This window comes from Candoia aspera, chromosome 2 (assembly GCF_035149785.1).
Source record: "Candoia aspera isolate rCanAsp1 chromosome 2, rCanAsp1.hap2, whole genome shotgun sequence".
NCBI classification, from domain to species: domain Eukaryota; kingdom Metazoa; phylum Chordata; class Lepidosauria; order Squamata; family Boidae; genus Candoia; species Candoia aspera.
The window spans coordinates 14273941-14346029 of record NC_086154.1 but is presented as its reverse complement, the minus strand read 5'-3'; the positions used below and the strand labels follow the sequence as shown (position 1 = coordinate 14346029).

The 72089-nt window shown below is 44.9% G+C and overlaps 2 protein-coding genes across 2 annotated transcripts in view; both read right to left on the bottom strand.

The window, feature by feature from the left end:
- Positions 1–9515, bottom strand: part of LOC134489908 (vomeronasal type-2 receptor 26-like) — a 14321-nt gene extending 4806 nt beyond the window's left edge. Inside the window, exons 1-3 of the mRNA XM_063292781.1 lie at positions 9298–9515; positions 7180–7471; positions 2266–2493 (exon numbers count right to left, since the gene is read on the bottom strand). Of these exons, the coding sequence (XP_063148851.1) occupies positions 2266–2493; positions 7180–7471; positions 9298–9515 (738 nt within the window). The remainder of the gene's footprint in view (positions 1–2265; positions 2494–7179; positions 7472–9297) is intronic.
- Positions 9516–30296: 20781 nt separating this feature from the next.
- Positions 30297–44949, bottom strand: LOC134489907 (vomeronasal type-2 receptor 26-like). The gene is made up of 5 exons (XM_063292780.1): positions 44668–44949; positions 44093–44302; positions 41408–41638; positions 39370–39493; positions 30297–31207 (listed from the first exon to the last, which is right to left on the bottom strand). Exons 1-5 carry the CDS (start codon positions 44947–44949, stop codon positions 30297–30299), a joined length of 1758 nt encoding a protein of 585 aa, XP_063148850.1.
- Positions 44950–72089: the final 27140 nt, after the last annotated feature.

The window sequence follows — 72089 nt, the reverse complement described above, 5'->3', positions numbered from 1 at the left end:
ATTGTAGTGGGGCCAAGATGCCACCCTGCCTAACTCCCCTGACCAGTGATCGCTTTTGTCAATTGACCTTGTGTGGTGGGCCAGATCTTTAAAGAGGGGTTTTGATAAAATTTTGATAGCAACAGTATTAGCCACGTGTCTACTGTAAATGGATAAATTTACTCCACAGCCTAGCTCTTGATGTTGATTCAGAGGTGAACCTAAAATCTAGGAAAAGCACACCTACAGCTGGTCCTGCTTGGTGGACTATCAATTTGGTGTCGACTCTTAGGTATCACATGGAGGGATTTTCTCCAGAAAGACAGCAACCTGATCCTTCAAGTCTTCCTCTTAATTTATTAATTAAATTTTTATGCCACCTGACTCCCATCAACTCTGAGCAGACCTATGGTACAGCCATCACTGCTGTAATTGAGTCCATCCACCTTGCTGCTGGTCATCAGCTCCTTGTCTTTCCTTTCAACTTTCCCAGCATTATAGACTTCTCCACAGAGCTAGTGTTTTGCATAATTGTTCCAAAGTATTGAGAAAGTATTTGAGCTTGGTCATTTGTGCCTCGAGTGAGAACACTGGGTTGATTTGTTCAGTGATCCATGGGTTTGGTTTCCTGGCTGACCATGGTATTATCAGGAGTTTTCTCCAACACCAGAGTTCAAAAGCCTTGCTACTCTTTCTCTCTGGCTCCTTCAGAGTCCAACTTTGAAGGGGAGAATGATGGACTTTAAGCAAGATAAGCCTGTGAATCTTCAGCAAAGGATCGTTACCTTGTCGTGGTGCTGGAGCTTGAGCACCTCAGTGATGCCATGAGCTAAACCGTGAAGGGCCACCCAAGATGGGAAGGTCATGACAGAGAGGTCAGACTAAATGCGATCCCTGGGGATGGTAATGGCAACCCACCCCAGTATTCTTGCCGTGAAAACTAAATGGATCAGTACAACCAGAGATATGTCGGTATACCATCGGAAGATGAGACCCCCAGGTCAGAAGATGGTCAACATGCTACTGGGGAGGAACAGAGGATGAGTTCAACTAGCCCCAGACATGATGACGCAGCTAGCTCAAAGCCAAAAGGACGGCTAGCGGCCGACGGTGCTGGTGGTGAACGGCGAATCCGATGTTCTAAGGATCAACACACCATTGGAACCTGGAATGTAAGATCTATGAGCCAGGGCAAATTGGATGTGGTTATTGGTGAGCTGTCAAGATTAAAGATAGACATTCTGGGCGTCAGTGAACTGAAATGGACTGGAATGGGCCACTTCACATCAAATGACCACCAGATCTACTACTGTGGACAAGAGGACCACAGAAGAAATGGAGTAGCCTTCATAATTAATAGTAAAGTGGCTAAAGCAGTGCTTGGATACAATCCAAAAAACGATAGAATGATCTCAATTCAAATTCAGGGCAAGCCATCTAACATCACCGTGATCCAAATATACGCCCCAACCACAAATGCTGAAGAAGCTGAAGAAATAAAAGAGAAAAACCTAGATTACAGTATCAACAGTAAGTATGCTACATGTTTATTGCAATGGTTACTAGGAAATATATCACTGAAGTGCTTGCAGTCTTCCATGGAGTTTTTCTTAAAGTCCTGCTGAGCAACAAAGACTTCTGAAAGTCACAGATTTGGGGAGCAGTCCAGAAAAAGCAGCCCATGCTACAGAGAGTCTTCCTCTATGTGAACAGCAAATGAGAAGGCCAAATACCAGAGGCTTTCCTAAACTGGACCATGGTAAATACCTTCCTGGCTATGCTCTGGAGTAGGACACAACTCTACTTCTTGCACCCGATACACCAGTGAGGCATCCGTCACACCGCTAGTGTCTTACGCATGCAGCTGAAAAAATGTATTGAAATAGTCTTACTGAGGGTGGCATTCAAGAGGGTGCAGAAAACTGAACAGTTCTGGAGAGAGCGCAAAGTATCTAGGGGGTTTTAGCCATTGTTTTTATTACATTTACTATATTGTTATTTCTTACTGCTATGTTTTTTACCCTGGTTTACTTTGATTTTATTTAGTTTTAACTTGTTTACTGTGACTTAAGACTCACTGAAGAGTTGCCTGCATTGTGGCAGAGAACCAATAAGGAAATCATTAAATAAGTTAAGATAATTATGCTTTATGTCTGTCAAATTAATGGGGCTTTAGATCCCATTCCTTGGAGCAAATCCGCATTGAATTCTGAGGGATTTATTCCTAAGCAGGCATGGATGACAGCTGATAAATGGTAAGAACCCCAAAGCAGCAACACCACCTACCTGGCTGAATGATGTTGGCCACATGATGGCACCTTGATTGATAGAGAGGCTGACTTCTGAAGAGGTCCCTCTTTCTACTCTCCCAACTTTTACCCCAGCAGTAGACTTGTTGGGAAAGACTGCCCAGTGCATGATATCAAAATCAGCGGCGGGATCTCCATTCTCATCCAAATAAACACCATCCATGGAAAGATTGTAAAGCTGGAAATCTCTCAGGAAAGGATGAAGCTAGAAAGACATGGAAAACCACCCTGGTATATTATACAGTTCAATTTCAGCCCTAATTCTGTCTAGACATCGCTATTATTATGAATATGGGTTTTCCAGTTTGAGTTAGTGGTGAAGGCATCAGGATAGAGACTGGGAGAGGGTGAGTTCCAGTCCAGCCTTAGGCACAAAGCCAGGTGGGAGACCCTGGGCCAGTCCCTCTCTCTCAGCCCTAGGATGGAGGCAATGGCCAACCACTTCTGAAAAACCTTTCAAAGAAAACTGCAGGGACTTGTCCAGGCTGTCTCTGGGGATCAGGCAAAATTGAATGGATAAAAACATAAAAATAGGTATGTGACTAGTATGAATAACTGGACCTTTCCAAGCCAATGCCTCTGCCTTTAAAGACGTCAGGATCTTTGAGGCAGTCTCTCTCCCTTCCTCCCAAGGGAAGCTGGATCTCATCCAGATGTTTCTTGTGAGTTTCCTGAAACATTTAATTCAACTCACAATCTTGTCCCACAAAGCCAAAGTCAGCAAACCAATTCTAACGAACACCCAAAATTACATTAAGAGGGAAATCCCAAAATATAGAGGAATCTCATTTGACCTAATGGTCTGTGTCTGAGGTCCCATGAGATCCTGTTCATTTTTAATTTAATTTCTTTTTTAAAATGTAAGAATGCCATGTGAAATTGTTTTTTTTTTTAAAAAACAGACACATATCTAGCAGTCTGGCCTGAGAGGGTTACACCCATGTTGGGAACAGTCTAGGATGATAGCTGAGCAATGACTTACAAGCAGGGACATGGAATTATGCTAACAGGTACCTGCTGCCATATCGCTCTTGCTGCTAAGACCTAGATGGCCACACAAGGCAGACCCAGCATCCAACAGTGAGGGGGATGCCCATGGCAGCTGGAAGTGGCCAAAGGGAGCTGGGCAGATCCCAGTCTCTACTGTCCCATCACCACAGCCACCATCGAAGCATCACAAAGCAGGCAGAGAAGATGGAAAATAGGTCTTTTCCATCACACCAGATCAATATCAAGTTCCACAGTATCAGCATCGGCCTAGGAGCTGCAGGAATTGTGCATCAGCAGTGTATGGCCCTGATTTATTGATTGAGTTGAGTTTCAGGCCACCACAATTTGTCACTCTTGGTAGTGTGCTTAAAAAAGCAGTAAGGATCTTAAAGCTGAAGTTCAGGGGACATGTGGATGGGGTCCACGTTCCTGCTAGAAGATGCTATGAAGAAACATAGATTTGAAGCAGAAAAAACTGCTTTTAATTCAGGACACAAGGTCATGACTAAAGTAGAGGTATCTCACTTTCTTTCCCCAAACCTCCTCATCTGATCAAAACAAACACTACAACATTGCAACTGCTGCTCGAAACATCTTATCCCCCCCTCCCAGCCCTGCCTACACCCAATTTAGCACTGAGGAATTGAAGGGGAGCATCAATGGAGCCTGAAAGGAGAATTCTCACCTGCCATGGCTGTACCATCTGGGGTGTCCAATGGTCTCCAACCTGCATCCTCCTGCTCCTCAGTTGGGGAGAAGAGGCAGCATGGAGGACCCAGGCCAGAGCTTGGATTGCTGTGAAAATACTGGAGGCATCCTCAGACAGGATTCTTGCAACCACATCACGGGGTGGGAATTCCCAGTTCTCCTTTTCTAAGCATCTTTTCCAGACTTTCTTAGACAACACAGGTCTTGAATAGGAACACTGGAATGCTGCCTCCCCATATTGCTGGATAGCAGAGTAATATGAAACAGAATCATAATATTGCATCCTTTGTTTTGCCTGAGTTAAGAAGGATAACAAAAGATGTTGATGCTGGAGATCAAGCAGTAGGTAAAACGCTCTCACACTTAAACCTGGCAAAGCTGCTACAATCCACACCTTTCCCTCAAATAACTTATTCCTTTCAAAGACTTTTATTATTGTTATTAGTGTTACTGTAGCCTGAAAGTCTAATTGACAAACAATTATTTTTACTTGACGGTTGCTGAAATACAGAAGCAGGTACTTTTTTTCCATTACTTCTGAGGATAAAACATTTCTCCCCAAAGTCGGTGTAAATGTGCTATCTGAGAAGGCAATGCAAACTCCTTTCTTGGCGGCTAGAGGTGCAAAGGTTCTTCTGAACTTTTCCCCATTTTCATTGTCGGGAGCAACAAGGCCAATCCACGTCCATTGGAAATGCAGGAGCAGTTTGACAATCGCCAAGTAAGGAGGTTCTTGTTTTGGACTCATCCGATAGAAAAAAGGAAAATGCTGTTTATGTGCAGGAACATGGCTGATAACACCGTAGCTGATCTAATGAAAAAGAGAAAAGATTACTTAGATGCTTAACTCTAAGGGCTTTACTTAGATGCTTAACTCTAAGGGCTACTGAGCTAATGTTTCCAGGAAGCAAGAGCTGCACGAATGGTTCAATCTCCATTGCTGATCTCTCTCCTGCTTCTGTTGCCCATATTTATGTCCTTCCTGGCCAGGAAACTCCTGTTCTCCTTGTGGCTGAAGTCCATGGTGACCGCTGACCAACATCCCCTACGCACACATTTTAGTATGGGCTCATGCACATGGTGTTCAGTGGAGACCTTTTGGTGCCTGTAGGAACTGCTACTCACTCTGCGGATCACCTGTAGCTCTTAGCACAAAATAGATCAGGGGCAGCTCTAGCCATCTGTCCAAAATTACCTCTTCTTCCACTGGCAGCCCCATCCCATCCTAGGGAGACAGATTGGTAACTTTTTTACTGGCAGAAAAATCTACCAATCTCTCCACCTTACGTTCTTCTCACTAAACTGCTGGGAGAGCACCAGCCTCATGAGCAAAGCAGAGTGGAAATCAACTCTGGGGACAGAGCAAATTAATGGTGACCTGCTTTGGGCATCAGAGCACATAGAAGTGGCTGGCTGCCTGTGCCCTTATCCGCTCAATGCCTTTGTATTCTTGGAAAGATTCCTTGCTTCCACTTTCTCCATGCACGGTGTCATAAGGTGTCATTAGTTCTCCCCTCTTGCTTTCCATCCACTCAGGAATTGCCTCCAACTTCCTTGGTGTTCCTCCTTCTTTTCATCTATCAAGGATTCCTCCTTCAGATCTTTCAATCCTCATTCATTCTTTGTGGGCAACCCACCTATTTTGTATCACTCACTGTAGAATTCAGTCAACACTTATTTTGCACCCATCCATTCTGGATCCTCTGTTATCACACACATTTTGTCAAGACCTGTTAGGATAGAGCCTGAGTCTGGGAATGATGAGGACAGCCCGGAAAAACCACTTAGCCAAACTGAGGAAAAAATGGAAGACGACTTATGAGGGAAGAAAAATCTCGAGGGGGAGGAAGCAGAACAGCTGACGAGGCCAGGCAGTGAATTGGGTTCGCCACCGCCAATCAGCTCGCAAGAGCGACGCATGGCAAGGAGGGCCGAACAACGAGAAGCCCGATTGGCTCTCAATCCGCAATGGGGCGATCTTGCAGCCTATAAAAGGCAAAGGAACGCTCAGAAGGGCGCTGGAGGGAGGTGCGCCTTTTAAAATGCCTCACGAATTTGCCTCAGTACCTTCAGAATCAGCTCTAGACGCGTAAAGCGATCTTAATCCTGATAAACCTGGTATTCCTGTAACGTCCTCAATCCTCCCGCCTACTTCTTCAGTCACTTTAAACCCTTTAGCCGCAACTCCGTGAATTAATTCCCTCAGTAATCACTGCCGCTTCTCGAATTCAGAAATCTCCTCAGCGGTGAAGCCTTAGAGCTGTCCATTCCTGACTGCTGACAGCCGTCCACTCCTGCATTCAGCTCTGTCACAATTAATTTGAATCCTTCACCTCAGCTTATGTAAACTTACCTTAGTTTCTCTCCGAATCGCCACTGTCTTCGCCTCATAAATTCTGTGTCAAGCCTCTCAGCCTTACCATCGCTCCTTCTAGTTCCTCACTCTTTTGATCGGATTTCCTGCCTCCGATCCTACACTGTGTCAAGCAATCGGAGCTGCCTGTTATTATCTCAGAGATAACAGCTCCTAATTTTCAATCAATTGGTACCTCTGCACTACGCAGTTAATTGATGTAATCTTGTTTGTATTGCCTGTTGCTTACAACTCTCTCTATTGCTAATTTAAATTGGGGAATTAATTACCAGAGTTAATTACCTGGTTAGTAGTATTTCATTCCTTGTTACATTCATAATTTCTATACGATCTACAGCTTGCTAAAATAAATGAGTTTCAGTTTTATTATTATTAGAATTTCATTTAATGTCAATTTTTGTTCAATAAAGAATTTGAATTTGAGTCCATAGTCAGACAGATAAACAGGACAAGACCCCATCCTGAATGCATTCCACTGTCATCTAACAGTGTGAACAGAATAATACCGAATCATTCCTTTTCTTGCTTTTTTCTGAACATGCTGACCAGATAGACCGATTTGTCTACTTGCCCTAGTTGTTTCTGTGAGGAAATGCTCTTTGCTGTGAGTCCAGTTCATAACAGAAGGTCATGAAGACAGTGTATTGTGTGCAAATCCTTGTTGTGTACCAATGGCAGAAATACCAAAGTATTACTATTTCAAGTCTTTTAAGATCTACCTTCTGACTCCAACTTTACTTTCTGCTATCAAAGAGTGCCACCTTCTGCACACATCGGAAGCATTTCCCAAATGGAATAAGCTGCTATTTATATTCATACTTGTGGGATTTTGTAGATGCTCAGCATGGTTGAAATGTGATGGAACAGCTCAGAATCAGTCGCTTCAAGAATGGCCAAGACATTCTTTCTTCTTCCACAACTGTAGTTTGGGATGTTCTCCTGCCCCATAGACAGAAAGTCCATCATGGCATCGTACGTCATTAGGGAGCTGAAAAAGTTCTCATAGAGGTTGTAGCCCAGGGAGATATTGTGGAGCATCCTCAGACTCTGGTTGATCTCATGAATAGCAAACAAGAAAGGCAAGATGTGGCTGAAGCTCAGACTGTTGACACTACAATGGAAGAGATACCAACAGGTTTTTCTCTTCAGTTTATAAAGACAGGTTGTATTGCTTGCAGCTTTACTTTAAAGACATCTGGCACTGATCAATTAAATTTTAGACTTAGGACCACAGTTGTGAATTTCCCACAGACTGAAACATCAGTGAAATGAGGATGCAAGAGACCTCTGTATAAATGTGCAGACTAATCTGATTGATCTCATAAAGGGCAAAGGTGGAGGGCGGGACCAGAGCTCACTTTCATAACATTGCAATGCAGGAAATATTGTCAGGCAGTCATTGCACAATTAAGAAATAGGAAATTCCTGTACTGTTGATGTACAGGGCCTTCCTAGGTGATAGACATCTCTGGATGTTCCTATTCTACAGAAAATCCCATATGCTTTCTTGAGCAGAACTTGTTGCTTCAATCTTCTTGCAAGGTATTTGTGCATTTTGCATTTATTTTGCTGTTAATTGCCTTGAATACTCATGTTAATTGGGGAGGAGTATAAATATACCCATAAAAATCAGGAGAAGAATTTGTTGCACAGTAGCACTATCTATTAATTTCTTGCTCTATGTTCAGCAACCTCAACTGTCCTTCTGTTTCCTCAACGCATAGATACAAGCACACACACGCATGCAATATCAAAATACATGTTGTGAAAACAGTGATTACTTCTTGGACTGCCCTGGGTAAACCTGTCATTGGAAGTACCATCAAACCTTCCTGAGTCTGTCTCCGAGGTTGCCAGATATACATTTTCTACATTTAAGAAAGCAAAGAATAGCTTTCCCCTTGTTGATCACACACGGATCTATTTTGAGGCAGCAGAAGAAGCCCCTTGATGTGAAAAGATGACCAGGGTAGAATGGGATGGCACTGAATTCCCCTCAGGAAATCCCAAGCACATTTCTCCCTCAAGAGCTATTAATACACATCATTCCGCCCCTCTGAGTTGAAGTTAGTCCCATCCCTGTTAGCCTTTTGGAAAACCATGAAAACATGGTTTTTCCAGCAAGCTTCTGGATCCCATGGGGAGCCTGCACATTCGTTGTATTGTGCTTAGATGGCTGTTGTTTTCCCTAAATCTTGTTTTTTACATATTTTGATTATGTTTATTGTTTTAACGGTTTCAATGGTTGTGACGTTTTAATTGTTACTTGTACACCACCCAGAATCACATACACTGAGATAGGCAGCCATATATGTTTGCTACATTTCAATCAATCAATCAGTCAATCAATCAACTGCATAGCAGGGACAAGCTTTTCTACAAGTTCCCGTTTACACTGATTCTAACCTAAAAATTTACTTAATATTTCCCTTTTTTAATGTATATGTTTCAGTCTAATTATTTACTCCCTTTCTTGTTTGACCATATAGCTATGGATAGGTGACCAAAGTTTACAGTCTCGTCTTTCCCACAGCATAAGACACTATTGTGTGAAATATTTTTTATTAGTGTAAAATTCTTGAAGCACATCAATAGATGTGAAGAAATGTGCAATGAATTAATGACATCAGTACCTTATGTTTTTGGTTGTTTCTCTGTCATAATCTTAGCACATTACATGCACACAGAGACCTTTCTCCTTGACTGGAAATTAAAGGTGATCCTTTTAAAAGTTGGGGAGCATCTGGTGTTGATGCTAGTCCTCAATTAAAAAGTCAAATGACACACTTCAGGTTTTAAAAAATTCATTTTCTTTACTTCAGGAAAATCTGGAGGAAGAATAGGCTGCTTGAAAAAGATCAGGAATTGGAAAATGGGAACCATTACATTGGAGAGGGAAAAATCAATCACTAGGGGCACATACATGTCAACAATTACCGTAGAAATGCATGTCTCGGAGGCTTGAAGAACTCATATGGTTGGAAGAAAGCATTAGATGTAGATAGGATTCCACCAATCAGGTAGTCTCCAGGCTTGTAGCAATTGTCCTTGTATTTTCCCTCAATTATCACATTCAATGGACATTTCTTCATCAGAATCTCACAGGGAAAATGGGACAGCAGGAGAAGCAGGAACAGCTGCACTCGAGATACCATGATGGTGCTATTTGCTATAATTCCCTTTCAGCAAAGCCAGATCTTCCTTGGTCCAAGACCTGGCTAATGATGAGGAAAATTACTAACCAACAGTACGACTGCACTGAAGAAGTGCTCTTTACCGAAGATGGTCCAACTTGGAACTAGTTCTGGAAACCAATAGCACCTTCTGCTCTCAGCAGAGCAGGAGGTAATTATGGATCAGATGTTCAGGTTTTATATATGAGGAATTAGCAAATATTTGTCACAGTGGTTTCAAAAGTGACCTGTGATGACGGTGATGAAATCCCTTAAGCTCTGTTACCATCACCATGGTTTTGATAATTAGAAGGAGGATTGGGAATCATTGTGGCAACGTAGATGTGCAGCTGGGGAAAATAGTTTTGTGTGGCTCAATTCCAGTTTAAGAGACAAGAGGGAAGAATTCAGGAAAGTTTGACTGTCCTTTACTTAAGAAACTCAATCTTGAGATGCTAAAGGTTGTAATATGTTAAACATTCAAGGTTATAATAGCGTACACTAAATCCACTGAGCCCTTATTAACTAGTCGGGGGAACTCCATCTTGGTGAGAATGAGGTCATCTTCCTAAATGCAGGTCAGATACCCCAGACTAGCTACATCCAAGTAGGGTGATACCATGTGGATGATCCTTCAGAGCTCCTGTTACAAAATCTTCTGCTTTACAAAATGCAGAATGTTAGGAAAGTTTACATTTACATGTTCTTGTTTATTTATTGAGTCGCTTCTGACTCTTCATGACTTCATGGACCAGCCCACACCAGAGCTTCCTGTCGGTCGTCAACACCCCCAGCTCCCCCAGGGATGAGTCCATCACCTCTAGAATATCATCCATCCACCTTGCCCTTGGTCGGCCCCTCTTCCTTTTGCCCTCCACTCTCCCCAGCATCAGCATCTTCTCCAGGGTGTCCTGTCTTCTCATTATGTGGCCAAAGTATTTCAGTTTTGCCTTTAATATCATTCCCTCAAGTGAGCAGTCTGGCTTTATTTCCTGGAGGATGGACTGGTTTGATCTTCTGGCAGTCCAAGGCACTCTCAGAATTTTCCTCCAACACCACAGTTCAAAAGCATCGATCTTCCTTCTCTCAGCCTTCCTTATGGTCCAGCTCTCACAGCCATGTGTTACTACTGGGAATACCATTGCTTTAACTACATTTACATGTACTCGTTACTTAAGAATCATTCATTTAGTTTGTGTTTCGGACTTACAATGGTGCTGAAATAAACAACTTAGGACCGGTTCTCACACTTATGACCTTTGCAGTGTCCTCACATCACATGATTATGATTTGGGTGCTTGGGGCTTCTGGTGGGAAATGGCAGATGAAGCAGCTGTTCCTGTGTGAGCCCTGTGAGCAGAGCTGGCATTGTGGCAGGTTTTGGGGCACAGGCTGGTTTCTCCTGTAGCCCAGAGCATTTTTCCAGGGAAGGAAAATGCTGGGAATTGACCTGTTTGTCCTCCAGATGGTGAGTTGCAGCCAGGAGACCATGGACAATGTGCACAATCGACTGGCAAGACTTCAACAGGAGGCTGGGATTTCATCTCTTCCAAGCCTCTCTGCAGCCCTTAAAGGGGCAGTAAGTCCTGCTTCCCATTTCTAAAACACCAAATTATATTTTTTAAGTTATGTACCCTAAGAGAAGCTTTCTACAGTAAGAAGAAGCGGAATCTCTTGGTGCTTATCACTATTTCTGGAGTATATTTTAAATTTTTAAAGATTTGGCTTGTTTTCCCATTTAAGGTGTAACGAAGATTGAGAATACATAATTGCCTCCCTGTTACTATTTTTGGTATTGAATTTGAAAGAGGAATATTTTCCTACACATTGGACTTGCTGTTTTTAATCTTTATTTTTCTGTTCATTTTCTTTGGGACTGTCTGCTAGTATACTTTCTCTTGCCAATTTTAGAGGGAAGTTTTTTTATTAACTCACTAACTCCTTTCCATGTGAGTCAGGGGCACCATAATCTACTGTTTGAAGTATGCAAGGTTTCAAAGAAGACTCCACTGAGCTTTGTTGTGAATTTAACCAGACGTCATGCTCCCCAGTCAAGCATTCCCAGAACATCTGATCAAACTCGCATCCATGCATCCATTAACGCGTGTCCACTTGCGAGTCAGCTACATGGGAGGGGCAGCTTGGTTCAAGTCTGGAATCATCTTGTTTGCGGTGCTTCAGAATGCCAAGGTCATCCTTGAAGAACCATTGGAGACATCTGCTGATATCTACACTAACTGGCCCGAGAAGGAGGGGGGTGAATCCCTGAGATGGGGAGTGGGGGTGGGTGGGAATTTGTAACTGCTCAGAATAGTTTCATGTAGAAAAGCACAGGAACCTTTCATTCACAACTTTTTCCTTATACTGAATGCTACACAGCATTAAAATAGATTTCTAAGCAAAAGCTTTTGTCATGAGCGCTGATGGTGAGCAGGAGGGGGCCCCTATCCAGGGGGGAAAATGCATGTGCAGTAGTGAGGAGTTGAGCAGCCATTCAAAGAGACACAGAACAGACCCACCTTGACTTTTGGGGTTTATCTGTCTGGGTCTTCCCACGCTTCTTCAGCTTGTTAGGATTTTCTGTCTAATGTAGCAGTAATAAAACACTAGAGAACTATTCCTCATCTCAGTGTGGTTCCTGACTGTTAGGACAACTGCCCAGAGTCAGGACATCAATCCTAACAAACTCCTACTCCCATTGAAAGAGGGAGGAACAAAAATTTTTTTAAAGGAGAGACATTTGGAAAATGTCTTAAAAAAACCAGGAAATTCGGCAAGCCAACCAAAAATTGGCAGCAGCCCTGCAACAACACCAACAACAAGTAGATCTCCAGATCAACACATTACAAGCAGCCATGCTACAGCAGTTACAACAACCAGCTCCGGTTAACCCACAACTGGTGCCAGCAGCAGCAGCAGCAGCAGCAGCAGCAGCAGCTCTGCCAGTAGTCTTGAGATCCCAGGGCAGTCTACCAGAGAAGTTTGGAGGAGAAGCAGGACAGTTGAGAACCTTTCTCACACAGTGCACAATGTTTTTCAACAGCAGACTGGCAGAGTTCCCAACAGACCGAACCAGAGTCACCTTTATTTTAAGTCTGCTAAAGGGCCCAGCAGCCAAATGGGCTATTCCCATGGTGGAGAACAACGACCCAATTCTCAACGACTACCAGAATTTTCTGGCAGGGTTCCAAACACATTTTGACGACCCGATCAGAGAGGTCACTGCCAGCTGGGAAATTTGGAAGCTCAAGCAAGGCAACAAGAGAGTGGGAATTTACATTGCTGATATCAAGCTGTTAGCAGGGGATCTGGACTGGAATGAGAGTGCCTTGAAAGGCCAATTCAAACAGGGGCTGGATGAGGAAATTAAAAATGAATTAGTGCACCAGGGAACACCAGCGACTTTAGAAGGTTTATATCAGCTGTCTGTGGTCATAGACGCCAGGCTAGAAGAGCTCAGGCAGATGCAGCCAGGGAGAGGCAGGGGTTTCAGAGCACTTCCAGGATTTCCAGCTCTCTCTGCAGCATCTCTCTATGCAGGACCAGAGAAGCTGATGCAGATCGGGGCGAGCAGAAGGCTTACTTCCGAGGCTGAGAGACAGAGAAGGAGAGAGAGAGCCCTCTGTTTCTACTGTGGAGTCCCGGGGCATATGGTGAGAGCTTGCCCAGAGAGAAACCAAGCAAATTCTGTAAAAGCCCCAGGGCAAGCAGCAGAACCAAGAGCCACCTCCACCTCTACTTCCAACCAGGGAAACTCTGTCAGTCTCCCTCCACATTGCTCAGAGGGAGACCATCAATCAATCAAGGGCTCATTCCAAGGATTCCAGGCAATCCTTTTACTACTTAGTAGTCATAATGCACGTAAACCCAGAGCAACAGGTCAAGCTAGAGGCTCTTGTGGATTCCGGAGCTCCCACCAATTTTATTGATGTACAGATTGTACAAGACCTGAACATCCTGACCATAAAATTGCCATGTCCCATAGAAGTTGAGACCATTGACGGCCAGCCCCTCAAGGCAGGACCGATTCGAAGTTTCACAGAACCTTTGCAACTAACAACAGAAGACCACACTGAGTGGATCCAACTTTATGTTACTGCATCACTTAACATGCCTATAGTCCTGGGCACACCTTGGCTGAAGATCCACAACCCATTGTTGGACTGGACTACGGGAGCAGTCTTCTTCCCAGCTGAGGAATGCCAGCACCACAAGATTCAAGCTGCTCTTTTCTCTCCAGCAACCAAAGCAGTCACTGAAGCAGGGGGTGTCCAGTTGCCAGCCAAGTATGCAGATTTTGCAGACAATTTCAGTGAACAAGAGGCCACAGCACTACCCCACATAGGGAGTGTGATTGCACTATTGAGTTGATACCAGGAGCCAAGATTCCAGCAAGGAAACAATATCCCATGTCCCCCAAGGAACTAGCCACCTTAAAAGATTACTTGGATTCTAATCTCCAAAAGGGTTTCATCTGACCATCTACTTCCCCAGCATCTGCTCCTACATTCTTCGTACCAAAGAAGCCTGACCCGTTGGCACCGGCAGCTCAGGAGGCACCCATGAGAGTGGTGCATGATTTCAGCTCCCTCAATAAGGTCACCGTCAAAGAAAATTACCCACTTCCCTTAATAACTGATCTGCTGGATCGCTTACAGAAAGCACGCATTTTTACTAGGTTGGACCTCAGGAATGCGGATAATCTGATCCGGATGAAAGAGGAACATGAATATCTGACTGCCTTCGATACCAGGTTTGCTAAATTTGAGTACCTTGTTTTGCCATTTGGCTTGACAAACGCAGGAGCCATATTTTCCCGATTGATGAATCAAATTTTCTCTGATTTACTAGATAAGTATCTGGTCATTTATCTAGATGACATACTAATATTCCCTGAGGATGCTACAACTCATGTAACCCATGTATGTAATGTCTTACAAAGACAGAGAGAACAAGCTGTTCGCCAAGCTAGAGAAGTGTGCCTTCGATTTAACTGAATTACATTTCCTGGGCTATAGAATATTACTTCAGCAAAGGATCATTACCTTGTCATGGTGCTGGAGCTTGAGCATCTCAATGTTGCCATGAGCTCAACCGTGAAGGGCCACCCAAGACGGGAAGGTCATGACAGAGAGGACAGACTAAATGCGATCCCTGGGGAAGGTAATGGCAACCCACCCCAGTATTCTTGCCATGAAAACTAAATGGATCAGTACAACCAGAGATATGTCGGTATACCATCGGAAGATGAGACCGCCAGGTCGGAAGATGGTCAAAATGCTACTGGGGAGGAACAGAGGATGAGTTCAACTAGCCCCAGACGTGATGACGCAGCTAGCTCAAAGCCAAAAGGATGGTTAGCGGCCGACGGTGCTGGTGGTGAATGGCGAATCCGATGTTCTAAGGATCAACACACCATTGGAACCTGGAATGTAAGTTCTTTGAGCCAGGGCAAATTGGATGTGGTTATTGGTGAGATGTCAAGATAAAAGATAGACATTTTGGGCGTCAGTGAACTGAAATGGACTGGAATGGGCCACTTCACATCAAATGACCACCAGATCTATGACTGTGGACAAGAGGACCACAGAAGAAATGGAGTAGCATTCATAATTAATAGGAAAGTGGCTAAAGCAGTGCTTGGATACAATCCAAAAAACAATAGAATGATCTCAATTCGAATGATCTCAATTCGAATTCAGGGCAAGCCATCTAACATCACAGTGATCCAAATATACGCCCCAACCACAGATGCTGAAGAAGCTGAAGTAGAGCAGTTCTATGAGGATCTGCAGCACCTACTGGACAACACACCTAAAAGAGATGTTATTTTCAACACAGGAGACTGGAACGCTAAGGTGGGCAGTCACATGACACCTGGAATTACAGGTAAGCATGGCCTGGGAGAACAAAACGAAGCAGGACATAGGCTGATAGAATTTTGCCAAGACAACTCAATGTGCATAACAAACACTCTCTTCCAACAACCTAAGAGACGGCTTTATACATAGACTTCCCCAGATGGACAACACCGAAATCAGATTGACTACATCCGTTGCAGCCAAATGTGGCAGACATCTATACAGTCGGTAAAAACAAGACCTGGAGCTGACTGTAGTTCAAATCATGAACTTCTTAGTGCACAATTTAGGATCAGACTAAAGAGATTAGGGAAGACCCACAGATCAGCTAGATATGAGCTCATGAATATTCCTAAGGAATATGCAGCGGAGGTGAAGAATAGATTTAAGGGACTGGACTTAGTAGATAGAGTCCCGGAAGAACTATGGACAGAAGTTTGCAACGTTGTTCAGGAGGTGGCAACAAAATACATCCCAAAGAAAGAGAAAACCAAGAAGGCAAAATGGCTGTCTGCTGACACACTGGAAGTAGCCCAAGAAAGAAGGAAAGCAAAAGGCAACAGTGATAGGGGGAGATATGCCCAATTAAATGCAAAATTCCAGAGGTTAGCCAGAAGAGATAAGGAATTATTTTTAAACAAGCAATGCGCGGAAGTGGAAGAAGACAATAGAATAGGAAGGACAAGAGACCTCTTCCAGAAAATTGGAAACATTGGAGGTAAATTCCAGGCCAAAATGGGTATGATCAAAAACAAAGATGGCAAGGACCAAACAGAAGAAGAAGAGATCAAGAAAAGGTGGCAAGAATATACGGAAGAGCTGTATAGGAAGGATAACAATATCGGGGATAGCTTTGACGGTGTGGTCAGTGAGCTAGAGCCAGACATCCTGAAGAGTGAGGTTGAATGGGCCTTAAGAAGCATTGCTAATAACAAGGCAGCAGGAGACGACGGCATCCCAGCTGAACTGTTCAAAATCTTGCAAGATGATGCTGTCAAGGTAATGCATGCTATATGCCAGCAAATTTGGAAAACACAAGAATGGCCATCAGATTGGAAAAAATCAACTTATATCCCCATACCAAAAAAAGGAAACACTAAAGAATGTTCAAACTATCAAACAGTGGCACTCATTTCACATGCCAGTAAGGTGATGCTCAAGATCCTGCAAGGTAGACTTCAGCAATTCATGGAGCGAGAATTGCCAGATGTACAAGCTGGGTTTAGAAAAGGCAAAGGAACTAGGGACCAAATTGCCGATATCCGATGGATAATGGAAAAAACCAGGGAGTTTCAGAAAAACATCTATTTCTGTTTTATTGACTATTCCAAAGCCTTTGACTGTGCGGACCATAACAAACTGTGGCAAGTTCTTAGTGGTATGGGGATACCAAGTCATCTTGTATGCCTCCTGAAGAATCTGTATAATGACCAAGTAGCAACAGTCAGAACAGACCACGGAACAACGGACTGGTTTAAGATTGGGAAAGGAGTACGGCAGGGATGTATACTCTCACCCTACCTATTCAACTTGTACGCAGAACACATCATGCGACATGCTGGGCTTGAGGAATCCAAGGCTGGAGTTAAAATTGCTGGAAGAAACATTAACAATCTCAGATATGCAGATGATACCACTTTGATGGCTGAAAGTGAAGAGGAACTGAGTGGCCTTACGATGAATGTGAGAGAAGGAAGTGCAAAAGCTGGCTTGCCGCTAAACCTGAAAAAAACACAAAATTATGGCAACCAACTTGATTGATAACTGGCAAATAGAGGGATAAAACATAGAGGCAGTGAAAACGTTGTATTTCTAGGTGCAAAGATTACTGCAGATGCTGACTGCAGTCAGGAAATCAGAAGACATTTGCAATGACAAATCTCAATAAAACAGTTAAGAGCAGAGACATCACACTGACAACAAAGGTCCACATTATAGCATTATTATTCCCAGTAGTAACACATGGCTGCGAGAGCTCGACTATAAGGAAGGCTGAGAGAAAGAAGATAGATACTTTTGAACTGTGGTGATGGAGAAAAATTCTGAGACTGCAAGAAGATGAAACCTGTCCATACTCCAGGAAATAAAGCCAGACCGCTCACTTGAGGGAAAGATATTAAAGGCAAAACTGAAATACTTTGGCCACATAATGAGAAGACAGGACACCCTGGAGAAGATGCTGATGCTAGGGAGAGTGGAGGGCAAAAGGAAGAGGGGCTGACCAAAGGCAAGGTGGATGGATGATATTCTAGAGGTGACGGACTCGTCCCTGGGGGAGCTGGGGGTGTTGACGACCGACAGGAAGCTCTGGCGTGGGCTGGTCCATGAAGTCACGAAGAGTCGGAAGCGGCTGAACGAATAAACAACAAAACAGTACACTAGTTACTGGTGGGTGTCCAGATGGAATTGAAGGTGCTTCTTGTGATCTATAAAGCCCTTCATAGCAGATGGTCTAGAAACCTAGGGATCCCCTCTTCCTCATTATTTCTGCCCACCTTGTAAGATCTGGCAGAACGGCCTAACTCTGGTTCCTATGTCTGAGGCAATGCCATTTGATGGGTCATAGGAAGTGTGCCTTCTTTGCTGTGTACCTGCCTTCTGGAAGAGCATCCTTCAGAAGATTCAGGTTGCCCCAATGTTCCCGTCCTCCAAAAAATCTCTGAAGACCTGGTTCTTTCTCCAGGTTCTAAGAGGAGAAGTGTTGTCTTGTATCTATTTCTGTAATGGCCCTACATGGATGGTTGGGGAGAAATTATTAAATTCTTCATCAACGGCCTTGAAGTCTTCCATGGTTTTCATACAGTCAGTTCTACTGGGCAACAGGGAGTTCTAAAAACCAAAGGTTCTGGGAATGATCTAGGACAAGCAGGCAGAGATAGAAGGAGGCTTACTTTGGCTAACAATGAACTGAAGAAACAAAACCCATCTGTGGCTCTCCTAAACAGGTTCATTGGAAATACCTCCTTGTCCTAGCTGTAGCAGGACACAATGTTCCAGGACTTCAATGTGCTCCCTGCCTTATGCAATGACCAATCCATGAGAGAGCAATCATATTTTTCATGTATTCTGCAAGTATGCTATTGAAGAAGCTGTAATTAGGTAGAGCATATCCTGAATAAATGGGCCTTTAGGTGCATTACATTTCCATTGAACTCAAAGGGATGCATTTCTAAGCTGGAACGTAAAACAGCAGATAAACAGCAAGAACCAAAAAGAGACAGCATCACTTACCTGATTCAATGAGCTTGGCCGTAGGATGGCCCTCGGATTGATGGATACCTGGACTTCAGAGGATGCCTCTCGTTCTGTTCTTCCAACATTCACCCCAGCAGTAGACTTGTTGGGAAAAACTGTCCAGTGCATGATGTCAAAGTCAGTGGCAGGATCTCCATTCTCATCCAAATAAACACCATCCATGGAAAGACTGTAGATCTGGAACTTCCTCAGTAAAGGATGAAGCTACAAAGACATGGAAACTGTTGGCAGAATTGCTGGGAAAGCCTTTAGCCCAGGAGAGGTCAAAAAAGTCACACACCAAGCATTTCTATAAAAATAATTTATTTACAGAAGGATAAATACAAAAGCAAAACATATTTAAAGGACTTAGCTCCCCTTTGGAGCAAGCCTTGCTTGGCTACATTGCCGGCAGAGAAAAAAAGAGGAAGAAAGAACAAGTCTGGGCAGGTTTCCTCCTCCCCCCAGGTGATTTGCATGAAGCACATAAGAGGAGACAATCAAATACAACCTCTTCACCGGCCAAAATGATTAGGCACAATAGCAGTCTTAATCTGTTAGTAGGAAAACCTCAACACTCCCCTTTTTACGCTATAGATTAAGTTGCAAACCAATCTTCTCTGACAACTTTATGTGTCTTTCCATTCACATTACTTTACCATTATCTCCCTTTTGGTTTAACAGAAAGCTACCATTCTTCTTCCTGTGTTTTTCCAAACCAAGGTTGTTATAATTCCAAGGCTTTTTAATGTGAAATGGCTTTTCATGCAGGCTTCAAAATCAAGCCTTTGTTTTTCTGTTGATGTGAACAGCAGCAAATCATCAACATCAATGCACAGATACATACAGCCTTGTTTGTCCTTCTTCATATATACACAGGGATCTGCTTTTCCTTTTTCAAAACCAAAACTCTGCAGTTTTTCATCTACTTTTTGGTTCCAGGATCTAGCAGCTTGTTTTAACCCATAGATTGACTTCTGCAGTTCACAGACTAGATTCTCCCCTTTTTCATAGCCAGGGGGTTGCTGCACGTATAATCTGTGGTCTAAATCACCATAGAGAAATGCAGTTTGAATGTCATAGTGGTTAACTGACATTCCCTTGAGTGCAGCAACTTTTAACAGTAATCTAATTGATTCACCTTTAGTAACTGGTGCAAAAGTCTTGTCAAAGTCTAAATCTTTCCTTTGAGTGAACCCTTTTGCAACCAACCTTGCTTTATATTTTTGGATTTTGCCATCAGCATCCCTTTTCAGTTTGAAAACCCACCTACAACCCAGACAGCGTTCATTGGGAGGTAGATTTACCAGTTTCCATGTTTTATTTTCTTTCAAGGATGCTAATTCCTGTTGCATGGCAGAATGCCAATTTTGTGCAATCTCAGGTGGTAAAGCATTCACTTGTTCTAAAGACTCAGGTTCTGTGAATATGTGAAAAGCCTTTACTGTTTCAGCCTGAAAACGTGATGGAGGAACGCCTTTATTACTCCTCTGAGATCTGCGAGGTAATACAGGGCTTAAATTTTGACTCCTATCACTTTCCTGAGAAGCATCTGTCTCATCAGACAGATCTTCAGTTTGCTTTTCTGGTTTAATGTCATCAGGCAAAAGATCACCATCAGCAAGTCCTTGCTGTTCTCTTGTGGTGGTCAGATCAACTGGAGAGCTAGAGTTTAATCTCCCTCAGTTTTGTTTAGCAAAAGAAGCGCTTTTGCTAATTATTAATTTCTCTCCCATTATGAACCTGTAGCTCCTTTGGCTTTGTTCATAGCCAACAAAGATGGCTTTCTTTGTTGTGGGGCCTCCTTTCCTTCTCTGCTGTTTTGGAATGTGAACCCATGCAGTGCTACCAAACACTCTAAGATGGCTTACCTTTGGTTTCACACCATAAAACAAATGGAATGGAGTGTCCTGAATCATAGAGTTATACAACCTGTTCTGTACATAAGTGGCTGTCGATATTGCCTCTCCCCAGAACTTAAAACATAATCGTGAATCTTTTAACATGCATTCCATCGCATTTTGCAAGGTTCTGCCCTTTCTTTCAGCAACACCATTTTGCTGAGGGGTGTAAGGCTTAGAAAGAATTTGTTCTATCCCCTTTTCCACTAGGAACCTTCTGAATTTGTGAGAAAGGTACTCTCCTCCCCTATCACATTGGAATGCAGATACAGGCCTAGGGAATTTTCCATTTGCCCATGTCACAAAACTTTTAAATTTCTCAAATGCCTCATCTTTATGTTTTAAGATGTAGATAAATGTGTATCTTGAGAAATCATCAATGATGGTCATTGCATACCTTGCTTGTCCAAGACTTGGAGCAAAAGGACCAATAATGTCAGAGTGTACAATTTCCAAAGGTCTAGTTGTAACTCTGTCACTGTGCTTACTCACAGGAGCTTTTAGTGTTTTGCATTCTTTGCAAACTACACAATCTAAGTATTTATCACAGGGTTTTATCTTTAGGTCAGCACACAGCTGTGGCATTTGTGCTATATACTTGAAATTAGCATGACCAAATCTCCTGTGCATCAGGTGTACACATTGGTCATGATATGGCGTGTTGCCAACTGCAGCCTTGCAGCTTGGCTTCCTTGCATTTTGCACAATGTACAAGGAGTCTTTTAACATACCAGTAGCACACAATTTCCCATTTTTATGTATCTCACAACCATTTTTCTTAAATGTTATGATATACCCTGTTGCAGCCAATTGTGCCACAGATAAAAGGTTTGATTGTAAATTTGGCACATACAACACACTTTTTACAGTTTCTCCCAAGCAGGATAAATACAAGTCACCTTGTCCCATAATTTTGGTCACAGACCCATCAGCCAAAGATACACTTTGTCTTTCAGTTTTAGACAGTGACACAAAAGAGCTTTTACAATTACATAAATGACAACTGGCCCCAGAATCTAACACCCATATATCAGAATTACCCTTCTCAGCAACCTGTGCAATTTGGGTTGTCTGAAGAGCCTTCTTCTGTGTTGCCCTTGTGTTCTTCTTCTCTGTCTTTCTACTCTTGGGTCTCATGGCACAGTCTCTTTGCAAATGTCCAGCTGAACCACAAGTGAAGCATCGCTGGCTGGCTAGTGCTGTGGCCTCAGGTTCCTTTCCCTTCTTTTCCCTCATTTTCTGGTATTGCAGCTTTCCAGAAGAGATGGGGGGGAATCTTTCCTCTCTCTTCTCCCATGCAGCGAGTAAGCGCTGTGTAACATACGATGGGGTGAGGTCTGCTTCAGGCATAGCCTCCAGGGTACAAATCAGCGTGTCCCATGTTGCATTTAGTGAGGACAGGAGGATATAGGATTTTGTGAGAGGTGTAAATTCCATTCCTCTCTCCTGCAACTCAACAAACAGCTGCTGAATATAATGCAGGTGTTCAGGAAGGCTATCTCCTTCTGCAAGGTAGGCTCTGTACAGCTTTTTCGTCAGAGTAACTTTACTCCCTGCTGTTGCCTTTACATATAAGTCTCTCAAAGCGTCCCAAAGTTGCTTTGCAGACTGCATGCCTCGCACGTGGACTACCTGATTGTCCTCAACTCCCAAGATAATGGTGGCTCTAGCCCGCTCATCCTGTCTCAGCCATTCAGCACTGGGATTTTGGGGGTTTTGCTCACCAATTGGCAGCCAAAGATTCTCTCTGCGAAGATACATCTCCATCTTCAGGGCCCAATTCAAATAGTTGGTCTCTGATAGGCGCTCCAGAGGCATCGCTGAGGGCTGGGAGGTAGCCATGGCTTCTTCCTTCTTTTGCAAGTCACCTCAGCTGGATTCTTTGTCCTGTAGACCGGCAGTTGCTGGAAAATCTCCAGGCGGCTCCAAAGAAAATCTTCACAGGTCTTTGCTACCTACCTTTAAATTGTGCATGAGGTGTGGAGCTGATCTCTCTTTTCTCTCTGGGTTTTACTGGGCTGTTTACTGGGCCCATAACCTGTTGGCAGATGCTGGGAAAGCCTTTAGCCCAGGAGAGGTCAAAAAAGTCACACACCAAGCATTTCTATAAAAATAATTTATTTACAGAAAGCAAAACAAAAGCAAAACATATTTAAAGGACTTAGCTCCCTTTGGAGCTAGCCTTGCTTGGCTACATTGCTGGCAGAGTTAAAAAAAGAGGAAGAAAGAACAAGTCCGGGCAGGTTTCCTCCTCCCCCCAGGTGATTTGCATGAAGCACGTGAGAGGAGACAATCAAATACAACCTCTTCACCGGCCAAAATGATTAGGTACAATAGCAGCTTAATCTGTTAGTAGGAAAACCTCAACAGAAACCACCTCTGTTTAATGACTTTCACAAGAAACTATTGGCTGATATCATTATTGAATAATGACTCCCGGTTGTTTACAAGGATTCTGGCTGATAGATGGAAAATAATTTTGCAAGACTTTATTCGTCAGGATCCATCTGGGTATTTACCCAAAAGACAGGCAAAGGACAATATTACAAATGTTTTGACATTTTGGCATATTTGGAGCAACATAATGAAAAACAACCTATGTTGATTTTCTAAGAAGCAGAGAAGGCCTTTGACAATTTGAACTGGGCTTTCTTATTCAATGTTTTGGAAGACATGAACTTTGGAGAGAACTTTATAAAATAGGATGTTTTTGTAGATCTGACAAAGCCTTGTGTGTTACAAAAGGAAACGAATCAGGGTTGCCCACTGTCTCCTCTCTTGCTTATTTTGGTTCTTGAAGTACTGAATAGAGTTATAAGACAAGATGAGAGGATTGTGGGAGTAAAGATTTAAAAAGAAACAGTGAGGGCTTTTGCAGATGTCTTAGTGTTGAGAAGATCCTTTAAAGGGAATTGAAACATTAATGGAAAAACTGAATGAATTTGGTGCATTAGCAGATTTTAAGATCAACAAACAGAAGACAAAGAGGTTAACAAAGTCCCTGAAAATAGGAGATCAAACAGAATTGATGAATAAAATGGGTTTTAAGATTGAGAAGAAAGTAAAATATCTGAGTATCGCAATGACAAATATGAATTGTATGTTATTTCAATATAACTATGTTAATTCATGGAATGAAGTTTAAAAAAACCCTGTGAAGCGGGGAGCAACTACAACTGTCATTGCTGGGGAGAATTTCAGTGATAAAAATGAATGTCTTGCTAGAATGATGTTTTGGTTTCAGACAATGCCTGTTTTGACAACAGATGCACTCTTTCAACATTCCCTTTTTAAACCTTGCAATACAATTACATTTTTAAAAAAGAAAACCATCCGTGTATCTCATCCATCACCCTCTGAGTCCTAATTCAATATTTGTATGACTCTTATTGTGGATGTGGAACTAGTCTGAACACCTGGAGCTCTTCAGTTCATTTTCTCTTCTTGGATTGATATTCAGGATTTGGGGGGAAGTTTATCTCTACCAAAGCCACTGTCACTTCCCTGTAGAAGATTTTCTGAACTTTATGCTTCATACCTGACAAAATGTCCTTTTGCCATTTTTGGCATTTATGTACATTCAATTCAGCCACACCCTCTTTCAAATCAGACAACATTTCCTTTATCACAATCTTAAAATTCTATATGCAGACAGACACTTCCTTTGGTGCCTGCAGAGCTCCCTGTGCCCCTTGACTTTATATTTTAAAGAAGTATTCCTTTAATTTTAAAAAAAGAAAACTGGAAGCTGTCAGAAGGGAGGGAGGGAGGTGGTGGAGAACAACCTCAAAAGTGTGCCTTCCAACACAAAAGGACATTTGCTGACACTCCAGGGTGCCATGGTAGTCATGCCGTGAACAGGCAAAATCCAACCTGCTGAACAGCCACTTTGTGAGAGGGCTGCTGAAGCGTCCTGGTGCTGATGCTGGCCGTTGCTGATGAAATGATGAGGAATCTCTAAAACCTCATCATTTAACACTGCAAAGATGCCCCAAAGGCTGTTCTTGTTTGCCAACGGCCAGGAATTAGGACAGGAAAATCATTCCCTACGAAAAAGAAGGCACTGGAGAGCTTAACATCAGGTACACATCAAGATTTACCTAGAGAATCTCTGGGTTGGAGGCATGGAGAAAACATATGGTTGAAATGGATGACTGGATGTAGATATGATTCCACTGATAGGACGTCTCCCTCTTTGTAGAAATTGAAATGCTCCTTTTCCTCTCTCATCAGATTCAATGGACATTTTCTCATCAGAGACCCTCAGGGAAAATGGGACAACAGGAGAAGCAGAAACAGCATTTCACCAATCATGATGGAGATCCTTGCTAGGGTTGCCTCTCAGACAGATGCCTCATCCTTATTCTCTGGGTGGATAATTAGGAGGAAAAATCTCTTACAAAAGGGCACAACTATAGTGAAGATGGTCCAGCCTGGTAGCAGATCTGAAAGGGCAAGTTTTAATTTCAGTCTGGTATAGTCTGTGTGTAATCCAGTCCCAGCCTCTGCTCTTAGCAGAGCAGGAAGTAGATACGGGCCAGATTTTCTGGTTTTGCCTAAGAGAAGTCACCAAATCTTTGCCATGGTGATTTCCAAAGTGACCTGCAATAATAGTGGTGAAATCCCATAGGCTTGGTTGACAAAAGAATAAATCAGAATGCTTTTGATAATAATAAGGGGAATTGGGAGTCACTGTTGCAACTCAGGTGTGCAGCTGCAGAAAATAGTACGTTTGACTCATGGACATGGTTCCAGCATGGCAGTCAATGAGAGAACAAGTCAGGAAAGTTTGATTGCCTTTTACTCCGGATTGATTTTAAAATATTAAAAGTTGTAATAATCTTAATATCTGTTGGGAGTCATATTATGATTTATTCTGGACAGTGTTTAACTAGCCAATGGGCATATTGCAATTCCTCCTCGCCCTGCCCTGCTGTGGGTAAGGCCATCTTCCTAAATTCAGGTCAGACACCCGAGAATAGCCACATCCATGAACTGAGATGTCATCCAGATGAATCATGAGGAACATCTCTTACAAACTCACCTTTTACACACAGACTGGGTAACCATCCTTCTGGGACGTGCTTTACTCTGGATATCTGCCCTGAAAGGCTTTCCCCCCCACTGCATAAATCCCATTCATACCTCAAATGTTCTCCAGCTCTTCCTCAGGACAGGTTGATTTTGACCTATCCTGAGGACCCATCATCTGGCACTCTATTGTTTATAAGGATCCACATGGTTTCTTGGTAAACAGCATAGTGTGTCCCTAACTTGTGAAAACAGTAAGATTCCTTCCCACTCTCGGGCCCACAAGATTAATGTCAGCCCTTCAACGCCAGCCAGATCAGGAAACAGACACCAGAAGATATGCAAGCCATACAGTGTCTCTCCTTTGCTTCCCTAATACTAAGGAGGGTGTAAGGCAGGGCAGCCTTGAGTTTCATTCTCATGGCTTCATGGCAAATACCTGTTTTCCAAACCGTTGCTATGTGAGAGGTCCTTTTTTGGATGCTGGGACACAGCACAGCTTAGCTGAACACTTGTCACAACCCTGTATTTGAGCACAGACATTGCCTAATCATAGGCACTTGACCTGTTATGAGTAGGCTTAGCCACCTGAAGAAGACTTTGGGGCTCAGTCTGTAAAGATGCCAAAGTCATACGGGGTGTATATTGGCGTACAAGACAGTCCTCTCTCTGAAGGTTCTTTCCTTGTTGAGGATTCTGTGTGGCCTCAACATGGGGGCAAAACAAAATGACTGCCAAGCTCTGGGCTGAGCTCCAAGCTCTGCTCTTAGGCAAATTTGCTGCTAAGCAGGAAAGATGAGCTCCGAAACCAATATCCTGAGAGGGATCAAGCTGAGATGGGTGGTGTATTATGGCTTGTGACCTTGGCAGGTCCTCAGCAGCCCTCTTGCTTGACTTTAGCCATTGCACTTGCTCAGTCATCACTCAGGGCTTACTTTTTTTGGTGAAAAATTCCATTTACAATTTTCTTGGCCTCTTGTTCAGTCTATCCACCTGAGATAATTCGAGCTGCAGTTGAAAGCCATGACTCCAAAAGGGCTAGGATTCTCTTCTCTTCTAAATAAATCTCTCATTTTTGAAACAGTGAGAGATGAACCTGCTTCTACGGAGTCTTGCTGGTTTTCCTCATTCTTGTCAAGTGGTTATCCTTATTCTGCCTCTTCTTACTTATTTTTAAGAAATGAGAGGCAATTTGATGCTTAAAAATGTTCATTTCATTCATTCATTCATTCATCAAATTTGACACCATCCATCTCCTCCCACCAGAGGGACTCTGGGTGGTTTTATTAATTATTAATTTATTAGTAGTTATTAATGCCAGTAATGTTATGATTCTGCCTGAATATGGATCGTGATAAATAATAACACAATGATGGAATTTAACTTATCTACTTCATTTCTCTATCGTTAAAGTTCAAAGTCACATTGAAGGAAGACTTAAGAACACATATAAAGCACATTAATTCTAAGTGATATTATTTTGAATTACCAGTAAATTATCTTCAGCAAAGGATCGTTACCTTGTCGTGGTGCTGGAGCTTGAGCACCTCAATGATGCCATGAGCTAAACCGTGAAGGGCCACCCAAGACGGGAAGGTCATGACAGAGAGGTCAGACTAAATGCGATCCCTGGGGAAGGTAATGGCAACCCACCTCAGTATTCTTGCCGTGAAAACTAAATGGATCAGTACAACCAGAGATATGTCGGTATACCATCGGAAGATGGTCAAAATGCTACTGGGGAGGAACAGAGGATGAGCTCAACTAGCCCCAGACGTGATGACGCAGCTAGCTCAAAGCCGAAAGGACGGCTAGCGGCCGACGGTGCTGGTGGTGAATGGCGAATCCGATGTTCTAAGGATCAACACACCATCGGAACCTGGAATGTAAGATCTATGAGCCAGGGCAAATTGGATGTGGTTATTGGTGAGATGTCAAGATTAAAGATAGACATTCTGGGCATCAGTGAACTGAAATGGACTGGAATGGGCCACTTCACATCAAATGACCACCAGATCTACTACTGCGGACAAGAGGACCACAGAAGAAATGGAGTAGCATTCATAATTAATAGTAAAGTGGCTAAAGCAGTGCTTGGATACAACCCAAAAAATGATAGAATGATCTCAATTCGAATTCAGGGCAAGCCATCTAACATCACAGTGATCCAAATATATGCCCCAACCACAAATGCTGAAGAAGCTGAAGTAGAGCAGTTCTATGAGGATCTGCAGCACCTACTGGACAACACGCCTAAAAGAGATGTTATTTTCATCACAGGAGACTGGAATGCTAAGGTGGGCAGTCACACGACACCTCGAATTACAGGTAAGTATGGCCTGGGAGAACAAAACGAAGCAGGACACAGGCTGATAGAATTTTGCCAAGACAATTCGCTCTGCATAACAAACACTCTCTTCCAACAACCTAAGAGACGGCTTTATACATGGACTTCACCAGATGGACAACACCGAAATCAGATTGATTACATCCTTTGCAGCCAAAGGTGGCGGACATCTGTACAGTCGGTAAAAACAAGGCCTGGAGCTGACTGTAGTTCAGATCATGAACTTCTTCTTGCACAATTTAGGATCAGACTAAAGAGATTAGGGAAGACCCACAGATCAGCTAGATATGAGCTCACGAATATTCCTAAGGAATATGCAGTGGAGGTGAAGAATCGATTTAAGGGACTGGACTTAGTAGATAGGGTCCCAGAAGAACTCTGGACAGAAGTTGGCAGCATTGTTCAGGATGCGGCAACAAAATACATCCCAAAGAAAGAGAAAACCAAGAAGGCAAAATGGCTGTCTGCTGAGACACTAGAAGTAGCCCAAGAAAGAAGGAAAGCAAAAGGCAACAGTGATAGGGGGAGATATGCCCAATTAAATGCAAAATTCCAGAGGTTAGCCAGAAGAGATAAGGAATTATTTTTAAACAAGCAATGCGCGGAAGTGGAAGAAGTCAATAGAATAGGAAGGACAAGAGACCTCTTCCAGAAAATTAGAAACATTGGAGGTAAATTCCAGGCAAAAATGGGTATGATCAAAAACAAAGATGGCAAGGACCTAACAGAAGAAGAAGAGATCAAGAAAAGGTGGCAAGAATATACAGAAAACCTGTATAGGAAGGATAACAATATCGGGGATAGCTTTGACAGTGTGGTCGGTGAGCTAGAGCCAGACATCCTGAAGAGTGAGGTTGAGTGGGCCTTAAGAAGCATTGCTAATAACAAGGCAACAGGAGACGACGGCATCCCAGCTGAACTGTTCAAAATCTTGCAAGATGATGCTGTCAAGGTAATGCATGCTATATGCCAGCAAATTTGGAAAACACAAGAATGGCCATCAGACTGGAAAAAATCAACTTATATCCCCATACCAAAAAAGGGAAACACTAAAGAATGTTCAAACTATCGAACAGTGGCACTCATTTCACATGCCAGTAAGGTAATGCTCAAGATCCTGCAAGGTAGACTTCAGCAGTTCATGGAGCGAGAATTGCCAGACGTACAAGCTGGGTTTAGAAAAGGCAGAGGAACTAGAGACCAAATTGCCAATATCCGCTGGATAATGGAAAAAGCCAGGGAGTTTCAGAAAAACATCTATTTCTGTTTTATTGACTATTCTAAAGCCTTTGACTGTGTGGACCATAACAAATTGTGGCAAGTTCTTAGTGGTATGGGGATACCAAGTCATCTTGTCTGCCTCCTGAAGAATCTGTATAACGACCAAGTAGCAACAGTAAGAACAGACCACGGAACAACAGACTGGTTTAAGATTGGGAAAGGAGTACGGCAGGGCTGTATACTCTCACCCTACCTATTCAACTTGTATGCAGAACACATCATGCGACAAGCTGGCCTTGAGGAATCCAAGGCTGGAGTTAAAATCTCTGGAAGAAACATTAACAATCTCAGATATGCAGATGATACCACTTTGATGGCTGAAAGTGAAGAGGAACTGAGGAGCCTTATCATGAAGGTGAAAGAAGAAAGTGCAAAAGCTGGCTTGCAGCTAAACCTCAAAAAAACCAAGATTATGGCAACCAGCTTGATTGATAACTGGCAAATAGAGGGAGAAAATGTAGAAGCAGTGAAAGACTTTGTATTCCTAGGTGCAAAGATTACTGCAGATGCTGACTGCAGTCAGGAAATCAGAAGATGCTTAATCCTTGGAAGAAGAGCAATGACCAATCTCGATAAAATAGTTAAGAGCAGAGACATCACACTGACAACAAAGGCCCGCATAGTTAAAGCAATGGTGTTCCCTGCAGTAACATATGGCTGCGAGAGCTGGACCATAAGGAAGGCTGAGAGAAGGAAGATCGATGCTTTTGAACTGTGGTGTTGGAGGAAAATTCTGAGAGTGCCTTGGACTGCAAGAAGATCCAACCAGTCCATCCTCCAGGAAATAAAGCCAGACTGCTCACTTGAGGGAATGATATTAAAGGCCAAACTGAAATACTTTGGCCACATCATGAGAAGACAGGACACCCTGGAGAAGATGCTGATGCTAGGGAGAGTGGAAGGCAAAAGGAAGAGGGGCCGACCAAGGGCAAGATGGATGGATGATATTCTAGAGGTGACGGACCCGTCCCTGGGGGAGCTGGGGGTGTTGACGACCGACAGGAAGCTCTGGCGTGGGCTGGTCCATGAAGTCACGAAGGGTCGGAAGCGACTAAACGAATAAACAACAACACCAGTAAATTATAGATTAAAAAGATAGATTCCAAAATTAAAAGGTCTCATCAGTTTTCCTCATCAGATGCTCCTTCACATTCATGTCAGGTCTGAGAATAATGATGTAGCATTTGGGGACAAAAATGCAGCCCAGTAAGCCCAGGCTGGAGGCCAGAATAGAGAAGAGTTGCACAGCTACCATGTATTTCCCTTTGGTGCTGAGGTAGGTGGGGATAAAGGAGACCCAAACGCTGCAGAAGACCAACATGCTGAAAGTGATCAACTTGGCTTCATTGAAGGACCCTGGAAGTTTGCGGGCTAGAAAAGCCAACAAGAAGCAGATGGCAGCCAGAAAGCCCATGTAGCCCAGGGCAGTATAGAACATGGTGATTGAGCCTTCATTGCATTGCAGCAGGATCTGTCCTGGTTGGGAATGCAGACTGAAATCTGGAAATGGGGGAGAGATTCCCAGCCATAACATACAGATGCCCACCTGGACACCAGAGCAGGATAAAACAATGGAATTAGCCAGACTCTTCCCCAGCCATTTGCTCATCCTGCTGCCTGGCTTGTTGGCCAGGAAGGCCACCACCACCATGACGGTCTTAGCCAGTAAGGAAGACACGGCAACCGAGAAAACAACACTGAAGGCAGTTTGTCGAAGAAGGCAGGTCACTTTCCTGGGGTGTCCAATGAATAGAAAGGAGGTCAAGAAGGAAAGGAGAAGAGAAACCAGGAGAATGTAGGTGAGGTCCCGGTTGTTGGCTTTGACAATGGCAGTTTCCTGGTATTTAATGAAGAGTCCTAGGACAAATCCAGTGATTAGAGACAAAAAAGAAGCAATGAGAGCCAGGATGAGACCCAAGTTTTCTTGATAGGAGAGGAAGCTTATAGCTTTGGGGAGACATTGATCTCGCTTCTCATTGGAATGCTGGTCATCAGGACACTTTTCACAATGGGCCGCATCTGAGGAACATAAACAATTGCTGTCTCACTAATGAATTGGGTGGCAATGACTCTTCAGCATCTCCTGACCAAATGGCCACAAAGGGGTCAGCAGAGTGGAGATAGAGCATTAAGGATTTACTCTGGGTACCTTTTCTCTCACACTGATGGCTCTTGATCTAAAGACTGCTAATCTCAGCTCACTTTTTCTGCTTTTCTTCCCAGGCACAGATAGACGGATCAAGTGCTTTAGGACACTTTCTCTGGTAGTCAGTTTGGTGCTGGGATTTGCTTATTCCTCTAATATATCTCCTGTAAATCAATCCCCTTTCTGTGGAGTCCTTGTTTCTTTCTGAGCATGGTTCTTTGCTTGCAGAAGTGTCATCACCCAACCAGGTAACATCATCAGTGTTATCATGAGCATCAGCAGCGGGAGCAATGATGCTGTTACCTAGTCAGCTAATGAAAGATCTGCAAGCAAAGAGCCAAGCTCAGAGAGCACCAAGGTCTTCATGAATAGGATAGGATAGGATAGGATAGGATAGAATAGAATAGGACAGGACAGGACAGGACAGGACAGGACAGGACATGGAATGGAATGGAATGGAATGGAATACTTTTATTGTCATTCCACTATAAACCAAAGTGCACATTACAATGAAATTTCATTTCAATTGTCTCACAAAAAATAATTACTATAATATATAATATATATTCTTTCCCATTCCACTCCCTGAATCATTATCCCTAATAAATATCACCATCCTACAGACAACATGCACCACAATCAAATGAGAGGGGATTGTTAAGACTTCAGGAATGTAATAGCCCAGGGGACACAAAACTATTACAACTATTTTTTAATGACTGTTTTATGCCATTTTAATGCTTATCTTTTGCACTTGATTTTATTGTAAACTGCCCAGAGTCCCTCTTTTGGGGAAGATGGGCAGTGGCTATATTTAATCATTCAATCAATCAATCAATCAATTACCCAATCCAGCTGTTCTGCATTGAATGTAGAGGAACCTTTTACCAGAGGGTCACAAGCAGAACAAGCCGCAATGCGGGTGGGAGGGGTCACTGACAATATTTCACTATACGCTCTATCCTGAATGGGAGGACGTGAGATCCCCATTATCCTCTCTGCTGCCCTCACCACCCGCTGCACAGACTTCTTATCTGAGGCACTACATGTCATGACCTCGTTGCAAGGCACAAAGAGCCTCACAACGTGGATCATGATCATTAAGGAAAAGGGGGAAGAAGATAATCAAACCAAGGATTAACACAAGCACCCAAAGACACCCACACCCATGATCCCATAAACAACTGAAAGGAGAGACGTCAGAGGAGTGAAGATAAGGAGCACATGGTGCCCCGGAGGACACAACCGTTGCAGGGAGACAAAGAGGACACCGGGGAAAACGCCCAAGCAGCCATCAAGGGTCCCATCAAGAGGGATCGGGGCATCGAGGGGTGGGGAAGCCCGGGGCAATACAGGAGGGTATAAAAGGGGCACCCCCACACTACCTACCCCGTTCCCGTTTTTCATTCTGTCAGCTATCATTCCAATAAACCAGAAATCCTTAATATCCATTAAGTGAGTCTGTGTCTTATTGCGAAGTGAGGCTGGCCCTGACATAAAAACGGGAACCCCCCAAAATTTTTTTTTTCCACCTGGTACCTATCCAACAAGTTTGTGAGGGACCCAGCCAGGCATGGAGAACCAGGAACCGAGGAGGCGCAACCCTTCGGCGCCCGGCGACGAAGCCCCGCTCTCGCAGGGCGGGATGCAGCTGAGGTCCGGGCGATGCAACGCCCCGGTAAGTATGGGACCCAGCTGGGGGGAAGCAGCGGGGGAGGGACCCACCCCGGTGCCCCGGAGCCCACGAGGCACCGGGGGCGAGACGAGGGGACCCTCTCCAAGCCCGCAGGCAACCCCGGAGGAAGCGCGAGACGAACCGCCACCTTGGGCGCTCGAAGGCGAGGGCGTGCCTGGCACCGCGGCGGGAACGAGGGACGATCCGTCCTCTACCACGGCCAACGGCGAGGGCGAGCGGAGCGGCGAAAACCTCGGCGGGAAGCCGGGGACGGCGGAGAGGCTCGACGCGTTGGAGGAAGGGATGCAGGCGGTGCGGCAGATGCTCCAACAGCTGACGGCGGCGCAGGGACTCTGCGACGGAGGCGGCGCAGAGGCACCCCCGGACGAAAGGCGGCAGGGCGAGCGGGGCGGCGGTGACGGCGGAACCCGACCCAAGGAGCCCAACCGACGACCGGAGGCGCACCGGGAGGCGAGACGGGGTGGAGACCCAGCGGACGGCGGCGACCACGGCGGGACCCGACCCCAGGAGGCCACCCAACGAGCGGAGGCGCGCCCGGACGTGAGACGGCGGGACAACCTCGGCGGCGGCGGCGTCCGGCCCCAGGAGCCCACCCCACGACGGGAGATGCACCAGGCTGAGAGGCGGAGGGACGACCCAGCGGGCGGCGACGGCGATGGCGGAGCCTGGATCCAGGAGCCCGACCGAGGGAGAACACCCCGCCCTCCCCCCCGAGCGACGGGACGACGACCTTGCGAGGAGACCCAGAGAGAGGCACCAATGCCGCAAGAGAACCGGACACACCCCGACCCGCAGCAGCTCCCGCAGAGCCTGAGGCAAGACGCAGAGGGGGCCAGGAGCCAGACCAGGACACCCGCCAAAGACTTTGGCATAAAGTTCGATGGGGACCCCTCGAAACTTTCCTTTTTTTTGACTAACGCGAGGTACTACCTCGAAGAATGGGGTCCCTGCTTCAGAACTGAGCGGGGAAAAATCAATGCCCTGGCCATAAAATTAAAAGGGCGGGCCGCCGATTGGTACGTCCAATTGTGCCAATCAGGCGCCCGGGCGCTGCAGGACAGCACTGAATTCCTGCAGGCACTAGAAAGGCACTTCAGGGACCCCCTGGAGCAAGAAAAGGCAAAAAGGGCGCTAGAGACACTTAGACAAAGCCCGTGCTCCGTGGCTGAGTATGCCATGGAGTTCCAAGCCCTAGCCGGAAAAGTGGACACCTGGTCTCAATCGACCCTGATTGAGAAGTTCAAACACGGACTCAACTTAAACGTCCTCCGGTGGGCACTTGGCCGCGACAACCCCAGCTCCCTCACGGGGTGGATCCAGCTGGCAGCGGAAGCGGAGAACGCTCACGACATGTTCCTCCATGCAAGGAGGGAAACGCAACAGATGGAGACAGCGAGACCCCCACGCACCAGCACAAGGCAGGTGAGGGCGAGACCCCAACCCTGGAAGGAGGAACGGGACAGACGCTTCGCTAAAGGGCAATGTTTCACGTGCGGCAGGGAAGATCACAAAGCAGCCGCATGCCCCAAAACGACGCCCAGAGAGAGCCCAAGGAGGGCACAAACAGCACCAACCCCAGCGCCAAGAAAGCGACCAGCAGCAAAGGGGGAGTACCGATGCAGACACGGCCCCTACAGTTCAGAGGAGGAGGAAAGCAACCCCGATGAGGCGGTGGGAAACGACAACCACCTGGCCTAAGGGGCGCCGAAGGACAGGTGGAGGACACTGACAGGCGCTTCGACAAAGGGGTGAGTGAGGAATGCCCCACCCTCTACGTCCGTGTCACCCTCACCCATCGAAATAAAACCGAAAAGGTCTGGGCACTCATTGATTCGGGTTGCTCCAAAAGCCTCATGCACCCTGACCTGGCAGCCGCACTCGACCTCCGCTGCTATCCACTTCAGCACCACCTGGTGTTCTCACAGCTCGATGGATCTGCAGCGGGAGGGGGCCCGGTCACCCAATACACTGGAGAAACCGCGCTACGGCTCGGCAGCCACGAGGAAAAATTGGCTTTCATCGTGGCGCCAGTGGGGCAACCCCGACTCATACTGGGGATCCCATGGCTCGTGCAGCAAAACCCAGTCATCAACTGGAGAACCAGAGAGATTAAGTTTGCTGACGGGCGTTACCAAGCACCTTCAGGGAACAGGGTTCCCCGAGCAGCCATGGGGGGGGCGACGACGACTGCGGAACACAGAGAGACAGCACTGCCAGAGGGACTGCCAACCAAATACGGGGATTTCGCCGATGTTTTCGGTGAGAAAGAGGCGGACAAACTCCCCCCCCACAGAAAGACGGACTGCACCATTGAACTGGTCCCGGGGGTACCCCTACCCAAACCAAAAATATATGCTATGACCCAGCGAGAGCTAGCTGCATTAAGGGACTTCATAGACAAAAATCTGGCGAGAGGTTTTATTGAGCCAGCAAACTCTCCAGTGGGAGCGCCAGTCCTCTTTCGCAAGAAAAAGGATGGGTCATTGCGGCTCTGTACAGACTACCGCGGATTAAACGCAGCAAGCATTTCAAATAAATACCCCTTACCCTTAATAAAGGACATTTTGTCCCATCTGGTAAAGGGTAAGGTATTCTCCAAACTGGACATAAGGGAAGCCTACTACCGCATACAGATACGGGAGGGGGATGAGTGGAAGACTGCTTTCAATTGCCCATTGGGGGCGTTTCAATATAAAGTACTCCCATTCGGATTGGCAGGAGCACCGGGGGTATTCATGCAGTTAATTAATGAGGTCCTGCGTGACCACCTTTTTAAGGGGGTTTTGGTTTACCTGGATGATGTATTGATCTACACAGAAACAGAACGTGAGCACGAACGCTTGGTAAAGGACGTGCTCAAGAAACTTCGCAAGGCAGAGCTGTTTGTAAAGCTCTCCAAGTGCGAGTTTCACAAAAAACAAATTGACTACCTAGGGTATAGGATTTCTGCTAAAGGGATAGAAATGGACCCCAGCAAGGTCCAAGCCATCCTGGCGTGGGAACGCCCACGCACGAGGAGACAGCTGCAAAGCCTCCTGGGATTCACTAATTTCTACAGGGGGTTCACGCCCAGGCTGGCAGAGACTATTTTGCCCCTAACTAACCTGCTAAAGACTAAGGGCTTGGGGGACACGCGCAAATCAAGGAACCCGGGGGCGCTACTGAATTGGACAGCTGACTGTCAAACGGCTTTCGAGAGACTGAAAACCCTCTTCACAGCTGAGCCAGTGTTACAACACCCCGACCCCACCAAGCCTTTTGTGGTGCAGGCAGATGCCTCCGACTTTTCCATCGGAGCCATCCTGCTCCAAAAGGACTCCGACAACCACCTAAAGCCCTGCGCCTACCTTTCCCGCAAATTCTCCGAAACGGAGCGGAGATGGCACGTATGGGAAAAGGAGGCGTTTGCAGTGAAGACAGCCTTGGAAACGTGGCGACACCTGCTGGAGGGGGCCTCCTGCCCCTTCGAGGTTTGGACGGACCACAAGAACCTGGAGGCACTCAGCACACCAAAACGACTCAGCCCGAAGCAGGTGCGATGGGCTCAGTTTTTCAGCCGGTTCAATTTCACGCTGAAATTCATACCGGGCAAGAAAAACTTCTTGGCAGACGCCCTTTCCCGACGGCCACAGGACGACACGCAAGCCTCCGACATCGTAGGAACAGTATGGACTGAGAAACAGCTCGGCTGCCCAGCTGTCACGCGGAGCCAGACAAGGAATCAGCGCACGCCAGCACGAACGGCGGGGAGCGATCGGAGCCGACGCTCAATTTCACCGAACTGGCAACAAAGACTCACACAAGCACTACAGCAAGATACATGGTTGCAGAATAACCAACAACATGTATCTTTCAAAGACAACATCGCCTGGAAAGAGAAAGCCTTGTACGTGCCCGAATCACTGCGGGGGGAAATCTTACACAGAGCGCACGATGACAAATCTGCAGGGCATTTTGGGTTTGTAAAAACCCTCCACCTAACGAGGAGGCAATTTTGGTGGCCAAACCTCAGAAAGGACGTAAAAGACTACGTAGGCAACTGCCCCATATGTGCCACCACCAAACATAAAGGAGGGAAACCCCACGGGCTGCTACAGGCGGTAGCCAGCCCCTCCCGGCCATGGGAAGAAATTTCCATGGATTTCATTGTGGACCTCCCACCCAGCCAAAGAAAAACTGTGATATGGGTGGTAAAAGACTATTTCTCGAAACAAGCACACTTCATCCCGTGCGCGACTATCCCCTCCGCACAACAGCTGGCACGTTTATTCCTAACACACATATACAGGATCCACGGCACCCCCTACAGGTTGGTGACCGACAGAGGCACACAATTCAAGTCAAAGTTTTGGCGGGAATTTTTAAAACTAATCGGAACCAAGCAAGCACTGTCCACTGCGTGGCATCCAAACACGGACGGATCCACAGAGATCCTAAACTCAACACTTGAACAGTTCCTGAGGGCATTCATAAATTATCAACAGGACAACTGGGTAGACCTACTACCTTTTGCAGAGGTGGCCTATAATAACGCGGTACACCAGAGCACTGGCCACACCCCTTTTAAGGTGGTCTATGGAAGGGACTTTGTACCGATACCAGAATTGCCGCAACCTGAAACCCTGCCCTGCTCACCAGACGATTGGGCGGCACAGCTGGCAACAACCTGGCCAATCATCCAAACGGCCCTAGCAGACGCACAAACAACGTACAAAAAATATGCGGACAATCACAGGGCGGAGGCACCGAACTACAAAGTGGGAGATAGGGTCTACCTCTCCACTAAGTTCATAAAGACCTCGCAACCCTCGAAGAAATTGGCACCGAAATTCATTGGACCTTTTAAAATCATACAGGTAATCAACCCAGTTACTTTCAAACTGGAACTGCCTTACAATTTGAGACGGGTCCACCCAGTGTTTCATTGTGCACTACTGAAGCCAACGAGCACATCCAAATGGCATACGGAAGAACCTCCACCCCCACCCATAATGATAGACAACCAACAACATTTTGAAGTAAAAGAAATACTGGACTCAAGAAAGCAAAGAGGAACACTACAATACCTCGTGAGATGGAAACATTTCTCACACCCAGAGTGGGTCCAGGCACGACACGTCATGGCTAGACAACTAACAAGACAGTTCCATGAGGCATACCCGGAGAAACCAGCACCATAGAACATCTTTGGGGGGGCAGCATGTCATGACCTCGTTGCAAGGCACAAAGAGCCTCACAACGTGGATCATGATCATTAAGGAAAAGGGGGAAGAAGATAATCAAACCAGGGATTAACACAAGCACCCAAAGACACCCACACCCATGATCCCATAAACAACTGAAAGGAGAGACGTCAGAGGAGTGAAGATAAGGAGCACATGGTGCCCCGGAGGACACAACCGTTGCAGGGAGACAAAGAGGACACCGGGGAAAACGCCCAAGCAGCCATCAAGGGTCCCATCAAGAGGGATCGGGGCATCGAGGGGTGGGGAAGCCCGGGGCAATACAGGAGGGTATAAAAGGGGCACCCCCACACTACCTACCCCGTTCCCGTTTTTCATTCTGTCAGCTATCATTCCAATAAACCAGAAATCCTTAATATCCATTAAGTGAGTCTGTGTCTTATTGCAAAGTGAGGCTGGCCCTGACACTACAGCCTCTAAACCAGGTGGAAAGGCAATTGGTCAAGGCACTCTCCCTAGTGCCTATATAGAGAGTAAGGAGGAGGAGAGGTGAAGGGAGGGGGTGTTTTCCCTTGTCTGGCGCTGAAAATGCAAATGCTGCTGTGCCAATTGTACCAAGGAGGCAGCCTTGAGAGCCCAGGTCAGACTATTCGTCGTCTGCATCCCCAGGAACCTCATGCTACTGACTGACTCCCCAGCTATGTCCTTAATAGAGTGGTGTATGGCTGAGCCAGCTCTTTCTAAAATCGATGAAGATCTCCTTAGTTTTTTCAACATTTAGAACCAAGGTATTTATATTACACTAATCCACCAAAACTTTCATCTCCCTCCCATAAACCCAATCTTTGTAATCCCAGGTAAGAACCAGCACCGTCTACATTCTCTTCTATTGAAAACTCCTTCCTGTTATAAGACTTGTGTCACTAAGCCCAGCAGAAGGGAGATTTCCACTCTCAGCGACACCCACACATGACTCCAAGAGAATGGTCTGGCTTATGGGGCATTTTGCAAGTAAAATAGATAGCCAGCTTAGTAGAATGGAGGCTTCCTCAGCAGATGGAAGCATTTTCCATGCTTCAATGGGCTTGGGAGTTAATCACGATCAGGCTTGGTTTGAACTTGGATGGTGCTCCTTCTTTGCTCTTGAGCCACTTACCTTCCTGCATGGAGATGGTTCCGTCCGTACATGGAGAACAGTCGTAGCAGCAAACTGGGGCTCCCTCTCTTGTGAGCTTGGTGTATCCTGGGAGACAACTTTCAGTACACCTCGAGAAAGGCACCTTCTAGACAGAAAGAAAATGTGGGGAAATGTCTTTCTTAGGGGGATTACATATCTGAATGAAAACTAGTTACAGCTTGGGTTGATGAACTGGGCTAAACCCTGGTTTCTTATAATCATGGTATTTTGAACATGACATAGATGTGTTTTACACAGTGTGCAAAGTTAATAACCACCTTTATGCACCATAATTGTTCACCAGAGCAATGAACTGAATGCTAACAAATGTCCCAATGGGTTCATAATTAAATGCCACCTCCGAGTTGGGTTTATCTTCCAGGGATCCTTTCGAAGTGCAGAATTTGAAATGAGAGGAAGGAGAGGTTGCCCTGAGACTGGTTGTTGACAGTAACAACATTTAAAGATCCTGAAGCCAAATTTATGACTCTTGAAAAAAATATAGATGAATGATTGGGTAAGATGGGTGATTCTGTAAAACAAATGTCTGGAAAAAAAACACAGAACAAGTTAATGATAGAATTGAAACTTTGGAGAATACAGTAGAAGCTAGGGCTATGGAATTAGAAAGAGGAAAGGACAATGTGGCTCTGATGGAGCTTAGAGAGAAGGAATTCTGCCTGAGGTTTAGAGCCATTCCAGAGAATCCAGATGCCGGTGTAAGAAGAAAGGTTGTTCAGGCATTGCCAGAGTTTTTCAATTGGGAAGGGGAAAAAAATGAAGAAATTGAGAAGGTGTATCAGATAAATTCCTGTTTTGCTGCAAGAAGGGATGTTCGAAGGGATGTATTAGTGCACTCTGTGAGAGAAACAATGAGGTACCAAGTTCTGCAATGCCATTTTAATACGAGATTGAAGATGTAGATATAATTATGTGATAGGAGATTCCTATCAGAATTTTAAGTAAGAGAAAAGATATTTTTCTGAGATACTGAAGCAGAAGATCCCATTGCGCTGGGATTAATGAGAAGTAGCAATTTTCACTGTTGTCTTTTTTTCTTTTAATGAAAACTTTATTCAATTTCTACACATATAGTTAAAATACAATGTAATTTTATAACTATGTTTTAAATTTTCATATTAAATTTACAATTTTAAAATTACAATGTAATAAAATACAATGAATTTTTTCCCTTTGAACAGATAAGATTTCGATTGACCTCTGTTCAAAAAGCCAGAGAATTCTTGGGAAAATTTAAAGGAGACTTGGAGGAGGGTCTAATGGATGTGGTGGAGAAGAGATCTCCAAGAGAAATGATGACGAAGCATCAGTGGTCAACTTTTGGTGACCCGTTGGAAAGAATCCATGGAAGTTTGCTTTTATATATGATAACAGCAGCGAGAGAGAGATTTTGGAAATCGTTCTATAAATTTTATTCAAATCTGTATTAAAAAACAGGAGATCTCCCTGGAAAAGGTGGATGAATATTTGAAGAAAAAAAAGTTGCCAAAACGGATCAGTGGCAGAGAATGTGGTTAAAAGGTCTAAAATCCACATTGCTTTACAATTTAAAAGAGAACTTTTGTAAAATGATGTAATTTTGGCATACAGGACAACACCAGAGAAATTTTCAAAGATGTAATAAGGGACTTCTAATTACTGTTGGAAATGTGCAAAACCTGAAGGGACATTTTATCATGCATGGTGGACTTGTGAAAAAGGGAGAAGATGTTGGACACAAATACAGATGGTAATGCAGAGAGTTTAAGAGATTAATATTCAGATGAAAGCAGAAGTTTTCTTATTTGGAGTTACGGACAATCAACTAGAAAAGGCTCATTTCTTTTCATTCCTTTGTTGTTTCACTAGTTTTTTAATCTTATGTACAATTTTATTTTAATAAAAACTCTTTTTAAAAAAGAAACTTGCAAAGTTTCTGCTTCTCTACCTAATAATCCTCAAACACGGATATAGAGAAGCAGAAAAATAAAAAAACACACATACAGTCAGACTCAGCTACCTGGTTAAATGACATTGGCCATATGATGGCACTCTGATTGATGGAGATCTTGACTCCTGAAGAGGCTTCTCTTTCTATCTTTCCAATTGTCACCCCAGCAGCAGACTTGTTGGGAAATACTGCCCACTCCATGATATCAAAATCAGCAGCAGGATCTCCATTCGCATCCAAATAAACGTCATCCTCAGTAAGATTGTAAAGCTGGAAGTTTCTTAGAAAAGGATTAAGCTAGAAAGACATGGAGAATCACCGCTGTACCTTACACAATACCATTTGAGCCCTAATTCAAAAGTGGGGTGCTTCAGCTGAGTTCTACTTTCTCCAACATTTTGGACGAATCTGGTTAGGGACTTAATCTCTATGTCCTTTCTTTTTCTCAAAAGATCTCTGGCCAGCTTGTTGCCCCCCCACCTACTGTCTTCAGCCATGTCATTTTCTAGAAGGAACCATCCAACCATCTGGGTGCTGAAAAAATACATATTTGGATTCAGCATCTACCTACAGGGACATTCCTGATTTGTACCATTTCACCTTTGCAGTGCTTCAGCTTTGCAGAAATATCCTGTGTTTTCAGATGAGGATCTCCTGGTACTGTATATGATTGGCAGACCTGGTACCTTGGCAGGAAGCTGAAGTTGACTAGTGATACAGAAAGCCACTGAAATGGACAAGAGGTCTTGGGATTTGGTAATGTGTGTGACAGTGCTTTTCTGGGCCTTTCCTTACTTGCACCTAAGCATGTCAGAAACCAGCCTTGGCAATATCCTTTTTGTGCCTTGTCCCCATCACACTGCCTTCATCGCTTCTGCAGCTCTTGAGTGAGAAAGCCTCAGGTGAACCTCAGGTGCTCCACTTAAAAAAATTTTTTTGGTGAGTAAGAGCAGCAAAAGGTGGAAGGTAATATATCTAAAGCGTTGGACACAGCATGTGTGGGACATGGTCCAACAGAGCTGCACAAGAGTGGTGGCAACATCTTCCTGTCCCTCTAATGTTGAATGGAATATGTCCTCCTAGCAGGGGCAACTAAGCTTTGAAGGTTGATGATATCAAAAAGGGAGGAATGATTGGGAGGTAGAAACACATTGAAAATGGGCAAAGTTAAAACATCCAGTCTGGAAGAGGAGACACATCCTAAGGAACTCTTCTCTTTCTGATCTTGGTGTTTGTTTGGATACAGCTAAGAGCTCGGTGTAGAAGAAGGGCCACGCAAGAGGTCCAGAGATGACAGATAGTCCTGCTGCCAGACCTGCCCCATTCCTGCTGCTGTGCTATGTCTGGAGGATGTTCATTCCATTGAAAATGGAAGGCAGCAAAACCAGAGAGGATGCTTCTTTTCACAGACGCTGGGGATGCAGAAAGCCAACAGGCCACTTGGAAGTTCACCAAAAGAAAGGCAAAGGAGGCAGCAAATAACATGAGAGTGTATTATTTTCTGGTCTCCCAGGTTCTCCAACTTCATACTTCATCACTTTATGAAACCAAAAGGTGGTGATGAGAAGGGTTGGGAGTAAAGATTGGGCTACACATTCTAAGATTTGACTTTCAAAGGAGGAGAAAGAGCCAAGAAAAGATCTTGGTATCAAGTCCTAAGTGAGAGGACCAATAGAGAAGAAAAAGTTGATGAACAATTTGTTTAAGAAGCTGCATTGTAAAGAAAGTCAGCTGACCTGGGTGTTCCCTGAAGACACTGGAAAGGGCACAGAACCCACATCCTCTTAAGCTGGAAGGACAGGAAGTGAGAAAAAAAAAATCCCTGATCTAGAAGCTAAATGAGGTCAATGTTAGATAGTCAAGAAACCTGATGGTTTCTGTAACATCCTGAAGCTGATTTATTCTGCAAATAGGGAAAGAGCCTTCCTCTTCATTCCTTCTTCTCCCAGCTTCTCAAACCAGCACATCCCTTCACTTTGGGAGATCTAATAGCAGAATCTCTCCTTCTTTCTCTCCAAGCCTCCACATTTGGTCAGAACAAACACTCAAACTTGGGCAATTGCTGTGTGGACTATCCCACCTCATGTCCAACACTGCCCATTTTTTACAAATACGAAAGAATTTAATGTGGGTCATTAGCAGACATTCAGAGAAAAGTCTTACTTGCCATGGCTGTACATAGTCTCCAACCCTGATTCTCCTCTGGGTCAGGCGGGGGGAATAGACAGCATGGAGGACTCTGGCCACAGCCTGGACTGAAGTGGGAATACTGGAGGCGTCCTCAGACAGAATTCTGGCAACCACATCACGGGGAGGGATCTCCCAGTTCTCTCTTTCTGTGCATCTCTTCCGAACTTTCTTAGAAAAAATAGGGTGTGAAGAGGAGCACTGAAATGCTGCCTCCCCAAATTTCTGACTGGCAGAGAAATACGTGTTAAAATCAAAATGTTTTGTCCTTTTGTTTGCCAGAGTTAAGAAAGATAACAAAAGATGTTTATGCTGGAGATCCATCATTCGATAAAAAAATCTCACAGATATGTCTGGCAAAGTTGTTGCAATCCACACTTTCTCCCCAAACACCTTTTCTGATTTTTCTAAATATCGGATTAGCATTGCTAGCACTATTGTGGCCTGAAAATCCAACTGAAGAACCATAATTTTGACTTCCCTATTGTTCAAATTAGAAATCCTTTTTTTTTCTTCCCCTACTGTATACAACAGTGGAATGATTTCTGAGAAGGCAACGCAAACCCCTTTCTTGAGGGCCGCAGGCACAAAGGAACTCATGAACCTTTCTCCACTTTCACTGTCTGGAACAACAAGGCCGATCCACGTCCATCGGAAATGCAGGAGCAGTTTGACAATCGCCAAGTGAGGAGGCTCTTGTTTTGGACTCAGCCGGTAGAAGAAAGGGAAATGCTTTTTCTGCTCAGGAATATGGCTGATGACCCCATAGTTGATCTTCAGTGAAAGAGAAAAAGGGAGTGATTGTCTTGCTGATTCTCCACTACAGAGATGTCCTTTCCCCCTAGACTTAGGTCTGAACCATGAAATCAGCTTTCCCAATTGCCAGTCACTCTCTTGCTTAGAATGTGAGTCCAATTCAGTAGCAAAGAAAGGGGAACTCTGGGAAACCAGCTTATTTTTCAACACCTATGCCGTTAACTAATCCCAGAGTGAAGAGGAACGCATTTTCATGCATACTATTTCAAGTGTCCTTTAAGCTCCATCAATTTGCTCTTTTTATTTGTTGATATCAGCCAGGGCTACCTTTTGGACCTTCTGGAGACTTTACAAACTGGAATTACTTCAGCATCCATTCTTACCTGTGGGATTTTGTAGATGCCCAGCATGGTTGTCACATGATGAAAGAGCTCGGAATCAGTTCCTTCAAGCACTGTCAACAGATGTTTTGGTCTCCCACATCTGTAGTTTGGTACATTCTCCTGCCCCGTCGATAGCAAGTCCAGCATGGCTTCATATGTCATTCTTGCACTGAAGAAGTTCTCATAGAGGCTGTAGCCCAGGGTGAAATTGTGGAGCAGCCTAGGAGTCTGATTGATCTCATGAATGGCAAGCAGGAATGGCAAGATCTGGCTGAAACTCATACCCTGGATACTACAACACAGGAGATATTAATAGGTTGCCGTCTTTGGTTTATAAAGTCAGGTGGTATGGGCATTTTTAACAAAACATTTGAATTCTGTCTTATGACTATGCTAAGAACCATTCAGAAATCCACACTCTGAAATCAGTGGAATAATGATGGAATGGATGAGCATAAAACCTGTAAACTGATCTGGTTGATCTCATGAAGGGCAAAGAAGGGTGAACCAGAGCCTCACGGTCACAACGTTGCAATGCTAACAATGGTCAGGCACTCATTGCTCGCTCAAAAAATAGCTAATTCCGCTGCCATTTATTTCCAGGGCCTTTCCAGGTGATAAATTTCTCTGGACGTTCCTATCAGGACAGTCCCTCTGATACCAGTGGGAGCTTCCTTCCAAGACAATGAGCTGTATTATTTTTTCCAACTTAGAGGAATACCCCTCCAGCAAAACTAAGATACTCATATTAAGGAATGAAACGGATCAAGGATCTTAGCCGCTGGACGCATTGATTCATTACGGGAAACCATCCCCAAATCTGTAGTCTGGTTTCTGTTTAACACTGTACATCTCTTTTTTGTAGGATATTTCATCTATGGAGGCTTTGGTGCTCCATGAGCGTATTTCATCTAGGATTTCTTTGACTAGCAGTTGTATTGATATTTGAAAGGAACTATTCTGGCAAAATATTTTGACCGTCGTGTTTCATTTATTGTTTGCTGCTTTGAATGCCAGGTAGCTTTGTCTCTTAAGCTATTGATCTATACTGAAAAATCTCTCTTGTGGTCCTATTGCAGGTTGGCTTGTCACAATTGGCTTCACTTGGTTACTCAGTCAAACACCTACTGATTTTGCTCAATACACTCTAACACCAAATGGAGGGCCCCAAGTCTTCTTCTTTATTTTTCTAATAGAGTCCCAATCTCCTTATTCAGAGACTTAAAAGGCCCGGTCAAGAACAGACCATCCTAGAGGAAGACTATCTATGTGGATAGCAAAGAGTCAACCCTGACTTGAGGACTGGTGGAAATGACAACCTCACTGTCACCAGCAGAGGATCTAGTTAGTCCTGTGCCCCATCTAAGGCAGCTGGAAGTGCTCATCCCCAGAAGGGGCTTCAGCTTGAGATAACTGTCACGCTCTTCCTTTGGCTGCTCTTGGAGGAAGGAAAGGGAAGAACCTTCTTCCAGAGTGATGCTCCGTCATTCTGGGCAGGTTGAAACCCTTCACCGTTGTGTTCCTTCATTGCTTCTTTCACAGAGAGATTCAAGGAGCTATTTATTCAGTCGTTTGACATTATGCTATTTTCTGCTATCTCTTAACATTCCTTTGGCATTGAATAATATTTTTTTCTTTTTGTTTTTATCTTATTTTCAGGTACAATATTGAAAGGATTAACATGCTACAATATTTCACCATATTCAACAGCACATGGTGATCCTGTTATGTATCAATATTAATCACTATAGTAATTCTATGCTATTAATACTGATTTTAATCTTTAGTTACTTTCTTCATAGTCTGCAAGCATTTTTTTTTCCAGGAAGGACAGTTTTCTTTTAATGCTAATTTATATCTGGCAATGTTGAAAATGAAATGTATAAAATAAGAGTATAAAGGTCAATATGAGGTACATAGAATTTACCTCAGCAGATCGGTGACAGATTTCTACCTCACGGTGTAGAAAAGTTACCACCCACCTGAAATTTGCTTTAACTTTTTTTGGAAAGGCTGAAATGGCTTCCGTTGAATTCCTTCCAAATCCAAGGGACCTTTGATAGTGCTAAGAGATGATATGCCCATGGCCACTTCCCTTTCTGTTTTCCACCCTCCCTGGTCTCTTTAGTTCTTAAAAATTTAAAAAGCTTTCTATTACTTTAAAGAAAAATTAAACAGGAAGCTGGTGTCCTGCTGTGCCAAGCCGAATGCCAGCCTCTCCCTTGTTCTGGGATGCAAAGTGACCCACAAGCCATCTTATGAAAGAAAGCTGAAAGCCAATGGGGGAGGACCGTGGCCACTTGCCCAGGAGGGGAAAGATGAGAGATAGTGATAGAGACAGACAGACAGACAGACAGATGATAGACAGCAGTGCATCATGAAGGACATTGAAGAGAAGGGGAATCTAAGATGGGAAAGAATCTCATTTCTTTGCCTTCAGCTTAAAGAGTGTTTGGTGACACTCCCTGGCATCACTCAGAGTGATTTTGTGAAGAACCAAGGCACACAACTCCCTGCCAAATTTAAGCCTTTTCCTTAAACTAAATTAGGAGGAAAAAGGTGACCAAGACCAGGTACCAGGAAGTGGGAACTTCCCTATTAAAAGAAGGCAGTGGAAAGGATTAAATTAATCAGCAGGGTTAAGTACAAATCAGGAATTACCTTTCAAATGTGTTGGTTGGAGGCTTAAAGAAAATGTATGGATGAAATATAGTGCTAGATGTAGATATGATTCCACCAATCAGGAAGTCTCCCGGCTTGTAGTAATTAAATGTGTGTTTTTCCTCTTTTTGTACATTCAGTGGACATTTGGTCATCAGTGTCCCACAAGGAAAGCAGGATACCAGGAGAAGCAGCAGCAGCAGCAGAATTTCACCTCTCATGGTGGAGATCTGCTATTCTTCTCTGCGACCAGCCCCACTGGCCTTGGCTGTCTTCAGAGAAGCTCAATTCTCCAGCCAGGAGCACAGATGCATGAGCTTGATCGAGAGGATAGGAAATATAGCCTGGTACCAGATCTGCCACAGGAAGCATTACCTTTCAGACTGGCATGGTCCCTGCCAACATGAATCCTGCCCAATGCTCTCCACAGTCCTTCTGGTAATTATGGACCAGATTGTCAGGTTTTTCATAGGCGTTACTGAATATTGGTCAAGTTTGTTGATGAGAGTTACTAAGTATCCCTGCCTTGGTTTCAAAATGACCTTGGGTGGAAGGAATCCCACAGGCTTTGGTGCAAGGAGAAGAAATCACTGTGATTTTGATAAATAGACCGGGAGTGGGGATCCCAGCTGAGCCTCTGGATGACTTCATGTGCTGCTGTGCATGAGGGGAAAAACATTGTGTGACTCATGGGCATCGTTCCAATTCAAAAATCATGAAGAATAAGCTCAGGAAACTTTTTATTCCCTTTACTTGAGAAACTTATTCTTGGGATACAACTTATAGTACAGTCTTCCATCAGAGGATGGGGTTCTCTATAGTGTGCTTTGCTTCCCCCTGCGGCATCCAAGAAGGAAAAAGAGACAGTGTCCCACCTCTAACTGTGAACCCTTGGTAGTTTTTACTTGGGACCTCTAGAGACCCATGACACAGTATTGCATGAGGAGTCCAGGAGCCAAACTCACTCTCCTCCCTGCTCAAATGTGGTCATTCTATTGTCTCTTCCAATGTCTCCTGGACGTGGCTGCTTGCTTCTGCCTTCAGGGTCAGGTCCTCAGTTGGTGTCAGGCCCAGCCCAGGAATGACCAGGAATTGGTCCAGCCAAACTCCAGTTCTTCATTTGCTCACTTCCTGTAGACGGAAACTTGTCGGACTAAAGCTACTCCACCTAAGCCAAGGGGAAATAACCTGGGACAGCTCTAGTTTGCCATTGCCTCCTTCCTAGGGCTGAGAGGGAGTGGCTGGCCCAAGGTCACCCAGCTGGCTTTGGGTCTAAGGTGGGACTAGAACTCACAGTTTCCCACTTTCTAGCCTGATGCCTTCACCACAACACCAAACTGCCTCTCTGTTGGTGCTATTACCTTTTCTCCAGATAAAGGAGGTGCTGCATACAGTCGGTCATTCATCTCCTGTAGTTCCATTTCACACTTTGTCCTTGCTTACATTTCATGAGGCAATTGGCATTCCTGCCTGGTCCTTCAGAGACGGATCACCCTTCCAGATAGGGAATTGCACCGTTTTTGCTTATATGGTCCACTAATTCTCCTTACTTTGGGCGTTTCTCCAAAGTGGTCATCTGGCACGAACTTAGTGATATTTCAACTGAAAGGAGTAATAAGCAAAAGAATTCTCACATTCCATGCATAGATCAGGTTCCTTCCCAGGACGGATACTCATATAGATTTTAACCTCCGACTTCTGAGAAAAACAGGACCTATCCTCAAATTACTTATTAGGTGTCCCCCAGTGTGAATCTTCTTGTTTCAAACAGGCCAAGGGTAAACAAAGTATTTTCCACTGATGGGATCTATATGGTTTCTCTCCCATATGGAATCCTTGGTGATGCCAGTTGTAGACTTCTCAGCAAAATCATTCCCACGCTCAGTGCATTGATAGTTTTTCTTCTCTGTATGAAGTATTGGGTGACTCAGCATTCCCCCCACTCCGAATAGGGCCTCTCTCCAGTGTGGATCCCCTTGTACCATTTGTACCATTTATCTTCTATGTGGACTGTGTGATGTCATCACAAGCTGAACAATTAACAAAATATTTTCTGTACTATAGGACTTCTCATCCATGTGGGGGTCCCAGGTTTTCTTTATTGTGAAAACTCTCAGTAATTCAGGAAAAGAGACCAAAAAGGAAAGCATGTACCACATTCTTGGTACTGGTACCATTTCTCCTGCAGGGGGATTCTCTTACAATTGACTAAAAGTATTTGTCAGGAAAAGTACTTTTTATATTCTAATTTTTGTAATTTATGTATTAACATAGAATTAGATATGAAAGATGTAACTCAGGAGAACAGAACCTTAAAGAATGGAAGCCAGAATGGAAACTTCTGCCATATTTCCTCATCTTTCAGATTCTGACAGACTCCTTGTCATTACTGCTATTGACTATTAGTAGACTATAAGTATTAGTAGTAGACTATTACAGCTACTGCTCAGGAAATGAGCAATCTACATTCTGTCCTTATGGAAAATGCTATCTTTCCACACTCAATAAAAGCTCTATAACAACTCATGGCTCCCCAGGGCAACACTCCCCACACACCATCTTGAGGGAAGAGCCAGCTCTTCAAGGCCTTCAGGAAGGCAGAAAGGGTGGATGCAAGCTGGATCTCGGGAAAGGTTGTATTTGACGTTTTGACCAACAATATGAGCCATCCCATAGTTAACCATTGAAAATAGACCACAGCAATATGTATTGAAATGAATAAAAATCATTCAAAGTGAGAGCAAACTAGCAGTTGAAATAGAGTCAACCACCTGAAGATAATAATGCAGCACTCCCAAACAGCAAAAAACCCAATCATAATTACAAATAGTTTTTACATCTCATATAAAATTGAGCTCATGTACACTACTCTGGTGAACATTTATCTATATTGTTTTCATAAAATGTATTAATGCCAGTAATTATGATCATGATGTAATCTAAATTCAGATTGTGATAAAGAATATAATTATTTAAAAGATCATCTGTTGCTACAGCTGATTTTTTACTCAATCATTACAATTCATAACTCACATCGAAAGAAGAAATTTGGATAGGTAAAGGTAAAGGTTTCCCTTGACGTAAAGTCCAGTCGTGTCCGACTCTAGGGGGCGGTGCTCATCTCCGTTTCTAAGCCTTAGAGCCGGCGTTGTCATAGACACTTCCGGGTCATGTGGCCAGCATGACGACACGGAACGCTGTTACCTTCCCGCCGAATCGGTACCTATTGATCTACTCACATTTGCATGTTTTTGAACTGCTAGGTGAGCAGGAGCTGGGACTAGCAATGGGAGCTCACCCCGCCGCGCGGTTTCGAACCGCCGACCTTCCGATCGGCAGCTCAGCGGTTTAACCCGCAGCGCCACCACGTCCCTCTATTTGGATAGAAGCTGTATAAAGGAATTTCCTTCCAAGTGATATTATTTTAAATTACCAATAAATTACACAAAAATAGGTATTAAAATCAGGATCCCACGTTTGTTTTCATCATCAGATGCTCCTTGGTGTTCATGTCAGGTCTCAGGGTGATGATGTAGCATTTGATGACAAAAATGCAGCCCAGTAAGCCCAGGCTGGAGGCCAGAATAGAGAAGATTTGCACAGCAACCATGTATTTCCCTTTGGTGCTGAGGTAGGTGGGGATAAAGGAGACCCAAACGCTGCAGAAGACCAACATGCCGAAGGTGATCCATTTGGCTTCGTTGAAGCATCCAGGCAGCTTTTGGGCAAGGAAAGCTGCCAAGAAGCAGATGGCAGCCAGACAGCCTATGTAGCCTAGTGCAGAGTAGAACATGCTGACTGAGCCTTCATTGCACTGCAGCACAATGTGTCCTGATTGGGAATGCAGGTCAGAATCTGGGAATGGGGGAGAGATTCCCAGCCATATCATGCAGATGCCCACCTGGACCCCAGAGCAGGAAAAGATGATGGAGTTGGCCAATGTCTTCCCCAGCCATTTCCTCATCCTGCTGCCTGGCTTTGTGGCCAGGAAGGCCACCACCACCATGACGGTCTTGGCTAATAAGGAAGACACGGCAACTGAGAAAACAACATTGAAGGCAGTTTGTTGAAGAAGGCAGGTCACTTTCCTGGGGCGTCCAATGAATAGAAAGGGGGTCAAGAAGGATAGAAGATGGGAAAGCAGGACAATGTATGTGAGGTCCCAGTTGTTGGCTTTGACTATGGGATTTTCTCAGTATTTAATTAAGGTTCCTAGGACAAAGCCAGTGGTTAGAGACAAAAGAACAGCAAGGAAAGCCAGGATGAGACCCAAGTTTTCTTGAGAGGAGAGGAAGCTTATAACTTGGGGAGACGTTGATCTCGCTTTTTGTTGGAATGCTCGTCATCAGGCCACTTTTCACAATGGGCCGCATCTGAAAAACATAAATAATTGCTGTCTAACTGAAGAATTGGGTGGCAATGACTCTTCAGCATCTCCTGACCAAATTGCCACACAGGGGTCAGCAGAGTGGAGATAGAAAATTAAACATTTCCTCTGGGTTCCTTCTTTTTCACACTGATGGATCTTGATCTAAAGACTGCTAATCTCAGCTCACTTTTTCTGCTTTTCTTCCCAGGCACAGATAGATGGATCATGTGCTTTAGGATGCTTTTTTGGGTAGTCAGTTCACTGCTGGGTTTTGCTTATTCCTCTGATGTATGTCCTGTAAATCAATCCCCTTTCTGTGGAGTCCTTGTTGCTTTCTGAGCGTGGTTGTTTGCTTGCAGAAGTGTCATCACCCAACCAGGTAACATCATCCATGTTATCATCAGCATCAGCAGTGGGAGCACTGATGGTGTTACCTATTAGGTAATGAAAAGTCTGCCAGCAAACAGCCAATCTCAGAGAGCACCAAGGTCTCCACAGTTCAACCCTAATCTACATACAGTATATTCTCTTCTATTGACATCTCCTTCCTGTTATAAGACTTGTGTCATGAATCCCAACAGAAGGGAGATTACCACTCTCAGGGACACCCTGTCATGATCGCCGTTGCGATGTTTGCGACATCGTAACGGCTCGCATGACAAAGCGCAGATGCGTGTCAATGACTGGAGAGGTGCGGGTGATAAACCGGACAAAGAAGGTAATGGGTTTGGGAGATCTATTGAACAACAAGGTCTCATTGCCCGGTAATCGACCATTAACACCATTGACAAAAGAAATGATCAGGGCAAGGTTCGGAAGGGCGCGCCTGGGCTTTCGAGGAATATCGAGGTCTAATCGCCCGGTAATGGACCATTACCTCGCAGGAAGATAAACAGGGCAATGCCCGGGGTGAATGGGGCTGGACGACCTCTCACCTATCAAGTCTTGATGGCCTGTCACTCCGTGGAACTTGTGGGGCACACCCGGGGAGTGTGGGGGTGGAGCACTGTTTGGCGCGAGACTATTTAACTCAACTTTTGGCACGCTTCCCTCACTCTCAGCTTTTTACTGCTGTGCATTCTATTCTAAATAAAAGCCAGAGCTTAAACTTGATTTAGAGTCTGAGTCTTTTATTTAGTCTTAGGAATTCCTCACATAAAGCTGAGAGTCTTTTAAGAACGAACCTCGCTAGCCACTACCAGGAAATTTTTCTTGTGAGAGAAGCAGCTAGTGATGACTGAACCGGGGATGATCTTGGACTCGGCGCTTCAGAGTGGAGTCAGAGTGGAGACTCGAAGGACTCAACGTGAGTGGGGGAGGCGACCAGACAGCTTCTGGAATCAGCACTCCCGAGATGGTACACGAGCCCCCTCCCTACCCACACCGCACCCCAGTTTGGAGCCTGGAGCCCCAGCCTGGAGTGAAGGGCCCCGATGGAAGAGGGAGTCATGAGCCAACAACACTTCAGGTGGGATGGCGTAGCGGACCCCCGGCCGGGGACATCCCACACCACTTGGAGACTCCAATACCCCCAGACACCCGAGAGGGAATTTGCAGAACTGCCGATCAGGCAACAACCGGCAGCACCGGCGATGGACGATCCCATCACACCGGACAGGATCAGGGCTCTGGAGTCCAAGGTGCAGTCATTAGAACACATGCTGCGATCCATATCAACTGTGGTGAGTGAGCTCATGAAGAGTGCTGCTGCGCAGGGTGTGGGGAGGGGTCTCGGCATCCCACCCACCCTACCGCTGGCCCTGAGAGGAAGGGGCCAGGCGCAGGACTTTTTCACAGGGCCCCGTGGTTTTATTCCGGTGGGGGTTACCCCTACTCACTCACAAGTTGGGGTTTCTCCAGTTGGTGGGGTTGCTAAAGACTTTCCAGTAAAATTTGATGGTGACCCCACGAACCTGTCATTTTTTTTAACCAACGCAATGAATTACGTACAGCAATACGGACATTGTTTTGCATCAGAAGGGGCTAAAATCTCAGCTATTGCCACAAAACTTAAGGGCAGAGCCACGGACTGGTATGTTCAAATGTCAGAGTCCAGAGCCCCAGCCCTGGCTACCTTCCACACCTTCCTGGCCACCTTGAAGCGGTAGTTTGAAGACCCCCTGGTGAAGGAGAGGGCTAAAGGTGCTCTTAAAGAACTCAATCAGGGGCAGAAATCGGTTGCAGATTATGCCCTAGAATTTAAGGTCTTGGCAGGGAAGGTCCCTGAATGGTTGGAGGCCACCCTGATTGATATGTTTAAGGATGGCCTCAATTGAGAGGTGTTGCAATGGGCACTGTACAGAGACGATCCGGACTCACTGCATGACTGGATCTGTCTTGCCGGGAAGGCTGAACACGCCCAGCACACCTTCATGCTGGCGGCTAAGAGAGACAGGCGTCCTCCCAGTGGGAAAGGGCCAGTGCCACAGTCGGGCCTGACATGGGACGCCAAAAGACAATGTCGCTTTGCCCGTGGGCAATGCATCAAGTGTGGTAAGGCAGGTCACCGTGCAGCAGAATGCCACAAGGCTAGGACGGCGGATCGCCCACCTAGACCGACACAGAAGGCTCCGCACAAACCACCCAACCTTCCCCGATGGCTGACAGGGGCACTAGCGACCCCGGACGAAGAAGAGGACATCTACCTCGCGGGGGATGGGTTGGCTGCCCCGGAGCAGCCAGCGGAAAACGCCTTCCACCTGTCCTAAACAGCGCCGCTGGGCAGGTGGTGGAGAATGGGCATGATACCACCAGAGTGAGTGCGGACTGTCCCATCCTGGCCATAAAAATTGAACTGAGCTACTGCTCCAAGACCATCAAAGTCGGGGCTTGGGTGGACTCCGGGTGTTCCAGATGCCTGATCCACCCCAACCTAGTCGCTGCGCTAAATTTACCCTGTTTCCCTCTCCCGAAGCTGCTGATCTTCCAGCAACTTGATGGTTCCACGGCGGGGGGGGGGGGGGGGGCAGCCACCCAGGGTACAGGGAACATTACACTACAAATGGGCACGCACAGGGAAACCATAGAATTCATGGTCACCCCAGTGGGCAAGCCTATAGTGGTTCTGGGAATCCCCTGGCTAACTCGCCATAATCCCTACATTAACTGGAGGACCTGTATGATAACGTTTGAGGATGGGTTCTACCAGGCGCCTGCTAAGGGGAAATCCCTCACTTTGACTGTGGGGAGGGCTGAGATTGTCGACCCTCAAGTTCACGCTTCCCCCATGGAGGGGTTGCCGGAACAATACGTGGACTTCGCTGATGTCTTCGGGGAGGAGGAGGTGAACCAGTTACCCCCCCCCCCCATCACAAGACGGACTGTGCCATTGAACTGCTCCCTCATGTCCCATTGCCTAAGCCAAAAATTTCACCAATGACACAAAAGGAATTGGCGGTGTTGCGGGACTTCCTCAATAAAAACCTCACTCAGGGCTTCATTGAACTGGCAAACTCGCCGGCTGGAGCGCCCGTTCTGTTCCATGAGAAGAAGGACAGTACCCTAAGACTGTACAGATTATCGCAGGTTAAATTCAGCCTGTTTGTCAAACAAGTACCCCCTCCCCCTCATGAAAGACATGTTGGCACACTTGTCGACTGGAAAGGTTTTTTACAAACTTGACCTCCATGAGGCGTATTACCGCATTCGCATCAGGGAGGGGGACAAATGGAAAACAACTTTTAACTGTCCCTTGGGCTCCTTCCAGTATAAGGTACTGCCTTTTGGTCTTGCAGGGGCCCCGGGGGTTTTCATGAAACTAATTAATGAGGTTCTGCATGATCATTTGTTTAAAGGAGTACTGATTTATCTGGACGATGTCCTGATATACTCCAACACTGAGAGAGAACACGAAAGATTGGTAAGACAGGTTCTCACCAAGCTACGGCACGCTAAACTTTATGCTAAGCTTTCCAAGTGCGAATTCCATAAGTCGCGCCTGGATTACTTAGGCTACAGGATTTCAGATAAGGGCATCAAAATGGCTCCTGCAAAGGTTCAGGCTGTTTTGAGCTGGGAGTGCCTGCGCACCCGGCGCTAGCTCCAAAGTTTCCTGGGATTCGCAAATTTCTACAGATCCTTCGCAAAAGGGTTCGCGGAGATTGCCCTGCCCTTGACTGATTTGTTGCAGACCAAAGGCATCGGGGAGACGCGCAAGGTAAAAAACCCAGGGGCCGTGCTCAATTGGACTCCTGCCTATCAGGCTGCTTTCGACCGGTTGAAAGCTCTCTTTACCGGGGTTGCCAATTTTATCCCATCCCGACCCTGAACGGCCTTTTGTCATTCAGGCTGATGCCTCTGATTTTTCAATTGGGGCTATCCTATTACAAAAGGATTCTGCCGGACTCTTGAAGCCCTGTGCCTATCTCTCCCAGAAATTTTCTGAGATGGAAAGGCGCTGGCATGTCTGGGAAAAAGAGGCATTTGCAGTGAAAGCAGCACTGGAGGCTTGGCGTCACCTTTTAGAAGGGACGACTTGCCCTTTTGAGGTCTGGACATACCACTGCAACCTTGAGGCGCTCCGCATGCCTAGGCGCCTCAGCCCCAAGCAGATTCGCTGGGCTCAATTTTTCAGCTGTTTTAACTTTCAGCTGAAGTTTATTCTGGGGAACAAGACTTTTTTGGTAGATGCACTTTCCCGACTGCCCCAGGACACGGAGCCTGTCTCCAACATTGTGGGGACTGTGCTCTCTGAGTCTCAATTGGGTTTGGCCGCTTTCACCCGGAGCTGCACTCAGGAACAGCCTCCCCCCCCCCCCTGCGAACGACTCCGGCGCAGCCTGCTCCGGGCCACAGACAACCACAGATGCCGGGTGGGTTGCGTGCAGATTTTGCCCTCACTTTAAAGTCCGATCCCTGGCTCCTTGCTAACCTGACAAGGTTTCCATGGAACAAGACCTCGCCTGGGTGGAGGGACGTTTATACGTCCCTGACTCGCAACAATCAACTATCCTCAGCCGGTCTGATGACAGCAAACAGGCTGGCCATTTTGGGTTTCTCAAAACCCTCCACTTGACCCGACACCAATTTTGGTGGCCCTCGCTGAGGAAGGATGTCAAAACATATGTGGCATCCTGCCCGGTTTGCGCAATGTCTAAGCGACCGTCCGGTAAACCCCAGGGGATGCTGCAGCCCGTGGCTAACCATTCATGCCCTTGGGATGAAATCTCTATGGATTTCATCATGGATTTACCGCCCAGTCAAAAGAAAACGGTCATTTGGGTAGTCAAAGACTATTTTTCCAAACAAGCTCATTTTGTCCCCTGTGCCTCTATCCCGTCGGTGCAACAGCTGGCAAAGCTCTTTTTGGTGCATGTGTACCACCTTCACAGCTGCCCCTCTTGCTTGGTGACTGATAGGGGCACACAATTTACCTCACGGTTTTGGCGGGCTTTTTTGAAATTAATTGGCACCGAGCAAGCCTTGTCAACCTCCTGGCATCCCCAGACTGACGGATCTACTGAGATCCTCAATGCCACCCTTGAACAATTCCTCCGCTCCTACATCAACTACCACCAGGATGACTGGGTGGATTTGCTTCCTTTCGCGGAGGTTGCATACAATAACGCTGTGCATCAAAGCACGGGACAAACCCTCTTCGGGGTGGTGTTGGGTCAGGACTTCGTTCCCATTCCTGAGCTCCCACAGCCCCTGTCTCCAGTAGTGGTGGCCTGTGATTGGGGTTCTAAACTTGCAGACTCCTGGCCCGTCATCAAGGACACTCTCAATGAGGCACAGACCTCATACAAACTTCAGGCTGACAAGCACAGGTGTCAACAGCCACCTTTTCAAGTAGGGGACCTGGTTTATCTCTCCACTAAATTTATCAAGTCACCTCAACCTTCCAAGAAACTGGCCCCCAAATTCATTTCAGAGGAGATTCCTAGAAGATTCCTAACAGAATTTTACCTTAAGAGATTTTTTTTTCTTTTTTCTGACTGAGATACTGAAGCAGAAGAAGTTCCCATTTCATTGGGATAAATTGGAAGGAGCAATTTTTACTTTTGAGGAGAAATGATTTCAATTGACCTCTGTTCAGGGAGCCAGAGAATCCTTGGAAAAAATTAACAGAGACTTGGAGGAGTTTGAAATGGATGTGGTGGAAAGAACAGCTCTAAGAGAAATGATAACTAAGCATCAGTGGTGGTGACCCATTGGGAAGAATCTATGGAACCTTGCTTTTATATATGATAACAGCAGCGAGGGAGGGAGAGCTCAGTAATCCTTCCATGAAGGTTATTCAAATCTGTGCAAAAAAAGGAGGTCTCCCTGGAAAAGGTGGGTGAATATTTGAAGAAAAAGAAGTTGCCAAAACTTTCACAGTCACAGAAACCATCTATGAATAATTCTAGAAGAACTTTTGAGGTAGCTGAAGAAATAAAGATTAAAGTAGGGAAAGCATCACGGTCAGATGGACTTCCTAGTGTGTGTTATCAATATTTTGAGGGTCAAGTTTTACAACCTTCCCCAAATTTGATGAACTCTACATCGCAGGGACCTGCAAGGCCAGAATCTTGGAAGGAGTCCAATATTGCTGCATTACCAAAGGAAGGGGAAGATCTTACTTTAACTAAGAACTATAGACTGATTTCATGGCTGAAACACCATAATGAAAAGCAAGTAGTGATGATTTTTTTTTTTTTTTGTATGCAGAGAAAGCTTTTACCAATTTGAGCAGCAAGGATCTTATAAGCACAAAGGTGGAAAGATCTGACATTACTTATGGTGGAATAATGGATGGTGAAGTTGATGGAGTTGGCTGAGATGGCGAAATTGACGGCTTTGATTAGAGAAAATCCACTGAATAATGTCAATGCTATCTAGAACCCCCTTCTGGACATTTTGCATGAAGCAGAAAAAAAAGAAATCATGATGTATGGATTTGTTGATTAGAAAAAACAATGGACAATAGAAACAATGAAAGCCATGTTCTACATTTAGAGGAAGAGCTTAAAGAAATGTCCAAATATCTGCTGGGAAGGAAGTCAGCAGTCATTCTTTTTCTTTATTTTATTTTCTTTCTTTTTCTTTTCCTGCACTTTTGACTTTCTCTTTTTTCCCACTCTATTCTTCGATTTTACTTTCTATCCTAATTTTCCCTTTTTGTTAGCTTTTATCTTTTGATCTTGAAAATCTATTAAAATTTAATAATAAAAAAGAAACTTGAGCCTCAGACCAAGGACATGGTCTGAGATTTGGATGGCATGGTTATTTATCATATGAAAAAGTTAAAATATATGTCGATTTTAAAAAATAATTATATCAGGAATGTCATATTATGAATATGGAATAGAGACAAGCCCAGGCTATGCCCAAAATACTTTTGTTGGCCTCAGCCCAAGAAACATTTTACAGAAAAGAAATGGGGGGCAAAGAAAAATGGTTAACCTAAAAGATTTGCTAGTCCAGGAAAACAAAGAGCTGAAGATGGAATTGAGAGAACAATTGATGGTAGAGGGATTTAGTTTTCAGTGATTTTCATGTGCACAATTTAGAGAAAGAATTAATATAGATAAAGGTAGCAGGAACAGAATATTATAAAACAGATTTTGAAAATGAATTTTGTACAAATGATGAACATTTGATTGGTAAAATGTATAAGCTTTTGCTGAGATTTGAGACAGAAGAAAAGCACATTAAAAAAGGTACAAACAAGAACTTTGGTGATAATATTCAAATGGATCAGTGGCAGAGAATGTGGTTTCAATGTTTAAAAGTCACATTGTTTTACAACTTAAAAGAAAACTTCTATGAAATGATGTATTTTTGGTATACAGGACAACGCCAGAAAAATTGTCAAAGATGTATTAATGGAATTCTCATTACTTCAGCAAAGGATCGTTACCTTGTCGTGGTGCTGGAGCTTGAGCACCTCAATGATGCCATGAGCTAAACCGTGAAGGGCCACCCAAGACGGGAAGGTCATGACAGAGAGGTCAGACTAAATGCGATCCCTGGGGAAGGTAATGGCAACCCACCCCAGTATTCTTGCCATGAAAACTAAATGGATCAGTACAACCAGAGATACGTCGGTATACCATCGGAAGATGAGACCCCCAGGTCGGAAGATGGTCAAAATGCTACTGGGGAGGAACAGAGGATGAGTTCTGTTGAGGTTTTCCTACTAACAGATTAAGCTGCTATTGTACCTAATCATTTTGGCCGGGTGAAAAGGTTGTATTAGATTGTCTCCTCTCACGTGCTTCATGCAAAATAGCCTGGGGGGAGGAAACCTGCCCGGACTTGTTCTTACTTCCTCTTTTTTTCTCTGCCGGCAATGTAGCCAAGCAAGGCTTGCTCCAAAGGGGAGCTAAGTCCTTTAAATATGTTTTGCTTTTGTTTTGCTTTCTGTAAATAAATTATTTTTATAGAAATGCTTGGTGCGTGACTTTTTTGACCTCTCCTGGGCTAAAGGCTTTCCCAGCAATTCTACCAACAAGTTCAACTAGCCCCAGACATGAAGATGCAGCTAGCTCAAAGCCGAAAGTATGGCTAGCAGCCGATGGTGTTGGTGGTGAACGGTGAATCCGATGTTCTAAGGATCAACACACCATTGGAACCTGGAATGTAAGATCTATGAGCCAGGGCAAATTGGATGTGGTTATTGGTGAGATGTCAAGATTAAAGATAGACATTCTGGGCATCAGTGAACTGAAATGGACTGGAATGGGCCACTTCACATCAAATGACCACCAGATCTACTACTGTGGACAAGAGGACCACAGAAGAAATGGAGTAGCCTTCATAATTAATAGTCAAGTGGCTAAAGCAGTGCTTGGATACAACCTAAAAAACGATAGAATGATCTCAATTCGAATTCAGGGCAAGCCATCTAACATCACAGTGATCCAAATATACGCCCCAACCACAGATGCTGAAGAAGCTGAAGTAGAGCAGTTCTATGAGGATCTGCAGCACCTACTGGACAACACGCCTAAAAGAGATGTTATTTTCATCACAGGAGACTGGAATGCTAAGGTGGGCAGTCAGATGACACCTGGAATTACAGGTAAGCATGGCCTGGGAGAATAAAACGAAGCAGAATATAGGCTGATAGAATTTTGCCAAGACAATTCACTCTGCATAACAAACACTCTCTTCCAACAACCTAAGAGACGGCTTTATACATGGACTTCACCAGATGGACAACACCGAAATCAGTTTGACTACATCCTTTGCAACCAGAGGTGGTGGACATCTATACAGTCAGTAAAAACAAGACCTGGAGCTGACTGTAGTTCAGATCACGAACTTCTTATTGCACAATTTAGGATCAGACAAAAGAGATTAGGGAAGACCCACCGATCAGCTAGATATGAGCTCACTAATATTCCTAAGGAATATGCAGTGGTGGTGAAGGATAGATTTAAGGGAGTGGACTTAGTAGATAGGGTCCCGGAAGAACTCTGGACAGAAGTTGGCAGCATTGTTCAGGAGGTGGCAACAAAATACATCCCAAAGAAAGAGAAAACCAAGAAGGCAAAATGACTGTCTGGTGAGACACTAGAAGTAGCCCAAGAAAGAAGGAAAGCAAAGGCAACAGTGATAGGGGGAGATATGCCCAATTAAATGCAAAATTCCAGAGGTTAGCCAGAAGAGACAAGAAATTATTTTTAAACAAGCAATGTGCGGAGGTGGAAGAAGACAATAGAATAGGAAGGACAAGAGACCTCTTCCAGAAAATTAGAAACATTGGAGGTAAATTCCAGGCAAAAATGGGTATGATCAAAAAGAAGAGATTAGGGAAGACCCACAGATCAGCTGGATATGAGCTGACTAATATTCCTAAGGAATATGCACTGGAGGTGAAGAATAGATTTAAGGGACTGGACTTAGTAGATAGGGTCCCAGAAAAATGCTGGACAGAAGTTCGCAACATTGTTCAGGAGGCGGCAAAATACATCCCAAAGAAAGAGAGAACCAAGAAGGCAAAATGGCTGTCTGCTGAGACATTAGAAGTAGCCCAAGAAAGAAGGAAAGCAAAAGGCAACAGCAATAGAAGGAGATATTTATTTATTTGTTTGTTTGTTTGTTTATTTATTTATTTATCAATCAAATTTGTCACTTCCGATCTCCTCTGACTGGAGGGACTCTGGGCGGTTTACAACACAGAATAAATATACAATAAAAACTCAAATAAATAGACGATAAAATTCCAATAAAATTCCATTAATACCAAAACAATTTCTTCACTACCCCAGCTCATAAAATCTGGGTGGCTATGATCTCCTTCAGTCATTATGTAGGAGGGGCACTTCAAGGCACCAGCCAACCCCAAGTATGTCGATTCCCCTCCCTGCCCCAAGCCCGGGGGCAGAGCCAGGTCTTCCACTTTCTCTGGAAGGCTAAAAGCGATGGGGCTAAGCTTACCTCCGGGGGCAAGATGTTCCAAAGGGTGGGCGCTACTGCCGAGAAGGCCCACCTCCTGGATCCCGCCAGATGAAATTCTCTTATTAACGGGGTCCGCAGCAAGCCCTCTCTGCATGAGCGGGTGGGACGTGCTGATGATACGGGGAAGAGGCGGTCCCTCAGGTAACCCAGTCCCATGCCATGTAGGGCTTTAAAGGTGATAATCAACACCTTGAATTGAACCCGGAAGCAAACTGGTATCCAATGCAGCTCATGTAGCAAAGGTGTTATGTGCGCCCTTCTAGGGGCGCCAAAAATAGCCCACGAGGCTGCATTCTGGACCAGCTGAAGCTTCCGGATACTCTTCAAGGGTAGCCCCATGTAGAGCGCATTGCAGTAGTCTATATGGGAGATAACAAGGGCATGAATAACCATCCAAAGGGCATCCCGATCCAGGAAAGTCCGCAACTGTTGCACAACACGAAGCTGTGCAAAGGCCCTTCCAGCCCCAGCTCCCACCTGCTCTTCCAGCAGGAGCCGTGAGTCCATGAGGACCCCAGGTTACAGACCGGGTCTGTCTGGGGCAGTGCAACCCCATCCAGAACTAAAGATGACAAAATCTCAGATATGGAGGAACCCTTAACCCACAGCCACTCTGTCTTACCAGGGTTCACCTGAAGCCTGTTGTTCCCTATCCAGACCCCTATAACCCCCAGGGACCAAGAGAGGGCAGTCACAGCATCACTTACCTCCCCTGGGATGGAGATATACAATTGAGTATCATCGGCATACTGATGATACCTCATCCCATGGTGACGGATGATCTCGCCCAGCGGTTTCATGTAGATGTTAAATAGGAGAGGAGAGAGGACCAAGCCCTGCGGCACCCCACAAAATAGAGGTCGAGGGTCGGATCTCTCCCCCCCTATCACCACCGACTGGGACCGGCCCTAGAGGAAGGAGGTGAACCAGCGCAAAACTACGCCACCCACCCCCAACTCCCTGAGCCAACCCAAAAGGATACCATGGCCGATGGTATCGAAAGCCTCTGAGAGATCAAGAAGAGCGAGGATGGATACACTACCCCCATCCCGCTCCCACCAGAGATCATCCATAAGTGTGACTAATGCCATTGCTGTCCCATATCCTGGCCTGAAACCTGACTGAAAGGGGTCTAGATAATCCGTTTCCTCCAGAATCCTCTGGAGTTGTAATGTCACCACTTTCTCAACCATTTTCCCCAAAAAGGGGAGGTGGGAGACAAAACTTTTCCAGTACAGTAGGGTCCAACGACTTCAGCAAAGGATCGTTACCTTGTCGTGGTGCTGGAGCTTGAGCGCCTCAATGATGCCATGAGCTAAACCGTGAAGGGCCACCCAAGACGGGAAGGTCATGACAGAGAGGTCAGACTAAATGCGATCCCTGGGGAAGGTAATGGCAACCCACCCCAGTATTCTTGCCATGAAAACTAAATGGATCAGTACAACCAGAGATATGTCGGTATACCATCGGAAGATGAGACCCCCAGGTCGGAAGATGGTCAAAATACTACTGGGGAGGAACAGAGGAGGAACTAGCCCCAGACGTGATGACGCAGCTAGCTCAAAGCCGAAAGGACGGCTAGCGGCCGACGGTGCTGGTGGTGAACGACGAATCCGATGTTCTAAGGATCAACACACCATTGGAACCTGGAATGTAAGATCTATGAGCCAGGGCAAATTGGATGTGGTTATTGGTAAGCTGTCAAGATTAAAGATAGACATTCTGGGCGTCAGTGAACTGAAATGGACTGGAATGGGCCACTTCACATCAAATGACCACCAGATCTACTACTGTGGACAAGAGGACCACAGAAGAAATGGAGTAGCCTTCATAATTAATAGTCAAGTGGCTAAAGCAGTGCTTGGATACAATCCAAAAAACGATAGAATGATCTCAATTCGAATTCAGGGCAAGCCATCTAACATCACAGTGATCCAAATATACGCCCCAACCACAGATGCTGAAGAAGCTAAAGTAGAGCAGTTCTATGAGGATCTGCAGCACCTACTGGACAACACGCCTAAAAGAGATGTTATTTTCATCACAGGAGACTGGAATGCTAAGGTGGGCAGTCAAATGACACCTGGAATTACAGGTAAGTATGGCCTGGGAGAACAAAATGAAGCAGGACATAGGCTGATAGAATTTTGCCAAGACAATTCACTCTGCATAACAAACACTCTCTTCCAACAACCTAAGAGACGGCTTTATACATGGACTTCACCAGATGGACAACACCGAAATCAGATTGACTACATCCTTTGCAGCCAAAGGTGGCGGACATCTGTACAGTCAGTAAAAACAAGACCTGGAGCTGACTGTAGTTCTGATCATGAACTTCTTCTTGCACAATTGAGGATCAGACTAAAGAGATTAGGGAAGACCCACAGATCAGCTAGATATGAGCTCACGAATATTCCTAAGGAATATGCAGTGGAGGTGAAGAATAGATTTAAGGGACTGGACTTAGTAGATAGGGTCCTGGAAGAACTCTGGACAGAAGTTGGCAGCATTGTTCAGGAGGTGGCAACAAAATACATCCCAAAGAAAGAGAAAACCAAGAAGGCAAAATGGCTGTCTGCTGAGACACTAGAAGTAGCCCAAGAAAGAAGGAAAGCAAAAGGCAACAGTGATAGGGGGAGATATGCCCAATTAAATGCAAAATTCCAGAGGTTAGCCAGAAGAGATAAGGAATTATTTTTAAACAAGCAATGCATGGAAGTGGAAGAAGACAATAGAATAGGAAGGACGAGAGACCTCTTCCAGAAAATTAGAAACATTGGAGGTAAATTCCAGGCAAAAATGGGCATGATCAAAAACAAAGATGGCAAGGACCTAACAGAAGAAGAAGAGATCAAGAAAAGGTGGCAAGAATATACAGAAGACCTGTATAGGAAGGATAACAATATCGGGGATAGCTTTGATGGTGTGGTCGGTGAGCTAGAGCCAGACATCCTGAAGAGTGAGGTTGAGTGGGCGTTAAGAAGCATTGCTAATAACAAGGCAACAGGAGACGACGGCATACCAGCTGAACTGTTCAAAATCTTGCAAGATGATGCTGTCCAGGTAATGCATGCTATATGCCAGCAAATTTGGAAAACACAAGAATGGCCATCAGATTGGAAAAAATCAACTTATATCCCCATACCAAAAAAGGGAAACACTAAAGAATGTTCAAACTATCGAACAGTGGCACTCATTTCGCATGCCAGTAAGGTAATGCTCAAGATCCTTCAAGGTAGACTTCAGCAGTTCATGGAGCGAGAATTGCCAGATGTACAAGCTGGGTTTAGAAAAGGCAGAGGAACTAGGGACCAAATTGCCAATATCCGCTGGATAATGGAAAAAGCCAGGGAGTTTCAGAAAAACATCTATTTCTGTTTTATTGACTATTCTAAAGCCTTTGACTGTGAGGACCATAACAAATTGTGGCAAGTTCTTAGTGGTATGGGGATACCAAGTCATCTTGTCTGCCTCCTGAAGAATCTGTATAACGACCAAGTAGCAACAGTAAGAACAGACCACGGAACAACAGACTGGTTTAAGATTGGGAAAGGAGTACGGCAGGGCTGTATACTCTCACCCTACCTATTCAACTTGTATGCAGAACACATCATGCGACAAGCTGGCCTTGAGGAATCCAAGGCTGGAGTTAAAATCTCTGGAAGAAACATTAACAATCTCAGATATGCAGATGATACCACCTTGATGGCTGAAAGTGAAGAGGAACTGAGGAGCCTTATGATGAAGGTGAAAGAAGAAAGTGCAAAAGCTGGTTTGCAGCTAAACCTCAAAAAAACCAAGATTATGGCAACCAGCTTGATTGATAACTGGCAAATAGAGGGAGAAAACGTAGAGGCAGTGAAAGACTTTGTATTCCTAGGTGCAAAGATTACTGCAGATGCTGACTGCAGTCTGGAAATCAGAAGACGCTTAATCCTTGGGAGAAGAACAATGACCCAATCTCGATCAAATAGTTAAGAGCAGAGACATCACACTGACAACAAAGGTCCGCATAGTTAAAGCAATGGTGTTCCCTGTAGTAACATATGGCTGCGAGAGCTGGACCATAAGGAAGGCTGAGGGAAGGAAGATCAATGCTTTTGAACTGTGGTGTTGGAGGAAAATCCTGAGAGTTCCTTGGACTGCAAGAAGATCAAAGCAGTCCATCCTCCAGGAAATAAAGCCAGACTGCTCACTTGAGGGAATGATATTAAAGGCAAAACTGAAATACTTTGGCCACACAATGAGAAGACAGGACACCCTGGAGAAGATGCTGATGCTAGGGAGAGTGGAAGGCAAAAGGAAGAGGGGCCGACCAAGGGCAAGGTGGATGGATGATATTCTAGAGGTGACAGACCCGTCCCTGGGGGAGCTGGGGGTGTTGACGACCGACAGGAAGCTCTGGCGTGGGCTGGTCCATGAAGTCACGAAGAGTTGGAAGCGACTAAACGAATAAACAACAACAGGGTCCAACGATGGCTTCTTGAGGAGGGGTTGCACCAGTGCCTCCTTAAAGGCAGCTGGAAACACCCCCTCCCTCAAAGATGTATTAACCATCACCTGGACCCAACCACATGTCACCCCCCGAGCTGCTTTCATCAGCCAGGAGGGACATGGATCTAATTGGCAAGTGGTGGCATTTACTGTCTAGAGCATCCTGTCCAGTTCCTCAGGTCCAACAGGATCAAACTGTTCCCAGATAACATGGTAAGTACGATCCCTTGGTATCTCCACAGACCCTGCCTCATGCTTGGAGTCTAGCGTAGAGCGGATCTGAGCAATTTTGTCGTGCAGATTCTCTGAAAACTCCTTTTTTAATTCTATTATCACCTTCGCTGGACATTTCATCAGCATGGTGGCACAGGGAATTTGGGACAGGAGGAGAAAGAGCTGCATTTGCTGCAGCAGCATTTGACATATGTCGATGGAGATCCTTCCTACAGTCCTCTCTCTGGCAGAGAGCTGGATCTGAGAGCTCACAGAAGAGCAGAACCACAGTGAAGATGGTCCAGCTTGGCCCCAGGTCTGGAAGAGGAACCTGCAATTTCAGACGGGCACAGTCCCTGCCCAGTCCTACCCCATTTTTTCCTTTCAGCAGAGCAGGTGGTAGTTACATGTCAGGTTTTCAGTTGTTGTATATCCTGATTTTTGTCTCATTGGTTGAAAACTAGTGGTGGTGGTGGTGGAAATCCCATAAACTTTGTTCAAAAATAGAATAAATAACCATGATTGTAATAATTGGAAGGGGAATTGGGAATGTCTGTTGCAACAGAGGTGTGCAGTTGGAGAAAACAGTTTTGCATGACTCAGGGGCATAGTTAGAGTTCAAGAGTCAGGAAGAGAACAGTTCAGGGAAGTTTGACTGCATTTTAGTCTAGGAAGGTTTTCTTGAGATTCTAAAGAGTGTAACATGCTAAAAGAATCAAACCTTTTCCACTAGCCAGTGGGGATATTCTAATTCATTCTTTCTCAAACTTTTGAACCTGGAGGAACCCTTGAAATATTTTTGAGGCCTCAGGGAACCCTACCACGTTCAGGCTCAACTATAGGCCAGAAGTTAAAAAAGGTTTATATTTGTTTCATGTGTAGGCCTGTATATATGCATTAACATTGTTTTTAAATGAAAAATAAAGAATGAAACTTTCCCCTTTAATGAGAAGTTGCCTGAATGTGAAATATTTTTTTAAATAAATCAAGGAACCCTTAGTAACCTCTCGTGGAACCCTAGATTTGACAGAATCCTAGTTGAGAAACCCTGTTCTAATTCCTTTGTATTTTGCCTAACGTGGATGAGGCCATCTTCCCCAATGAAGGTTTGATACTCCGGAACGGTTACCTCCAGATAATTATATTTTGAATAACCCATCAAATGCACCTCCTAAAAGTCTTCTTCTGTCTTTCTAAATGGGAAGAATCTGAGTCTTCATGGTTAGAGATAGGACCTGATAAAAATTCTGTGGATGGTACTGTGATGCTTTGGATTTTATTTTGCATTTTGCTTGATATGTATTGGTGGGCAACACCATAGGATGGACAGGTTTGAGTACTTCCGCTAAGTGTGCACCTGAAACCTCTACCCATTGCATCCAGAGGCCTCCTCCAAAACCACTGATGGAGTATAAATTAAGGAGTAAATTAGTTCCATATCTTGTCTGGACCAATCTTGAAATTTTTCAGCTGGTTGAAGGATGAACAAGAACCTGATTCCAAAGATATTGGCCAGCAGTATGGACTCCAGAGGTGTGGGCCAGTAGCCTGAACCTCAAAAGAATTTCAGAGGATTGTGGTTTGTGGTGAGTGCCAGAGGAATTTGCTGCATTCTTGACTGTGTTGACTCCTATAGTTTGTGTATCTGCTCTTCACCTGTGGCATATCAGAGGCCATCTCTTTGACTTCACAGCCAATGAGGCCTGGTCCTTGATAATGTGACCTCGGCCTTAATTTTCAGAGTATAGAAAGAAAATGTCAGAACTCATAATTTGGTTTCCTAGAACTTCAGCAAACAATTTTGCACTGTGAATCTATATCTTTAGTAAAGATGTAGTTCACATTCCTCAAGCTTAATCAAAGAAGGAACTTTTCTAATGGTTGACGAAAACTAATGGGAGGGAATGAACGATATGTTTTGCATTAGAGAACATAACAAGACTGTAATGCTAACAACAATTTTAGATTTAAACATGGCCTGGGAAGGTTGCAGATTTTGTGTTTGTGTTTGATGCAGGCAGCCAAGGTTTCCACCTTTGCCGTTGGGTTTTATTGTAGCATCAAGATTTTTTAGAATGAAAACTTTTTTAAAAAATTAATAATGACATGTGACATTGTTTTTTTTTTTAAAATAAACACATATCTAGCTGTCTTGCCTGAGAGGGTTACACCCATGTAGGGAATAGTCTAGGATGATAGCTGAGCAATGACTTACAAGCAGTGACATGGAATTATGCTAACAGGTACCTGCTGCCATATCGCTCTTGCTGCTAAGGCCAAGATGGCCACACAAGGCAGACCCAGCATCCAGCATTGAGGGGGATGCCCATGGCAGTTGGAAGTGGCCAAAGGGAGCTGGGCAGATCCCAGTCTCTACTGTCCCATCACCACAGCCACCATCGAAGCATCACAAAGCAGGCAGAGAGGAAGGCTTGTGATGGGAGAAGATGGAAAATAGGTCTTTTCCATCACACCAGATCAATATCAAGTTCCACAGGATCAGCATCGGCCTAGGAACTGCGGAAAGGTTGCATCACGAGTGTATGGCCCTGATTTATTGATTGATTGAACTTTCAGGCCACCACAATTTGTCACTCTTGGTAGTGTGCTTAAAAAGCAGTAAGGATCTTAAAGCTGAAGTTCAGGGGACAGGTGGATGGGGTCCTAGTTCCTCATAGAAGATGCTATGAAGAAACATACGTTTAAAGCAGGAAAAACTGCTTTAATTCAAGGGAGAACATGAGGATAGCTCTGCCATCCTGGTGCTTATACACGATACAAATGGGGAAATGCTGTCACTATAGAGGTAATATCTTCCATTTTAGAAGATTCCGCAAGAGAATTTCACTTCCTTTCCCCAAACCTCCACATCTAGTAAGGAGAACACTACAACAGAGCAATTGTTCTTCACAACATCTTAACCCCACCCCCAACCCTGCCTACACCCAATTTAGCACTGAGGAATTGAAGGGGAGCATCGATGGCGCCTGAAAGGAGAAGTCTCACCTGCCATGGCTGTAGCATCTGGGGTGTCTGATGGACTCCAACCCCCATCCTCCTCCTCCTCACTTGGGCAGAAGAGGCAGCATGGAGGACCCAGGCCAGAGCTTGGATCGCTGTGGAAACACTGGAGGCATCCTCAGACAGGATCCTTGCAACCATATCAAGTTCCACAGTATCAGCATCGGCCTAGGAGCTGCAGGAATTGTACATCACGAGTGTATGGCCCTGATTTATTGATTGAGTTGAGTTTCAGGCCACCACAATTTGTCACTCTTGGTAGTGTGCTTAAAAAGCAGTAAGGATCTTAAAGCTGAAGTTCAGGGGACATGTGGATGGGGTCCAAGTTCCTGCTAGAAGATGCTATGAAGAAACATAGATTTGAAGCAGAAAAAACTGCTTTTAATTCAGGACACAAGGTCATGACTAAAGTAGAGGTATCTCACTTTCTTTCCCCAAACCTCCTCATCTGATCAAAACAAACACTACAACATTGCAACTGCTGCTCGAAACATCTTATCCCCCCCTCCCAGCCCTGCCTACACCCAATTTAGCACTGAGGAATTGAAGGGGAGCATCGATGGCGCCTGAAAGGAGAAGTCTCACCTGCCATGGCTGTAGCCTCTGGGGTGTCCGATGGTCTCCAACCCCCATCCTCCTCCTCCTCCTCACTTGGGCAGAAGAGGCAGCATGGAGGACCCAGGCAACAGCTTGGATCGCTGTGGAAACACTGGAGGCATCCTCAGACAGGATCCTTGCAACCACATCACGGGGTGGGATTTCCAAATTCTCTTTTTCTAAGCATCTTTCCCAAACTTTCTTAGACATCAAAGGACTTGAATAGGAACACTGAAATGCTGTCTCCCCATATTGCCAGAGAGCAGAGTAATATTTATAAAAATCATAATATTGCATCCTTTTTTCTGCCTGGGTTAAGAAGGATAACAAAAGATGTTGATGCTGGAGATCAAGCACATAGTAAAATGCTCATACACTAAAGTCTGGCAAAGCTGCTGCAAGTCAGACTTTCCCCTCAAACAACTTATTCCTTTCGAAGAGTTTTATTAGTGCTACCAGTATTAGTGTGGCCTGAAACCCTAATTGACAAACAATTATTTTTACTTGATGGTTCCTGAAATATAGAAGTAGGTGCTTTTTTTCCATTTCTTCTGAGAATGGAACATTGTTTCCCATATTCGGTGTCAAGATGCTATCTGAGAAGGCAATGCAAAATCCTTTCTTGGTGGCTAGTGGCACAAAGGTTCTCCTGAACTTTTCCCCGTTTTCATTGTCCGGAGCAGCGAGGCCGATCCACGTCCATCGGAAATGCAGCAGCAGCTTGACAATCACCATGTGAGGAGGTTCCTGTTTTGGACTCACCCGGTAGGAAAAAGGAAAATGCTGTTTATGCTCAGGAGAGTGGCTGATAACCCCATAGTTGATCTAATGAAAAAGAGAAAAGATTATTCAGATGCTTAACTCTAAGGGCTTTCAGAGCTACTGAGCTAACATTTCCAGAAAGCAAGAGCTAAATGTTCAGTTCCATCTGCATTGTTGATGTCTCTCCTGCTTCTGTCGTCTCTGTCCATGTCCTTCCTGGCCAGGAAACCCCCATTCTCCTTGTGGCTGATGTCCATGGAGACCCCTGACCAACACCCCCTACCCACACAGGTTAGTATGTGCTGATAGACATGGTGCTCAATGGTGACCTTTTGGGGCCTGTAGGGGCCTCTACCCACTCTGTGGATCACCGGTAGTTCCTGGCACACAACAGATCGGACTTCCAGGTGGTGGATAGGGATTTCTCCGTAAAGTAGGGGGTGATCACTCTTTCCTTATTTCTTGGGAATTCTCCCAGTCCAATCACTTTCTGAAAAGTGTCTAAACCTCTTGCTCTAGCCATCTGTCCAAACTTACCTCCCCCTCCACTGCAAGCTCCATCCCATCCTAGGGAGACAGACTGGTAATTTTCTTTACTGGCAGGGAAATCTACCAATCTCTCCACCTTAACGTTCTTCTTACTAAACTGTTGGGAGAGAACCAGCATCATGAGCAAAGCAGAGTGGAAATCAACTCTGGGGACAGAGCAAATTAATGGTGACCTGCTTTGGGCCTCAGAGCACATTGAAGTAGCCGACTAGCTGTGCCCTTCTCCGCTCAATGCCTTTGTATTCTTGGAAAGATTCCTTGCTTCCACTTTCTCCATGCACGGTGTCATAAGGTGTCATTAGTTCTCCCCTCTTGCTTTCCATCCACTCAGGAATTGCCTCCAACTTCCTTGGTGTTCCTCCTT

Bases quoted from the DNA above. Each gene is read 5' to 3' on its own strand.
- LOC134489907 (XM_063292780.1), bottom strand. From the start codon at position 44,949: ATGAGTTTCAGCCAGATCTTGCCATTCCTGCTTGCCATTCATGAGATC. The intron at 44,303-44,667 runs GTAAGAATGGAT...CTTTCACTGAAG, and splicing joins GCATCTACAAAATCCCACAG to ATCAACTATGGGGTCATCAG. The intron at 41,639-44,092 runs GTTTGCGTTGCC...ATGTCTTTCTAG, and splicing joins CTGCGGCCCTCAAGAAAGGG to CTTAATCCTTTTCTAAGAAA.